At 45.3% G+C, this 60948-nt stretch overlaps 5 protein-coding genes and 1 pseudogene across 6 annotated transcripts; 3 read left to right on the top strand and 3 right to left on the bottom strand.

Moving 5' to 3' along the window:
• Window positions 1-643: 643 nt before the first annotated feature.
• On the bottom strand, window positions 644-6373 carry LOC117848832 (B3 domain-containing protein LOC_Os12g40080). The gene is made up of 4 exons (XM_034730392.2): window positions 2520-6373; window positions 1688-1946; window positions 1387-1565; window positions 644-1067 (listed from the first exon to the last, which is right to left on the bottom strand). Exons 1-4 carry the CDS (start codon window positions 2625-2627, stop codon window positions 954-956), a joined length of 660 nt encoding a protein of 219 aa, XP_034586283.1. The 5' UTR covers window positions 2628-6373; the 3' UTR covers window positions 644-953.
• Window positions 6374-6529: 156 nt separating this feature from the next.
• Window positions 6530-10394, bottom strand: LOC117848831 (uncharacterized). The gene has a single exon (XM_034730391.2). The coding sequence runs from the start codon at window positions 9534-9536 to the stop codon at window positions 6822-6824; it is 2715 nt and encodes a 904-aa protein (XP_034586282.1). The 5' UTR covers window positions 9537-10394; the 3' UTR covers window positions 6530-6821.
• A 15928-nt stretch (window positions 10395-26322) lies between these two features.
• On the bottom strand, window positions 26323-26837 carry LOC140222301 (uncharacterized; annotated as a pseudogene).
• A 2608-nt stretch (window positions 26838-29445) lies between these two features.
• LOC117850725 (uncharacterized) lies at window positions 29446-29951 on the top strand. Its single transcript, XM_034732586.2, has one exon. The coding sequence runs from the start codon at window positions 29446-29448 to the stop codon at window positions 29863-29865; it is 420 nt and encodes a 139-aa protein (XP_034588477.1). The 3' UTR covers window positions 29866-29951.
• Window positions 29952-33752: 3801 nt separating this feature from the next.
• Window positions 33753-35023, top strand: LOC117848632 (uncharacterized). The gene has a single exon (XM_034730116.2). It carries the CDS (start codon window positions 33888-33890, stop codon window positions 34698-34700), a length of 813 nt encoding a protein of 270 aa, XP_034586007.1. The 5' UTR covers window positions 33753-33887; the 3' UTR covers window positions 34701-35023.
• A 6470-nt stretch (window positions 35024-41493) lies between these two features.
• On the top strand, window positions 41494-52292 carry LOC117848631 (uncharacterized). Of its 2 annotated transcripts, XM_034730113.2 has the most exons (7): window positions 41494-41744; window positions 42013-42412; window positions 42897-43832; window positions 44321-44428; window positions 44522-44682; window positions 44770-46492; window positions 46803-47519. In XM_034730113.2, the coding sequence occupies exons 2-6, from the start codon at window positions 42014-42016 to the stop codon at window positions 45515-45517; spliced, it is 2352 nt and encodes a 783-aa protein (XP_034586004.1). In that variant the 5' UTR covers window positions 41494-41744; window position 42013; the 3' UTR covers window positions 45518-46492; window positions 46803-47519. The 2 variants fall into 2 exon arrangements, with proteins under 2 accessions (XP_034586004.1, XP_034586005.1); XM_034730114.2 differs by lacking the exons at window positions 41494-41744; window positions 42013-42412; window positions 42897-43832; window positions 44321-44428; window positions 44522-44682 and adding exons at window positions 49247-50751; window positions 51552-52292 and having other exon boundaries at window positions 45513-46492.
• The last annotated feature ends 8656 nt before the right edge of the window (window positions 52293-60948 follow it).

Here is a 60948-nt window from a genome sequence, read left to right as displayed (position 1 = left end):
AGAGTTTCTGCCATAGTCACCATGATTACTTGTTTTCACTTTCAACAGAACAAATGAAAGCATTATCTAAACACTGAACAAAAATGCACTTGGAACCAATACAATGCGTCAATGCCTTCATCTGTAACCCATATTGGTAAATGGTAACTTCTCAAAAACCATAAAAGAACCCCCTTATATTTATGGAATCAAACATAGTATTTCTCATCCAGTCATCCTCCTGTTTTTACCTACCAGAATAGACTGCATATAAACTCCGTGCGACAAGCTCCAAATAGCACCGAGGATGCAAATCAATTGCAAGCACACAAGTTCCCCCCCAAAAAAAAAAAAAAATGCAAGCACACAGGGTACCCAAATGACCAAATGGTTGTATCCTTCACGATTTTTCCTCAAGTGACCAACGGTTTTGTGGCCTCATTTGCACATCCCCAAGGGTGGAAACAAAGAATCGCCAATCAACAATTCAAAAAAAAAAATTGGCCACTTAGTATATAACTCTAATAAAATGTCTAGTTAGACTATAAGCCCCTTGGTTTTTTATGTAAATAACAAAAATGTTAATAACCGTTGACCAGTCGGGGAAAAAAAAGAACACTCCGGAAATCTTGTAGTGGCAGCATGGACAGGGAACGACAAGCAGTAGCACAAATTAATAGAAATTTCAGAATAATAGTGCTAGACACAAGTTCCTTGCCAAAGCTTGCATGGGAGAGGAACAGCCACAAGAATGACAATTTGCATCACAGAAACATTACTACATTACTGGGTTCATGCCCACAACGATCAGCCGCGCTTCATTTTCTTTGCAGGATCACGGATGATATGGACATACATGGTGAGCCACTTCTCCTTCAGCAGTTCAAACAGGCAGATGTCGCCCTGTCGCAGCATGTTGTCTTTGACGAACTGATTCCAGCGTCCACCAAGCTGATACAACCCATCGCTGCTGATCAGGAGTTTAGCTTCCCACTCTTAGTATGAGCAGCGCCCTTCTTACGCCGTCGAAGTGTCAGTGGTTGCTCTTCGTGTGGGAGATACTTTACAGCCCAATCTTTTTTCAGGCCCTGGTTGTGATGTGCATGGAAAATGTTATATAGGAATAGAAACATTCAAGTAAACAACCGAGATATAATACCATTTTTCCCCTTGCGAAATGTTGAAAAGTAATAAGCTGTTAAACATACCACACACGCTTCACAAACAATCCATTCGTACAATGGTGTTACAACCAGCAAATCCAAGCTCTTAGAATTTAGTAAGTGAACTGCCATCCAAGTGATTCAGACCCTCTGATCTTCTGGTGTAACACGGTTGTACAGATGGGTTGTTCATGTAGCACCATTCTTCAGAAAATTTTGAAAAAACAAAGTTATGTGAACTCACCATCTTGTAATCCCCACTAAGCCCCTTGAAAAACACAAGAATTGGGGTTTCTGACTGAATAGCTTTGACCTTTTTTACTACTTTCCTCTTCTGCTGATTATCTAAACGGGTTTTATGTGAGACTGCATACTGAGGCTTGGTATCTTCATACACAGAACTTTCAGAAGATGTAACTCCTTCTGCAGGAATAGTTTCATGTCTTAAACTTAATCATAAAAGAAATAAGTGTGAAATGTACTGCATAGAGCTACACCTAAAGGCTCATTCCTCGTACTGCATGTTTCTAGTATGCAAATATCACCTGGTAGACGGTATCTTTTAGGCAGATGGACTGCCACTGTGGTCCTTGTCTGGCTCTTCAATACTTCGAATATAGAAATATCACCTTCTTGCAACCCATTGTCACGAAAAAAGTCTGATGAGCCAAGAGAAAGAATGCATGTACCATCTGTGTTGACCTTGAAACTGGCATGCCATTTCTTGATGTTGCTAGGATGGCAAAGTGTGATGGTCTGATCTTCATGTGGAAGATGCTTGACAGCATAATCCTTATCAATTACCTATAACAAACATATGGAGGTTAAAACAATTTCACTGGCTTCCATTAACATTTATGAAAACTGTAGCTTCTAGCTGCTAAACTAGTCCAAAGAAGAGTAATGTTTTGTCAACGAGTTCAACAAAGTTAGATGATATACTTTGAAACTGAAAAATTAATATTTCCTGTAAAAAAAAGATCACCATGCAACAGAAGACACGGGATGGAAAGACACCTAATATCACAACCACAATAGGCAAACTACCTAGGTAGGTTTCATTGTTGCCACTACCAGCAACGTAAGGTGGGATCTCCAAAATGAAGCCTCCAAGGATGGCATGACATCGAAGGCACCGCAGAACCAGGTCAGTACTGTTATCTTTTCCTAGAAAACCTATAATACTGTCCTAAGTATCAGCAGAAGCTTTGGTTGTTCAGACAAGCTATAAGCACTATTTTGACCAAATACATTCATTTTTCTAACTAAACTTCAGGATCAAGGCTATGAAAGGGTCAGTTCAATTTGTCCAGTCTCCCGTGGAAAATAAGTAAAAGAAATAGTTTAAGAAAATTTACAGGAGATCACAGGCCTCACCACATAATCACCAATCATAACATTGAGAAAACTCTTTCCCCAATCATCCATGTGTTTCCAATAATGATGTACAATGCATTCCTTGCATCTTGTGAAATATTTCCTCATTATGTGATTTCTCCTACCATAATAGAGATGATTGTAGATAACTTCTACAGATATATCAAGTAAGTATCCATGAAAATTTTACGTGCAAGATTCCCAAAAGTCTCAAATTCTATGTGTGCATGCAAATTTTTATGGTCAAAACTCAATTGCATTTTGGAAGAACTAAGACAGAAGACAATCTTTTTAAGCTCATGTATTCCCACAATATGTTCACCAATATTTTGAGAACTTTTACGCTTCAAGCTTTTAACAGACAAAGCTCTCGCCGGTATTTGCAGAACCGGTGGTTCTCCTATATAGATCATTGAACATATTTTATGCAATAAAGGCAAACATGCTTCAAAGTACATCATAAACAACCATTTTTACTATAATAGTAGGTAGGCAAGTACATGATAATTAACCTCAGAACTTCAGTAATATTGGCAGTATATCTCAATGGCACAAGGTAGTGAAGGAGCAACTCTACTACAATAGGGCCAAAAGAAAAACTCAAATGTGTTATGCTACGTATTGTCTAGAGACAACGATGGCGACAAGCAGTAATCGTCGTGAGCTTTTAGGAGCACAAGATCTAACCAATAAATTTTGCATATAGAGGCAACAATAATTTGCAAAAAGAGCTCCTTACACCAGATTGGATAAGAATATACACATATATAGTTAGATGCCATCTCTAATCTAAGTTGAACTAGGTTCACCGAACCACTACAGTAGTTGAGATGATAACTCGAAATACAAATTTCAATTCTAGAATAGTGGTCATGACCATAAACTTCACATTGCACATCTGTTAAAATGAGTCAATGGTAAGTAGGCAGTTATTTATTGGAGCACTACCTGTGACGTTGAGAGAACCGCTGATACCAGGCATTATTTATCTAGAAGCTTATCTAAGATTCAGTTTATGTAGCAGGTGTAACCCAATGTTCCCACAAGGAAAATTATAAAAAAAACAGCACTCGTGTTTTCTTTCAGATAAATCAAATAAGGGAGCCCAAAAGTTAAAATCATTTCAAAGAACTAAGAATGTTTCAGTCAATGTCATCAAAATCCCAAGTCTTCTCAGAATCATGTACCAAGACAACAGGAAGCAAAGTATGAACTTCAGGATGCACAAATGCAGGACAGCCCACACAGCATGATCCAAAGATCAACAAAGATAAGAGGCCACTTACCTTTGACCAAAAAGCTAATACATTACTTCCACAAAGAGGCAGTTCAGTGCTACTGATGTTCAAGCCCCGGGCAGGCAGGCATAGATATAGTGCAGGCCACCAGACTGCCTATATTCGTGGAGTACATTGGCACAAAAGGTTGGTCAGCATATCTTTTGCTGAAAATGAACCTTGCTTGAAAAGCATGACATGATCACTGCCACTCGGAATATTGACTCCCAAGCCCTAAAGTCGAAAGGAATCTGCTGATATATGCTAGTCTCACTTCCTTTTGCAGAGAAATGGAATAGTATATGAGGGATAAGGGTACCCACAAGTCCCCACCGACCAGGATACTGGCTGACCTGACAAGTGGGTCCCGCCTGACCATGGCGTGCAGGGCAAGGTGTGAAGTTCCGTGAGGCACAAGCTTGGAGGTCGGGCGAACCGATTCAGCCCGGATATCACGGGATACTTGTTGTAAACCGACTTAGATTGACTTTCTTGTAACAACCGACTAGGATTAGATCCTATCCGATTGCAACCCTAGGTTGTCAACCTATGTAAGGCGACCAGGGGCGCCCCCCGAGGGCACATTAACTCTTTGCACCTACGATCAGCAATACAATCCACAAGAACACAGGACATGGGGTATTACTCTCCGAAGGCCCGAACCTGTCTAAACCTTGCGTCTCTATGCTACCATTCGAGTTCTTGGTCTCACGATCTCCCCTGCCTACAAATCTACCACTTGGGTAACCCCCTGGTCACTAAATCCGACAGTATCAATATTTAAAAATTGCTCTCGTGGACTTTGTCTTCATGTGTTGATAAACCAAGAAGAAGACCAGAACAAGGTATTGCCAGGACTTTTGCAAGACATCAGTTGTCACAACTCACAACTCCAAAACAGCGGTCCCATTCCCAACAGGGGAAACCAAAAATTTACAACTTACAAGTCAACCACATTTAACATGTAGGAACTTTTAGAGTTTACTTCAAATTTGGATTATCAATCCAAATGGACTTGGATATTAATCCACCCAGACCAAACTCACCCTTAAAAAGAATTATTGTGAATGGAACTAAAACCCACTATGCACAAATAGAGTAGCATTAAATAATAGGGAAGACAGGTACAGACCTGAATTCAACCTGGTGATTCGATTTAGTATAGTAAAGAAATTGGCACCACGCTGCTTTGGTGTCCTAGAGACATTCTCAGCATCTAACTGTGAAATTGATTGAACAAAAGGCATGGTCAGTCACGCACCAGGTCTAATCAGGTCCTGGTTTCACCAGGGCTTTCTGCCATAGACCTCGAACATAGAATAACCTCTTTGCTTTCAACAAAACTGAACAACTATAAGAGATTTGATATGTTAAATTTGAAGGTATCCTCGGGAGATTCCAGCATCTCAGGCTGTCAAAATGAGTAAGCACTAAGCAGTATAAAGCATAGTCATGGTCAATGATCAGGTAAAAAAAAAGCAAAGCCTGGTCAGGTAAGAATAATGGGGGGTTTCTGCCATAGACTTCAAAAACCTATGGTGACATTGGCTTTACTTTCACCAAAAACTAAAAATAAAACTTAAGATTTGAGGTATTGAAATGAAATGCATTTGGAACCAGTAAATTTCCTACATATGCTTTAAATACCATGATGTAAGCTCTACCAAGTACTTGAAAGAAAAATCCATGAGATCAACGGATTATTTCAGCACATAAAAAAAAAGAACTGAGCATTGGAAAGATCTAACACAGCTAGGACAATAATTTGTTATGAATTTCTGATCTTAGATTACTAGCAGTACCTGGATCTTGATGAAGTTCCACATTTTCATCTACTAGTGAATGGGGACCATCAAAAGCCATAAATAAACTGAACCGGAACAGTTCAAATAGAAGTTACTTTACCTGGACAGTTAACAGCAATGCACAAAACAAATCTATAGTTCATTTTCCTGATTTTGGTTTATTAGCAAAATGGAAACATTAATGGGTGCATAGGACCTTCTCCATTTCCTATCACAAGATCATCCTACTAACGTGTATGCCATGGATCATCTCCATTTCAGGCAGGATCCTACTAATGCGTATGACATGGACCGATAGTACAACAGGAAAAGACTTCAGGACTACATTGAAAAGATGGTTCAAGGTAACAGAAGCAGCAGGATTTGATTTCGGATACCTCTTAGAATATAGCTATCAAGGCATTTAATTTTCACAGTGATAAAAAATTAACCTAAAAAACAACTGGATGGTTTTACTATTGAGAAACAAACATGTATTGTACAGATTAAGAAGCATAAGATGCACATTGGTAAGGAAATTGGAACCTGCATTCAAAGCATTTTATGTTTTTGGGTTCAATTCATATACAGGTAAGAAGTACTTCCTCCGATTCTTTTTATTGGACATATTAGGATTTGGAGAAGTCTTTAGAAGCATACTCTGAAAAATCAAAGTCGTATTACATGATCTATCAAATATGAATCTATTGGTACATATTTTGTATAGCAACCATGCATACAATGTGAAGATTGACTTTTCCAAATTCTAATACGCCTGCCCTACAAAAAGAAACGGTGGAAGTACTCAGCAAAATCCATGTCTTACAAGGAACCCCAGAATTTCTAAGTTGCTAATTTTAATCAAGAAGCACACATAAGTACACCAAAATGAAATGTTAGCCGAAGATGTAAAAGCTCCATTATGAACACACATCTGATCGAATAGAACTTGCACAAAGCCACTCAAAACTATTTCATTTCCAGTGAGCTGATTTACAAACATTGTTCCATGGGAAAGAGTTCTACTGATGAGCTGCTGGTACAAATTTGAGCAAATTCTACATGAACAAAAACAAGTCATACAACTCATATATCGAGGAACTAAGCAAAGAATAAACAAATCTGCTAAATCCACTATTGATTACCCCTCGAAAGCATAAAAGACAACATATGCTTCAACAGAAGGAGAAATCACCTTCCTCTCATTTGTTGGTTGGTGGTTGCTATGTTACATGTCATGCTCAAGTTTGTCCTTCCAAGTGGTCAGCAGAAATGGTAAGGCGCTCACTTTCAAGAAATGAAGGATCTAAGAACTTGGCAACAAAAGCCCACATCTTGTAAACATCTTCAAAATTAGTAAGGAAGCCAAGTGAAGCAGTCACAACTTCAACTCTTACAGTCACTTTTTTATTGTCTCTGCGGCCATTCTTATAAAACGAAGCCTCAGGTATATCAAGCGTGCCATTTAACTGTTTCTGGTTCATATCTAATTTTATATGACTCAGAAAACCAATGCCAACAGATATACCATTTTTCTCAGCAATCTTTTGAACAACTTCAGCATTAACAAATGTTCCATCACTTTGCTTCACATTAAAAGCAACAGCTGCTCCCCTTTCATACTTAATCTTGGGACCGTAGATGTGGACAAGAGGGACTCCGTCACCACCTTTTGAGTCTGGCAACTTTAGCTGCAAAAGTGAAGTTACTAGCCAATTGATCAGGTACCTTAACCTAAGGGTAGTTCTGTTGAGCCCCATCATATCAACATGATCGATGTGCCTGCAAATTATCTCTGGCTCCCTCCTGCCCCAGTCCTGAGCATCATCATATCCATCACTTGCACAACCTTCATCATCACGGAACGTATATCCAGAAGCTTCAGCAGCATCTGAGGCTCGATTCAACCTGTCAGCAATAATATTAGCCTCTGTGCTGAATGAAACTCTGCGCCCCATGCTTAAACCTCCATCAATCTCTTCAACACCAAAGAGTCGCCCCCCAGTAAATCTGCTGTTGCCATCCCTCCCTCCCAGCAGCCGGAACTCCCCTTCTGTCTCCCTCCTTATCGCGCTTTCTTTGTGCTCTGCACCACCATTCATAGCATGTTGGCATGCCACCTCTTCGACCTCAGGCTCCTCTTGGATCTCACTAACCTGCCTGAAATGGTTTCTCCGGCCATTCTCAAAAATTTCTTCTTCAGGGTCTTCCTTGAGGCAGTCTGTATCTTGCGAGACTGATAGCACAGCTGCATCAAAGGAAATCACATGGCCATCATAAAGTGGGCTTCTAGATATCCTAGAAGTTAAGTTTGGTGACATCCTCTTGTTACACTTTCTTCCATTGAACCAAGAAGATGGTAATGGTGATCCCAGTTTCCCCTTCTTGAACTGGCCAGATTTCTCTGACCCCAATGGGCTCTGGCCAACATCAACCCAGAAAGAGTTCTCTGATGAACAGTCCTCACTGAATGCTGGACTCCTCATGACCTCGCCCATAGAGATGCTCTCAGTTTCTTCAAAGATGGTGCTTGCCCCATCCCTATCCGAGCTGCTGTCACGACCAGGATCACTCTCAAAAGTCTCTCTAACCTGAGCAGACGTGTAGACACCTGAAAATGCTGGCAGCTGTGACCCATTTTGAGCATTAGAAGCTGGTTTTTCATCTTTGTTAATGCCCGAGTCATCTTCAAGCCCATCAAATGCATCGAATCCATCAACCGAGTCACTGAGATACTGTGGAAACACAGGAACAATCCTCACCATCCCCGATGCATTACACCCATTTCTCCCCTGCAAGCTCCCAATTACTGACTTCTTGATCAGAAGGCAACCGAACCCAGTCGGGTCTGAACCAAACACCCTGTAGAACGAGGTTATAATGAAGTCTGGCCGAAACAGCGAGAGCCCCAGCGAATCCATGTCCTTGGGACCAAGTGCACCGGCATCAAGCATCACATGCCACCCATTCTGCTGTGCCAGCGCCATCCACTGGTAGGAGTACTTGGCACCGGTCACTCGAGACTGTGCAGGGAACACAAACAACCCAACTGCAGCATCCCGTCGCCGCCCCTTCTTCTTGCCCACGATCTCCTTCCGCAGCTCCGTCGAGCACAGCTTCAGCGTTGGCCAGCGGAACCACGCGGCGCGTGTCTTGGCACCCTTTGCCCGTGCACTCTGCGCCATCCAGTTGACCGATTGGCTCTCATGGTCGAACATCGTCAGCAGCCTCCTGTTGCTCTCGAAGGGGTAGCACTCAGCAAGCAGCCGGAATGCTGACCCACGACTCACTGTGAACACCAGCGCATACTCGCTGGCTGGCACATTCAGGTACTCCAAAATGCGCTCTTTGATATCATTCTCCACGGTGCCAGGCTCAGCACCGCCATAGAGTGCATGGTTGCTCAAATTGGCATTGAGCTCGTGCAATGTAAAGGATGACGAGGAGGAATCCCAGCTGGAGTCGAAGAGGCCAAAGCCGCAGTAGTCTAGACAGACCCTGCCGGCGCCGGGGGCATCAAGGTGGGAGTAATGGTCGACGCGGAGGCGGTCGACATCGGCAGTTGAGGCGTAGTCCGGATACATGGCGAGGAAGGTGGCGATGGCGTGGGCGAGCAGCGGGAGGTCGGAGATCGACCGGAACGGGCCAGCGGCGGCGGCGAGGGCCGTGGCGCGCAGGAAGTCCCGCTGCGCGCGGAGGCGCGCCAGGGAACGGGAGCGGGACACGGCGGCGTCCGCATCGGCTCCGGCGGCGTCCGGCGGCGGGCAGAGGGAGCCGTCCTCCGACGCCGCGTCGAGCGCGTCCCGCAGCTGCCGGAGGAAGGAGGACGGATCGTCACGGTGGCTGTTGTTGCCGTGGCCACCGTGCCAGCCGCCCCCGCCGCCGCGGCGCCGGTGGTTCTTGGCGAGGAGGACGGCGGCGCAGTGGGAGAGCGGCTTCCATAGCGACAGATGCATGGGCCTCGGATCGAGAAACCGCCGCTCCCGGGCGGAAAAATCGCAGCTTTCCGGCGGCGGTCTGGATCAACGAGCGGAGTGAGGCATGGAGCGGGGGAAACCCCGAGATTTCCGTGGGAAATGGGGAGATTTCGGTGTGCTCTTGGACCAACAATGCAGGAAAACTGCAGTTTCGGGTGCGAAAACTGGATCTTTGGATAACTGGGTCTGGGTGAATCAAGAACTGCGGCGGTGGAGCTCTGGGTGTGGAAATCCGAGGTTTCCGGGGAAGGGAAACGGATTTGGGGGTGGGGAAACTGCAGGTAGGGAGAGATTGGAGCTCTGTAGTGGGAGGGATTGGAGAGGGTTTGAAATGCGAGGACACCCCTCACCTTTGCAAACAAAAGGTGAGGGCTTTTGCTTTTGGCAGGATCAAGAACTCAAATTAAAGAAAAGAGCACAGCATCAAACAAGGAGGGGGAAAAGAAAGCTGAGAAATACAAAAGATTTGACTCCACTTTTTTTCTCCCTCTTGAGCTGCGGAGCAGCTAGAACAATGCTCGAACCACCGGTGAAACGAAATGGGGTGGGATGTGCTGGAATAGTTCTTGAAATCTACAGCTACAAACAGGAGAAGAACAGAGCCAAGCTCGATTTCCAGATGGGGGAAGACGCTCAAGCTCAGATGCAGAGAGCAGCCACACCCTCGCTCCTCTCACCAAACACCTTGCAAGTGTTTTCAATGCCACTAAATGCAGTGCATCATGATGAGGGGGAGGTTGCATTCATTGCCTTGCAAGAGCTACTACTAGCAGCTGCAGCAGCACACCACCAACTTTTTTATTTGTTCTGGACTTTGTTCCTCCTCCTGCCTCTCACTCTGGACTGGAGTAATAAAGTACTGACAGTCACTATTTTAGGGGGCAGCTGTTTGTGAGTGCTTTTTTTAGTGTACTATCTCCACCAAGTAAAAACAAAGTGTTTGGTTTGGTAGCATTATTTTTCCTCTGGGACCCACATCACAGGGTAGAGTGGTCTGGCTGTAAAGCAGCAGCTGCATCCAAACAAGTGCTTGGGCATTGACTTTTCCTCATTTTATTTATTAGGATGAAAACCTTTTCCCTCCATTGAAACGCAGTGTCATTGGTCCTGATTTTTTTTCCTGAGGGGGTAAAGCAAAAGCTTTGTCACAATGATCGTCTTCTTGACTGATTTGTGGAGCTGTCTCTGGCCCTTTTCGCCTAGTTTTATGCTGCTTTTCTTGCTCTTCATGATGATTTGTGTTTTTTTTTAATGTAACAAGTTTGTATCTGTTCTAGCTCCTTATCTTTGAAGTAGGTCCCACCAAAGTTTAGATAGGGCTAAAGCAGGAATTTTTAATGTTGAGAACTACTCGTACCCCAAACTGATATTGACTTCCATCATTGAAAATCCATAGTACTGGCATTGACATTTCAACAGTGTTTTAGTGTATCTGAGCTTATGCAATAATGTTTCCATTTCATGCTGGCTGGAACTCAAAGAAAGAATGCTGATCTCCTGTTCGATTCCAAAAAGGAAAAAAAAATCCGACCCAGCATGAATTGTAGCTGACCAATTGCATGATTCGTGTCGTGTCACGCCATGGACCTATTTTTATCCATATGATTATCATCTCCTTAAACTTTGTCAACTTTGCATGACACTCGTGATGTGGATTGATGGATCAGGTCAGGTGAGGCGTGTGTGTGTGTGAATCTTGAAGCTGCACAGAGAATCCAGCGTGTCAGTGGAGAGGACAAAGTCAAATGGCCACATAGGCCTTGTGAAGCAGTGAGCTGTCGCCGAAAAGGCCCAAGGAACTTTTTCGTCGCCCCATCCAATCCATCCATGCTGCCACTCAGACTGAATGATGGCAACAGTTTCTGCTCGGCCTCATCTTGATCTTTTATCCAGGGTCCAAAGTCAATTTCATGTCGAATGAAGCAATTTTACTTTTAGAAGAGGGAGATAAAAAAACTCACAACAAGAATTTCGTAATATAGATTTTCCCTAATATTTTTTCATGTAGTTTCAGACTTGTTGCCAAACAAAAGGTACCATCTTCCAATAATAATTAGTGAAATCTTTCCAATATAGAAGTATTTTCTCTTTTTTTATGAGAGTTATTTTGTTTCGTTAGAACAAGACTTTGACCACCTATTCCATTTATGAAATATACAAAACCATAACCATAAGAAGTCAATTAAATACGATTACAAAATAAGCCTTAGTACTAAAATAAAAACAGAGAGAGTAGAAATTAACCCGCACAAGTTGGCTGAACCTTCTACAATTGGGGAACTGCACTTGAATGCTGAAAGCATTCACAGTTGGACCCTTGCCCTGCCACAAGATACTGTTCTTCTTTCTTCTTCCTAGTCCATTCCCATACGATCCCAACCGTTATTGGTTCCTCATTGAAAGCTCAAACTTGTACCCATTTTTTTTTGTCTAACGACAAATACAGGACCACATTATGCAAAGATGGGGCAATAAGGACAAGGGAGCGAGATAAATAAACCGCAGGACATGTCGCAGTACCTTCCAATTATTCATGGCTTTGCTTCACTAGCCCTAGGATTGAATCTGTACTGGAACAAAAGGTAAAAGCTACAGATCAGGAATTCAGCATAGATCACAACCACCTTTTTTCAGCTATCATTTCAAAAAAAAAAAAGATACAGTAGAAAGAAATCTGATCAAACTCTGGTGAGCAGACAAGATTACTGACTTCCTAGGTCAGCTCATGGAGTGCCAGACTGCCAGCATGCATGGGCACAGTAGACCTCATTTCCAGTCAGATTCCCATGCACTAAAAAATGCTTAGTACTGACCCCTAGCTACAAATTCAGATTAAGATCCCATCCCCTCCCTAGTACACAGGATTGTTAGCTGCAAATTGCACTGCCACTTGCCGCAACTAGCTCACTGACCTAATCATTTGACAAATCGATCTGAAATCACACGCCAATAATGATCGCACACACACATGATCTGAAAGTCTGAACTCTGAATCCTGAATCCTGACTGAACAAACAAGCCGAGTGTCCATCAGCGTGCACACGCTGCAAAACAAAACAAAACGTCTGCAGAATCCGGCAGGTTTTATTTTTTGTAAAAGGCTGGAGTGCAGGTCCAAGGAAAACCTAATCGGTTTTTAATGGAGCTATGGAGGCTAGCTCGAGTTAGGAGTAGTGGGTCGTTTTGGTTGTGTGTGGCCACTTGTGTGAGGTGAGGACATGGGCAAGGTCGCAGGCGCAAGATGTCGAAGCATGGGTGAGCCCCTGCCTGGCTTTGGGCGACTACTTTGGTTGTCGCTTTGTAGTGTGTCACAGGCTCACAGCTAAGGTCAGGCTCGGCTCACAAGGTCTCCTCTCCACTCGAGTCTCCAAACGCCAAGGCTTTGGAGTTGGAGTTGGGGTTGGAGTTGACACTTGAGAGCATGTTTGAAGAGGAGGCTGCCGAATGTTTAGGTACGGTTGTTGCCTTCTGCTCTGTGCTCGTAGCTCTTCAATGCGATGGGTTCATTGGGCTTCCAAATTCTCAAAATTGGTACAAACGACAGTTTTGTCAGGACAAAAACGACAATTTGAAGTGGCGTGTTCTGAATGTATTTCGGCTTCAAAAGTCCAACCATAAGTTTTGGAATGCATTGCACTACGTACCATGTTTTGAGTCAGACGTCCTCGCGGGTTGGACTAGGTTTTGAGTAATTCCCACCGAACACCAGTTTTTAGGCTTTTAGCCCAAATCCTCTCGCAGTATTGCATCACTTTTACACCTTACCAAGCAAGAGGGGCCTTTGGTTGCCACATGTGTGCACCACCATGGGCCAAGCCATATTGACTAGTTCGACAGTTATATAGTTTATACATTTTGCTTTTGTTTTTGTTTGGGATAACATTTTTGGATGAAATATCATGACACTTGCCCAAATAAATGAAAACTGAAAATTTGGTTAATAGGTGGAACATAGTCCTATTATACCTCTTCTTTTATGTATTTGAAGGTTTTAAGATGGTTAAACTTTTGCGAGAGAGTTTAAGACCCACTTGATCATCTAGAAATATCGTCATGTTCAAGTGGTAAGTAAATACTAAACCTTTTATATAAATGCCTCATTGTACTCCCTCCGTCCCGTCCCAAATTATAGGTCGTTTTGGCTTTTTTAGATTCATAGACTTTATTATACACTTAGATATACCCTATGTCTAGATGCATAATAATATCTATGCATCTAGAAAAGTCAAAACGACCTATAATTTGAAACGGAGGGAGTAACTTTTTATGTATAAACCACGGCACTTTTACCAAATCGAAAGTTGAAATTTGGTTACTAGGTGGCAGTATACGGATTGTAGTTGGTTACATAAACGAAGGTTGAAGGTTGACTAAGGGTTTGTTTGTTTCCCACCTCCTAAAATTTTAGCTCCTAAAAAATTTTAGTCAGTATTTAGTCCATGGTCTAAAGACGGTTTGGTTCCACATCCTAAAACTGACTAAAAGCAATAAATGTTGTGGCAAAATAACCCTTCTACCCTCCCCATGCCCCTGCCCAAGTCTGACGCCAAAATTGCCCTGGACTGCTGGCGCCATTTTGCTGCTGGGCTATTGGCACCACAACCTGCAACCAGGGCTACCGTTCAGGCGGCAAAAATTTTTCGTTGCTGTCGCCATGACACTGAGGTAGCTCCAGGCGGCAAATTTTTTTTAGCCACATGTTTATTCCATTCTGTAAAAAAAGTACACACAAATGTACATACACTCATCCATACAACAATTCAACAAATATAGCCTTCATGGATCTCATTTTGTTAAGCATATTTTTTGAAGAATCTACTTCAAACGGATTCAAAAACGGATATGTGGTTTAGAAGATATCACATTTTTTCAAATAGAATCAAGAAAAGATTTCATCCATGCATGCTTTCTGGTGGCTGGGTTGACCTGTGAGGTGGTGTCATGTGGTCGGTTGTGTCCATTTAATTTTGCATGTACGAGTGCAGGATTGGCAGGAAAATGTGGGGAGGGCCCTGCAGGCGTGCAGAGTTAGAGAGGGTCTGTGCACTCGTTGCACGAAATGCAACTGGCTTATCACACGAGTTGCGACTGGTCTACCATCAAAGTTGCAATTTGTGTACGACTGAAGTTGCAATCGGCTGCCGGTTTGCGTTGCAACTGGTATACAAACGGAGTTGCAACAACTGGCCTACTTAACTAGATTTCAACTGGCCCATCACACGAGTCGCAACTGGTCTACCACCAGAATTGCAATTTGTGTACGATGGAAGTTGCAATCGGCTGACGGTTTGAGTTGCAACTGGTATACAAATAAAGTTGCAACCAGCCGTCCAGAGCAACTGGTATACAAATGGAGTTGCAACATGTAAGTAACTTTTTCGCAGGATTTTTTTTATGATTGGTCTCAAATGTACATACACTCATCCATACAGCAATTCAACACATCAATAAAATCAATAGCATTGCAATGTCACACGATTGAAAAATAAATGGCAACAACACTACCATACCATATCAAAAACAACATTTCCCTACCATATCAGAGACAACAGTTCATACATGACAAATAGCAACCATTCATTTCACTACCATATCAGAGACAACATATCAGAGAGAGTGTTTTAGAGAAAGTGTAGGCATTTACCTGAGAGAGTGTTTCTGAGGGCATGTCTCATCACCGGCATCAACATCCACTGGATTGTGATAGTCGTGGCCTGCAGAGAAAGTTTCACCACGTTCTTCTCCCAAATTTCGGCCACCACGGCTGCCACCTCTCCCTCCAAGCAAACATTTGCCTCGTCCTCATCCAAAGCCAACTTTATCTCCAAGCAAACCTTTGCCTCGACCACACCCCCCACCGGCGACTGCTTGCACCCTCACTCCAGGGGCCCGAGGAGGGAGTGGCTGCTCCAAACCGGCGTCAGCACCCTGTAGAAACTCTTGGTAGGACTCAATATTGGGGAAGAAGTCCGCTTGTGAGTTGAGATCCAAATGCTCCATGTGCTGCTGGGGAGCGGACAGGGAGGGGGCCGCCGGCGAAACGAACGGGCCAAAGTTGTCTTCGTCTGCATCAGGTGGGGATCTGCGGAAGCTACATGCACCGGAGGAGGATCCTTGAGATAGGAAGTTCCTGTAATTGTACTTGTCCATGGGCAGGGTGTTGTGCTTCTGCGCGCAGGAGTGAATGAGGCGCGGCTGGGTTGGGAGAGGGGACGGCCGGCGGCGAACAATCCACCTGCGCACAAAACTAGATCAGCAAGAGGAAGGAAGAATACTAGATCAAGAATAGGAGAGGGAAGAAACTCACCCCGCAGGCCTGGGAGTTCGTCGCGGACTGGATGACAACGGACGCTGCGAGTAGGAGGATGAGGACGAGGACGAGGAGGTCCCGGCGGGTGGCGGCGGCAAGGATCCGGCGGGGGAGCGCCCGACCGGCGGTTCTTGGCCACGTAAGCCAGCGTCGATGGCGGATCTAACGGCGGTCGAGTTGGGGGAGCGCAGGGAACAGCGAGGAAGAGTGCGGGGTCTGCAGCCGGGGGAGGTTGGACTAGGGGTGGCGGACTGGAGGGGGAGGGTACGCACAACATTTCTTGGCCTCGGACACCGGTGAGGTTGGCGGATCTAGCGGCGGCGGGGATGGGGGAGGTGGGGTTGGGGGCGGCGGGGTTGAGGGTGGACGGGTCTGGCGCGCGGGGGAGAGTGCGGTCGGGACGTGGGTGCGGGGGTAGGGGCCGTCCAGGATACATTTTAGTCGGTTTTAGGGGGTGGAGGGTCTAAAAGTTTTGGACCTCCTAAAAGTTTTTAGTCACTTTTTAGGAGGAGTGTTTGGCTCTTTAGTCACATTTTAGTCACTTTTTAGGAGCTAAAATTTAAGGAGGGTGAAAACAAATAGGCCTTAAAATATTGCAACGAACTTTTAAGACCATCTTGATTATTGTTTCGAAATATTTTTTTCTTCTTCTTCTCGAGCACGCGAGAATTGCACGTCATGGTGTTAAGCAGAAGCCCACAAAGATCTCTGCTGGTTGGTGTCCTTGGGAGTGAGCGATCTGACCAAGGGAGATGGAATTGGAACCTGCTCATCCTGGTCCACGAGCTATATCGTAATCTCTCTTCTAACCACTACTACTAATCACCACCATCAATTTTTCTTTAAAAAATATTCCCCAGCAGTAGCCTAGTACAGTTCACGGCGCAGTAGCCCAGTAGCCCTTGTCTGTGTGTTTGACCTACATGGGCTTTTGCGTAGAGCAGCAGCTGAGCTCGGTGTCCTAGCTTTGTTGTTGGCTTGCGCTCGCTCACAAGTCCGTGTCCGCCATGCAGCAATCTCTTTTCTCTAATCCTTGCTAGCTCGTTACCTGTCGTCTCGGAATGGCCGCAGTCGCAGCTCCCGGCCGGAGACAGCCACCATAGACAGAGAGAGAGATTCTTCACCCTCGAGGTCTGGAGATGGCGTGATCGACCGTCTGGTTGCAAGCGTTGAAGAAGCTGGGAGATCGAAGAGCAAGAAGGGAGCGAGAGGCGTTGAATTGAACGAGACCGGTAATTTTGTTTTGTTTATACTGGCACCGCACACCATGCATGTGGCGGTAATTCAGTAGTTTTAGTTTAGTACCCCCGATGAAGTGGCCTCGGTGCTCTGACCAGTATGGTGATTGGGGGTTAAAAATAAACATGGTGACAGCATCTGTTTTTGGTTCCTGCTAATCCAAGGTCAGTGAAAAGCGAGATGCCTTTCCCTGATACGTCATGGTCTCATGGAGGCTGCTGCAGTATAGTATGCTGGTGAGTTGTTGACCATCCATGAACAACGACAGCATGTTTTAAGGTCGCCTTTTAGAGTAACAGTAACTGGATGCGGGCCGGATTAGCGCTGTGGATAGCTGTCAGTCATTTTGCGAGCTTGTGTGTGACGTAGTGATTTCTGGATTTTGCGTGAAGTCAACGACGGAGTGCATGGAAGTATATAGAAAGATAAATGAAATATCAGGAGCAGAAGGTTCATGTTGTTCTGGACGACTGGACGCAAGCGTAGTTCGTTGGTATAATACATCCGGCAGTTCCAGTGCATCCATGCTCTAGATCGCATCAACGTTCAAAGTGAAAAGATCATCTTAGACTCCTAATTCGATTTTAGTCATTAATGAAAATATGATCATTACAATTAACGTGTATTTTAGTGGCAATTTTAAATTAGTACAATGATAGACTTTCATGGTATTATTGACCCCATCATTTGACTTGTAAAGGATATGCGCGAATATTGAAGATAAAGTTAGTTCACTTGACAGTTGACACTACGTAGCTTCGTTGAAACCCGGAGAAGTGAAGAAGCAAAATCAAAACTCAAAGAAATTGAATGGGATGAGTTTTACAGTTTTAAATTGCGCCTGACTGCACCGAATGAATCGGTGAAAGGGGTTTCCATCTGTTGATAGTCCTGGATGAACACATTGTCACCAGATTGATCCGGTGTAAACAGTGACAATGACCGTATCAGTCGGTGATCATTGTCTTTGCTCAGCATCGGCTTTGTATGAATTATGGGCCACGACGTATGCTCCGGTATGAACAGTAGTTTTACACCGAATGAGTCGGGGATCATCGGCTCGACTCAGCATGGGCTCTCAGATGGTTTCAATATCACACCGTATGTGACGGTATCAATAGTAAAAGGAGTCAGCGGACAAGTCGGTGACTGTAAAAATTGGCCACTGTCTAATCCGTTGTGCACAGTACTGATGCACAGCATTAGTTGGTGCTACTGATTTTTGTAGCATACGAAGGCAACAACTAGTTTATTGGTTTGGTCTATAAATACTTGTTGAGCTTGTCCAACTAAGCTCTCTTTCCATTAAGTGAACTGCATAGTAATATTTAGAGGTAGAGCAAAGAGAAGCACTTGAAGTGATTTGCAGTTTTTTAATTCAAGACTAAGGACATCATTAATGCTTGGAGAGTAGTGTGCACCCACCCATCTCTTTGGGTTATGCAGTTCCAGTGAGGTTCTTTGCTCGCTACTCTTGGCGATCGGTATCACCTAAATGGTTTAGTGGTGTGTTTCTCGATCAGCTCTTAAGGAGGAGCCTTGTGAGAAGCTCCAAAAAGGTCATGCCGGTTTGGAATTTGGTAATTGTTGATACTCGTTATTGACACCTTTTTACCCCTATTTATTTTCGATAATGGAATGAATTTAATACCTAAACTATTAATCATACCTAATAAACATGCTATTTTCACATATGCAATTTATTTTGGAGGATATTCTATTTTCGCAGGAAATTGGACTAAATGGAGCATGATTGGATAAAGTCCTGAATGAGCAACGACCTAGAGAAAGACGAAGGCCAACAGACCTTAAAAAAAAAGGACCTAGACCGATCAGCCTATGGAGGCCTAGGTCGATTGGCCTAAGGTCCTCGGGAGCCCAATGATGCTCATTCTTGGCGAGCAATCCTCCAACATTGCTTAAGGGCTAAGTTTGAAAAGATAAGGCAATAGGAGTTCGGATCAAAAGAGGATCAAGCGAAGAATTGGAAAGACATCAAGAGACATCCTTATCCCAAAGCTATCGATATGCCAGGCTCACATGCAAGTGAAAAGAAGAATCCAGAGCACCTGAGATTACTTGGGGATGAAGTAGGGCGTGACACGAGGAAAGGAAGGCCTAGGCCGATCGGCCTGGACCCCCCTGGGCCGATCGGCCTAGGGTGTTTCCTCGCTCCCTCGCCTTCCAATTTAAGCCACGGGTCCTCCAGACTATAAATATCCCGATTCTCCATCGAGCATCGCATCTAAGTCGAGGCATTCAAGGTGAAGCAGCAGAGAAGCAGAAGGAGCTTGAGGAACACCACTTCAGAGAGCTGAGTGCCGTGCAGTTGTCTATGGGTTAGCGTAGCTAAGCCCTAGCCAGCATGGGAACCTTGCGAGGAAGATCCACATCGGAATTTTGGAGCTAGGATCATCAGATTAAGGTAGGATCCCAATGGAGATCTGGTGATGTACAATCATTCATGGTTAAGTAATAGATGTGTTCTTGTTCTTAGCGATCTAAATATTTTCTTTTATGGTTTTATGCTCTATCGGGTTTACTTGCTTTCCAATCTATGATCGATGGTAGATTGCTTAGGATGTTTATGTGGTCATAGTGACCGAATTTGCATGTCTGATCTACTGATGAGTATGACATGTTCCTATGATCCTGCCCTTAGATTACCTATGCTGATAGAGAGGATCGTGAGAGGGGTCTTTCTTGTGTAAGATCGTTTTCGAGAGCCAGACCGGAGATGTATATTTAAAGATGCTTGTTGCTAAGATCATATCTGTGTTTCTTTGCTACCCTTGCTCAATGCATAGTCTAGGTTGCTCTATATTAGTTAACTCTGCTCTATTTGTTATCTGTCTGTACATGCTAGATTAGATCTGAATCACTCATCAACATAAGTTTCATACTAACAATACTAGTTATAATAGATCTTTTATTATAAGTTCCACGGATCGGTAAACCTTAGGGACGTACTCTGAGGGAAGAGTTACAACTGATCCGTGCGCTTACGGTTCACAAATTGGCATACTAACAACCGTCAACAGCAATACGGATTAAAGAATGGATTATTACTAGTAAGCACTTATCCTTACACGGATCAAGGGGGAGCCATACCCTTCCGCTAGTGTTCCAATGAGTATTAGGGGAGAGTGCCGACTCTTCACTTGTCCCCGATGGTGAACATGTTTTGAAAATTTTATACAAACAAATTCTTGCATAAATTTTGAGGAAAGTTTACAAAATTGAAAAGTAGATACACGGTGGAAGCTGCCAACCAAGGTAAGGCCCCATTTGGTTCCACGGACTAAAGTTTAGTCCCTGTCACATCGAATGTTTAGATACTAATTAGGAGTATTAAATATAGACTAATTACAAAACCAATTGCACAGATGGAGGCTAATTCGCGAGATGAATCTATTAAGCCTAATTAGTCCATGATTTGACAATGTGATTCTACAGTAAATATGTGCTAATCATGAATTAATTAGGCTTAATAGATTTGTCTCCCGAATTAGCCTCCATATGTGTAATTAATTTTATAATTAGCTTATGTTTAGTCCTCCTAATTAGCATCCGAAGATTTGATGTGACAAAGACTAAACTTTAGCTCAAGGATCCAAACACCCCCTAAGTCTTCATCATTCTCAAGGATCTGCTAGCTCATAGGGGTAGGGGTTGTGTGCGTATATTCGTAAGGTTGATTGTGCGTGGGTTTGTGAGGGTCTACGTTAAAAAAAAACTCCTAAAAATAAAAAAAGAAAATAAGAGCCGGACAACATTCCTTACTATGCCACATCCTGGAAATACCAAGTTACCAACAAGAAGCAGTGTTCAAAATAGTAAGCTATAGCGGAGCTATAACGGCGTTATAGCGGTTTTTTGACAACTGCAGCTACAATATTATTATACTAAATAGCGGGCTATAGCGGTGAGAAGAGCTTTCCACTAAATATCATAACCCAGAGTGAGCAGGCTGGTCAAATGTTGCAGTGATTTTCCACTAGAAACTTGTCCTGCTCCAAACGAACCCCGGCGCCCGGGCGCCACCGTGCTGCTCAGCCCCCGCACCATCATGTGGACTACCGCTAGCGTGTAATTGCTCCCTTGGTGCGCAGTGCTTGGGCTATTGACCTGCAAGTAGGGGTGGATGTTCGGTTAGACCGAACCGAACTGATCGTTTCTTCGATCTATTCTAAATTTTGGTTATCCAAAAATAGAGACTAATCGGTCATCAAAATTTATGAAGACCGACGATTTCGGGTTCGGTTACTTCGAGACCGAAGCTGAAGTAACCGAGCAGAGAATCGATAGAATCCAAAGGGGAAATCGCCATGATTCATTCAAAGCCAATTTTTTTTTACAGATTTGAATACTACTGAAAAACTCAGCATTCATCCCGAGGTTCAGTACCGGTTGCATTTTGACCCGGTACTATTGTGTGCATTAGTACCGGGCCTAACGGCTAGTCCCCAAGGAGCCCCCGTGAGCCCTTTTAGTACCGGGTGGAGGCTTCACCCGGTACTAAAGGTCATCCATTAGTACCGGTTGAAGCCTCCAACCGGTACTAATGTGATCGAGGGCCTTTAGTACCAGATGGAGGCGTCACCCGGTACTAATGGGTGACCTTTAGTACCGGGTAAAGCCTCCACCCGGTGCTAAAGGGGTACCTCCCCTCACACGTCAGCCTCCTTCTCTCTCTCACCCCACGCTCACTCGGCCCCCTCCCTACACTTATCCGCTTATCCCCCTCATCGGCCTCTCACCCGCGCCTCTCTCTCTTCTTCTCCCCGCAGAATCCCCTCTCTCTCCCTAGCTGAATCCCCTCCCTCTCTTCCCCACACAGATCCTATCGCCACCCCTCCCGTCGTTGCCCCTCTCCTCCCCCTCCACTCGCCCCTCACCTCTTACATGTGGTGAGGAGTGGCGGCGGGGAAAGGAGAGGCAGAGGCAAGAAGGGAGGGCGCGACGAGGCGGCGGAGCGTCGGCAGGGCGTGGCGGAGCAAGGAGCAACGGCGGGGCAAGGAGCGGCAGAGCTCCGATGGGAGGGCGCGACGGTGGAGCGTCAGCAGGCGTGGCGGAGCAAGGAGCGCGTGGATCTTGGAGTAGCAGCCACCTCTCCCTCAGATCCGGCAGCAGCGACAACCGGCAGGCTAAGGAGCAGCGGCGATGGCTGAGCAACGTAAGTACACCGCCTCCCTCCCTCCCTCCCTCTCTGGTGCAGGGCTCAGGTGCTGTGCGGCTGGGGCTCCGGTGCTCGGGTGGATGGCGGCGGGGTGCAGCCGGGGCTCCGGTGCTCGGGTGGATGGCGGCGAGGTTCGGCCGGAGCTCCGGTCGCCGGATTTGTTTTTTTTTAATACCCCTTTAGTACCGGTTATTTGACCCGGTACTAAAGGTTCCCCTTAGTACTGAAATAGCAATACCGGTTGCACAATCGGTACTAAAGGGACGTTTGGACCCGGTACTGAAGGCGCTTCCCCTAGCAGTGGAAGCACAACGAGAGGAAAAATCAAGCCATATGCGAGCTCGGATCTTGCCGTCGTCGTCAATCCATCTAGGGACTACTCCTCCGTGGCTCCGCCTTCTACGATGGCCTTCTTGTCCTTGGTGCTGCCTCGCGAGGTGGAGGAGATGTCACTGGCCACCGGCTCGGGAGAAGAACCGCCGGCCTGCCGCCATGCAGGCACCGCTAGGGAAGCATACGATGGGCGGGCGAGAGGAGGTGCAGGCTGCATGCAGGAGGGAGAGGGGGGCTGTCGAGCTGCTGGCCTGCTGCGGCGCTAGGAAGGTCGGGGAGCGAAGACGCCGCTGGGGGTGGGGTGAGGCGGCCGGGGAAAGGAGATGGCCGGGTGCAGCTGATGGGGTAGGGGCTGACGGGCTGAGGCCCAGGGGTGTTGAGTGGCTGTTATATGTTAGAGTTCAGATAGATTGTTGGGCTTGGGCCTAATTTTTTAATGGGCCAAATATACGCTTGGTTTATTCGGGTTTTTCGATTAACCGACGTTGCAGACCGAAATAACCGTTATTAATTCGGTTAGTCAGTAGTTAAGACCGAATTAAGGACCGAATAATTCGGTTCGGATGATTCGAGTTCGGTCTCGATCATTTTGGTTCGGTTGGACTTTCCGGGCTCGGCATGATCGAAGGGAAGCAACTGCGACCCGGCCGTCGAAGGCGTCAAGAAGGTGAGTGCGCTTTACTTCCATTCTCGTACAGGAGATGCTCTGATCGGAGCCATGGCTGGCGACATGTACGACATGCCATGGAAGTACGGAACGCGTGCCCACGACCTATCTGTGATAATGTTCCCCAGAGGTTTTACGAGCGGAAGACCGGAGTGCTAGACGCCGATCTGGTGTGAGTGTGACTATAGGAAATTGTAGCGTTGCTCCAGGGAACTGCACCTGCGTCTTGGCCTCGGCACTTGGTAATTCCATCGCTGGTCACTAAAGTCTGAAGACAGAACTCGTTTTTTTTTCTCTGAGACGAGGTACAAGTTGTAGTTCCTTATTTGGCTACTATATAATTTATGAGGGCATCCAACCGTCCAAGTTTTGTCCTTTTGGTAGACCTCACCATCCTATGTCGTCGCCCACTCACACCCATCTCTTTTCAAGAGAAGTCCTATCTATGTGAGCAATGTGTTTCAACCATTGAAACACCACAAGAGTGGAAGTCTGCTGCAGATCTGCAATCTAGCAAAGTTGCGCCAATAAAATTTCTGCAATCCAAACCCTGCATGCTCTCTGATCTACATGGAGAAACGATTGATTTGTTTAGAAAAACAAACGATTGGCTAATAAAGTCATTAGACTATCGCAAACGGCTTTTTTTACCGGGAAGATATATTATGGAGGGAGTGGTCATCCTACATGAAACTATCCATGAATTGCGTAGGAAAAAATAGAATGGGATTATACTCAAACTAGATTTTGAGAAAGCCTATTATAATAAGGTTAATTGGACATTCATACAACATGCTTTAAGAACGAAGGGGTTTACTTCGATCGTGGTGCAATTGGATCGAGACTATAGTGAGTGGGGAAGTGTGGGGGTTAAAGTGAACGATGACATTTGACATTTCTTTCAAACAAAAAAAGGTTTGAGGCAGGAAGACCCTTTATCACCAGTCTTGTTTAATTTGGTGCCAGATATGTTAGCAATTCTCATTTCAAGAGCTAGAGATAATAATCAAATTAGGAGCATAGTGCCTCGTCTGGTAGATGGAGGATTATCAATTCTCCATTACGCGGATGATACGATTCTCTTTATGGAAAATGATCTAAAGCAGGTCAAAAACTTGAAGCTCCTACAATGTACCTTTGAAAAGCTCTCAGGACTTAAGATTAATTTTCATAAGAGTGAGTTGTTATGCTTTGGGGAGGCAAAAATATTGTGGGAGACTATGTGCAGATTTTTGGCTGCAAGGAAGGATCTCTCCCTTTTAAATATCTTGGAATCCTAATGAACCACTATAAAATCTCAAATAAGGATTGGAGCATGATTGAAGAAATTTTCAGAAAAAATTAGGAAGCTAGAAGAGAAAACTCCTATCAGTAGGAGGAAGGTTAGTGCTAATAAACTCTGTTCTCTCAAGCTTACCAATGTTTATGAAGTCCTTTTTTAGAATACCTAAAGGTGTTCTTAAAAGATTGGACTACTACAGATCTAGATTCTTTTGACAGTACGATGAGCATAAGAAAAAATATAGAGTAGCTAAGTGGAGCATCTTTTGTGTACCAAATAATGTGGGTGGTCTAGGTATCACTAATTTGGAAGTTCAAAATAGATGCTTGCTAAGCAAGTGGCTATTTAAACAAGGAGGGAATGTGTTAAAGCTTGCTAAAAATAAAATATTTAACTAATAATACACTAACTCAAGTGTCAAAGAAGCCGGGTGATTCACAGTTTTGGGCCAGCCTTATGGAAATCAAGGATCAATTCCTATCAATGGGCAAGTTTGAAGTAAATAATGGGAATCAAACTAGATTTTGGGAAGATTTATGGGCTGGAAATGAAACTTTGATGAAAAGATTCCCATCCTTGTATAATATAGATACAAAGAAAAATGAAACGGTAGCCAAAGTTTGTAGCATTGTCCCTCTGAATGTATCATTTAGATGGGCTTTGATCGGGGACAAACTAATTAAATGGCTAAAGCTGGTGGCTGAGTTGGCAGAATATAATCTAAATGAACAGAAAGATGTTTTTCTTTGGAAGCTGAATAAAAAGAAAGAGTTCACAGTGAAATCAATGTACAAAGAGATAATGCAACACGAAGGAACACCATCTTTGTGTGCATCCTGAAAAATAAAAGTACCACTCAAGATCAAGGTGTCCATGTGGTTTTTGAAAAAAGAGTTATCCTGACAAAGGATAATCTTGCTAAAAGAAGATGGCAAGTACCAAGTGTTATTTTTTAACTCTGAGGAGACTGTACAACACTTATTTTTCGACTGTCATATGGTAAGGTTCATTTAGAATGCTGTGTATCTCTCGTTTAGAATTCAACTGCCTACTAGTGTGTCCAATTTGTTGTGGTCTTGGCTTAGAGGTTTTTCCTGGCAGATTAGAAGACAAATTCTTATAGGCGCTTCAGCTCTTTGCTGGGCAATTTGGTTGAATAGAAATGAGGTGGTGTTCAAAGGAACCATCCCTAATTCATTTTTTCAGGTAATTTTTAGGGGGACTTTCTGGACAAGTTGATGCTATCTAAAAGGAGGAGAAAATTGCTCTGAAGGAGACTGTTGCAAGTTGGAAGCTACAGTCTTGGATTTCTTCAACAAGTATGGATGGAATTTTAGGAGTAGACTTCAAACCTAGCATGCTCAGCCTCAGTATGTCTCTGAATTTTGCCCATAAGGGGTTTTGCTGTAATCGCGATCTAAGTATTGCTTGGCTGTAAACATTCACTTGTGAATGATTGAGGCTGGATTTGTTATCCTTAATCTACAAAAATTATTGGGCATTGCACGGGACTCAGCAGCTGATCAGATCTCGAGGTATCTACCATCTGTTCAACCAGAATATGCTCTTTATTTGTTTTTGCTCTATTTTTTTTCGAGAATATGCAGGAGAGCTGTGTATCTTTTTGTATTAAGAAGAAATAAAAGTTTAGTGTTACATTGCGGGCCATACGGGCACACGCACACGGTTTGACACTTGATAGCAATTATAAAAGAACGAAAACAACCGAAAACAGGACAAGTAGCAAGTAAGGAGCTAACTAGGGCCTAGCACTCCTACTGCTGCCGGCCATCCTAAGGTAGTAAGGTGCTTGGCGCCGGCACAGGTCCATAGCTGGGCTTCTTCTACGATCTCCTGGACCAATCGTGCAGCTGGTTTCGCTGAGTGTCTGTTAAACACTCTGTCATTTCGTTATTTCCAGATTTTCCAAGAGATAAGCATGAAGGCAGAGTCTATTCCTTTTTTCTTCAGGTTGTTCATTCCCCTTCGCTTCTGAAGCCACTAGTCGATCAAAGCCATCTCATGAGTCGGTGCTTGGTTTTGCATGTTCAGGAGCATGCTTATGACTTGCCAAACCTGTTGTGTATAGGAACATTTGGCAAAGATATGGTCTGCAGTCTCTAGCTCTTGGTCGCAGAGAGCACATGCCGTGTGATCTTGCAATCCACGTCGATGTCTCCTGTCCGCTGTCCATAGGCGATCCTTGACAGCAAGCCACATGAAGAATTTTACCTTCAATGGCGCCCAAGCTTTCCAGATAGGCTTTGCGGCAACGAATTTTGTAGCTCCTTCGAAGAACATTCTATAAGCTGACCTCGCAGAATAGATGCCCGAGGAATCCCATCTCCAAGAGACGATGTCCTTTATTCCTGAGATCAGATGAATCCCCTCCACCGCGTGCCAAAGTTGGATGTACTGCAATACAGCAGTTACTGTTACTTGTCCAACAATATCGCGAATCCATTGTTTTTGCTGCAACGCTTCAGCAACTGTTCTCCTCTTTTTGATTCTTGGCCTTATCAGGAGCAATGGTACATGGAGATAACTGTCCATTCCATCTATCTGTCCAGAATAGTGCCATTCACAGCTATTTTTTCTTATCGGGGAGGATTGGTCTACCTGAGGCTGAACACTAAATAAGTGTAAGAGCAATGTAGATTCTTTATTGTTCTGTGCCAGAGGCTTTCGTACACTAATCTCCCTATCTTTAAGTTGTTCACTTTCATGTATATTTCATAACCTGTGTTCCCTCACATGCATGATGTATGTTGCTTCCTGCTGATGTTAGATACAAGAAAAAAGTGTTTTTTTTTTGTAGGTCCGATGTCATCAATATTACCTCCCACCTTGCACGCATCAATTTTGATTTGATAAGATCGTTAACTGCATGGATTGTACATGATAGCGAGGAAATGATAATTTGATGAAATAATCATGCACGGAATATTTTCTATAAGAATAAATTACAGTAGTTACAATTTGTAAAGCACAAAGATTAGGTATTGCTCATTATGCACCTTTTGTTAGGGTAGCAGCTAATTTTAATTTATTTTGCAGGGTAGGAGCAAAGGAGAGATTTTTAAAAATATGGGTCATATGGAAGCTGCTCTAGTATCTGGGATATTGAATATTGTGGGTACGAACTTAGCTCCACTGGTCATCAAAGAGTTCAGCACTGTAGCAGGTGTGGCCAGAGATCTTCAGGAACTCAAGGATCTTGTTGAGGAGATCAATACTTGGTTGCAACAAGTAGGTGACAAAACAACGGGGAGTGAAAATTCATCTAATTGGCTCAAAGCATTAAAAGATGCTGCTTACGATGCTGAAGATTTAGTCCATGAATTCAATATGGAGGCTGAGAAACATGACATAAATGCTGTTGGTGTCAAGAATATTGTGGTCCAATACTTAAGGAAGAAACCAAAATCAGTTGTGTTTGAATACAAGACAGCTGACAAGATCAAGGCAGTAAAGAAGAGATTTGACGCAATTGTGTGAAGGGGAGAAGGGACTATAGCACAATAGCAAATAGTATACCAGCGGGATCGTTCTGCTCAGCATATAAGCAAGACAATTGGGGAGGTGCCACTATGGACTAAAGTGGACGAGGCATCAATATTTGGGAGGGGCCAAGTAAAGAATCAGATGATATCTGAGCTGACAGAGACTATTGACAAACAAAAATTGAAGATAGTTTCAGTCATTGGGCTAGGTGGCTCTGGGAAAACTACTCTAGCCAAACTAGTCTTTAATGATGCTAACATTATAAGCAAACATTTTGAAGTTCTACTGTGGGTTCATGTGTCAAGAGAATTCGCTGTTGAAAGGCTTGTTGAGAAATTGTTTGAAGCTATTGCTGGTGACAAGCCCGACCAGCTTCCATTGCAGCATGTGAGTAGAACAATCTCTGACAAGCTAGATGGAAAAAAGTTCCTAGCTGTCCTCGATGATGTTTGGACAGAGGATCGTGTTGACTGGGAGCGATTCATGGTGCATCTAAAGATTGGGGCACCTGGAAGTAGTATTTTACTCACTACCCGCAGTAGAAAAGTTGCGGAAGCGGTGGATTCAACATGTACGTATGATCTGCCATTCTTGTCTAAGGAGGAGAGCTGGAAATTGTTTCACCAATGTTTTGGAATTGGCACAAAAGCATTGGACACTGAATTCATACAAGTCGGGATAGAAATCGTGAACAAATGTGGTGGTGTGCCGCTCGCTGTTAAAGTTCTTGCAGGTGTTCTCCATGGAATAAAAGGAATAGAAGAATGGCAATCAATAAGAGATAGTAATTTATTGAATGTTGAGGATGAGGAACATAGAGTATTTGCGTGCTTATGGTTGAGTTATTTTCATTTACACCATCACCTAAAGCTTTGTTTTATACATTGCTCTATATTTCCAAGAGGCTATGTAATCAACAGGCGTCATTTGATTTCCTAATGGATAGCTCATGGTTTCGTCCCAACAAACCAAACTAAACAACCAGAAGACGTTGGAATTGGTTACTTTGATTCGCTTATGAAAGTCGGTTTTCTTCAAGATCGAGAAGAATCGTATAGAACTGGAGAAGTAACACGCAAAATGCATGATCTTGTTCATGATCTAGCTAGACAAATATTAAAGGATGAATTAATATTTGGGATGGCAAGTACCAATCAAATAAAGATGTGCCGATATTTATCTTTGACTTCATGGCCTCGGGGAGTTGACAGAAAACTATTTGACAAGGTCCGTGCTCTCTTTGTTTCTGGCCGTAACCTAGAGATGAAACACTGCGATAATCTTTGCATGCTGCCAGAGTGCCTTGGGGAACTCCAACCTTTACAGTCTTTGGACATCATAAATCTCCCAGCAATGTCCGTCTTGCCTGAACCAATGCAGCGCCTCACATCCCTCCGATCCCTCTTCATATTTGTATGCGATGCCCTCCGCCAGCTGCCTGAGCAACTCGGGGAACTCTGCTCCCTTGCTGACCTTGTAATAGTGGACGTACCTGCCCTGACTCACCTTCCTGAGAGTATGCGGCGCCTCACATCACTTCGATATCTCAACTTGGCTAGTTGTGTCGCATCGACCCAGCTTCCAGAGTCACTAGGCGAACTTTCTGCCCTTCTAAGAGTCGGGATCCAGAGCTGTTCCGGCCTTACATCCTTGCCCCGCTTCATTGGACGCCTTACTGGTCCAGAGGAATTGACGATAAACAAATGCCCAGAGCTGGTTAGGCGTTGCAGGGAAGGACTTGGGGAGGATTGGCACCTTATCTCCCACGTTCCAGAATTGAGGCTACTGGACTAGAGGCTCTAGCTCCAGGATCTGCACATCATATTCTAAAGCAAACGAGCAAGCCAAGGTGAGACATTTCTGTTTCTCTCAGGCACGGGCAATCTTTTTGGAGCAATACGCATACATTTTCTTCGCATCCGAAAATGCTCATTATGACAACTATTGGTACAAGATTATGTGTCATCTTCTTTTTTCTAGGGGAAAAATCGTATTACATGCCGTATCATATCACTGCTATTTATTCTGAAGGTTCACAAGATGTACGCTTCTCATTTTTCTTCTCCTGGTCCCTTTTTGTCCTTACTAATGTTCGTCACACTCATTCTCTGTGAGGCCTCTGGAATCTAACTGTTTCTGCTTTTAGAATCTGCAGTGATCACGTATGCACCACTTACGGGAAATAATTGCTACCAGAGCTTAAAAACTTTTAAATCTTGTGCCCGCTCTCAAGCTTGGAGTTGATACTACGGTACATTTCTTTTCCCTGAAGAATGTCAAGGCTATCAGTTGGGGTGGCATGCGTTGGAAGCCCAAGGAAAAGTGCTCAGGAGAGGTTCGTTTCAAAAAAGTGTTCAGGAGAGGATATCATAGTTGTTGGAGCATACTGGGGCGCTGGAGCTTTGGTAGTAAGAAGACGGCGAGATCCAGGAAAAGATTCAGAGGAGAGGGGATGTTTTTTCTTTTCACGATATTTCTGTGTCTGAAGCCTGAAGCGGTTTCGGTTTATCTGTCCGTGGATGTTAGCTGGTACCGTTTCCGGTTTTGGTCTCCATGCGTGAGGCAGAGGTGCTGTGCTTGAAATCATGGTACTGGCCTGCTGATGGTTTCTGCCTGTGGCTGATCCACTTGATCTTAACCGGCCTTGTAATAAAATTGTTATGTGACAGCATGTGATCACTTCTCTGTCTGAACATACCAGTAATATGTTTTTAGTGCTGTAGTGTCAGGCAATCTGGTCGTCGTTGCTCCTGAGTCCTGATATCAGCCCGTCGATTGCTCTTCCTGCCTTGCTGGTGATCCGGGCCAAGACCCAGTGCAAGCCCGGGCTACCAGCTAGCTAGTGTGCCCAACCAGTGTACACGACGATGCAACCTAGTCTGGGCCGCTAGGTCCAGCTGCTGCGACCACTGAGGTGTGAGGTGCCCGTGTCCAGGAACAGGATCGTCGTGCACCTCATCATGCATCCACTTAATTATTTTTGCACAAGCATGTTTTTTATTAAGGATAAAATCCGGCCGGTAGATATATACGGCCGAAGGATAGTAGTTCCTCAACAATGAGAAGCGAAAAAAAACTCTAAAACAAAGAAAAAAAATAGGATACTAAATTTCATTCTTCTTCTTCGTCCATACTTCTAACTTGCATTGTCTTTATATAGTGCCAATCCATCACATTTTTCATCTGCTTAGAAACTAGATGTCAAACTTGGAATACTTCTCTTCTATTGCTCCCACAACAGACTCCGCCTTAAGGTAATGAATGTCAGGCTAAAAGGACTTCCAAGACAATACCTCCAAAAAGGACACAATGTCGAAGACACCGTCATCGCCCATCTAGCGAGATGGGGTAAGGTTTTCACCTAGAAAACCGCTGACTTTGCATAAAGCATCTCAACAAACGTTTCAAGGGAGGGAAATGACGCCTAACTACGCCGTCGTTGCTGACACCGATACAACAGTCGGGTAAAGCTTTCCCCGTAGCCTTTTCATGACCATATCATCACCACAATGAGAAATCTGTCGACCTCTCACCATACAATACGAAAGAGGTATCAAGGACTTGGGTACATGGCCATATCCCAAGGAATTACCGCTATACCCACAACCACCCGATGGCGGTAGGCAGGCCCTCGCGAGGATGAAGATCACAGCAGGCACAATAGTGATGATGTCCGCCGCACCGTGACTACACCCGGTGACAAAGAATGGGTCGGGTCCTCCGGATCTGGTCGGAGAGGAGGCTAATCGCCGCCGCCGGCCATGCATCGTCAATGCGCATATAACATGGTATTGCCGTTCATTTTTATCAAGTTTTTTTTCGTCGACGTTCTAACGACTCAGAGTGACTAGAACTTGCACCCCCCCAGTTCCGGAGCTTAACTTTTTTTTGAAACACTGAGCTTAGCATTTTTGTGTAAAGTAAAAAAAGGGGAAAAAGGCCCTCCCGTCCCCTCCCGTGAATGGAATTTGATGAGTGACGTTGTGAAAAGAGGCAGTGAGTTTACGGAAGTATAGTGTGTGTCGAACAGACGAATAGCACCCGCTCTTGGCCCTTTCAGATCTCTTGGGATCGCTACACTTTGGTCTCTAGCGCATGCCCGCATCCGCAAATGCTCCACGAGGCTAGCTAGCTAGACAAGCGGCCGGGCTCTCCGATTGAGGCGGTGGTTGCAGGGCTTGCAGCAGCAACAACACGCTGACGAGCCTGCTGATCGAGCTGACCGGCCGCCAGTGCTAGCTCTAGCTGCTTGCCGGTAGCATTCCTTTGTCCACACGTCCCCTGCCCGACGCGTTGCTCTCTCACTGCTACGCGCACCGGCCGGCCCGGCCCGGCCGCCGTGGCCGCGACCGCGCAGCGCAGCGGCATCGTCGGCCGTACGTACCAGCCTCTGGATGGACGCCGGCGCCGATGCCGATGCATGCACGCCGCTGTCGCCGTCGCCCCGGCCGCTACGCACCGATCGGACAGGCCGCCGCGTGCCGACGATCTATCGCAGCGCGGTTGTCCTGGCGCTAGCTGCTGCCTCCTGCCTGCCGCGCGCCGGCCGGCGTGCTCGTCGTCGTCGCAGCCGCGTGCGTGGCGTGGCGTGGCGTCCGTCCACGGCGCGGTCATTCGTGCCTCGTCCCCGATTGGCGGCTTGCGCTTGGAACTGCACCGCCGCGCCCCTGCCCCTGCATATGCCTGCCTCTGTGCGTCTCCTAGCGCCCAGCCACATACTATACGCGAGGGATTTTGCTTGCTCTCTGCTGCCGCCTGCCCCGGCCGACCGCGCGCGTACGTACGTACAGGTACAGCGGATCCATGCATCCTCGTTCTTCCGGCGCGGGTTCCGTCGTCATCCCTTGTGCTGTTGTGCAGCGCATGCGAGTCAGCACATGCATGCCATGCACCCGTCAGTCCATGAACTGATCGATCGGATGATGTGATGCATGCATGCATTGCGTTGCGTTTTATGCGTGGCTGCACACGCCTCTGTATGCTTGCTCGTGTACGTACGTTCTCTCGGCCCGGCCGTACGTACGTACGTGTGCAGTGTGTTATCAGAAGAAATTCCGTAATTCCTTGATTATCCTAATCACAAGGTTATTAGCACTGACCTTGGTTACAGTGTGTTGGGGCATGCGTGACACGTCGCTTTCGATCGAGCTCCCAGCAGCGCTACTAGCAGCCACCAGCAGCTAGGCAGGCAGGCCTCCTCCTCAGCCGTCAGCTACGAGGTGCTAGCAAGATGATGGCGAACTGGCGATAGGTAGTAGTGACCTGCCGAAGCAGCAGCACAGCGGGTGCCGGCCTGGGCCGGATGACCACGGAACAGTAGTAGTGTGAGGGAGGGAGCGAGCCCAGCCTTCTGGACTCTTCTCTTGGTTTGTCCCCGGCCGGACACGCTGACACATGCAAACGAATCGAGCCGGGTCAGGAATTGTCCAAACATTTCACCTTCATGTACAGTACGGTCCATGGATGACACGCAGGCAGGCAGGGATCGTCAGGAATTCGTCTGCTGCCATCTGCGAGCCTAGAGAAAGCTACGTAACCTTTGCGGCCACTGGCCGGACGGCCACACCCCTGTCGTCGAGCCGTCCCTCTCCGCCTCGCGGCTCGCTCGACAACCACTGCGGCACACCGCCATCGTCCACCCACCACCGCCATCCACTTGCTGGTAGCTAACCGCCGCGGGGCGGCGGCGCTATATATATACACACACACAAGCTGGCAGCAGCAACCTCTCGACCTCACCGGCAGCGGCAGGGAAGCAAGCGCAAGGGAAGCATCGAGCGACTGTACAGCAAATCCGATCGGTTCGTCGTCGGCACATGGAGGCGCCGCTGCACCAGTCCCCCGTGCCACTGCCGCTCCCGCCGCCGCAGGAGGAGGCGGTGATCGGCGCCGCGCTGCTGCGGCAGGCGGAGGCGGCGCGCGCGATGATGGCGGCCGCCGCCGCCGCCCAGCACCAGCACCAGCAGCCTCCGCCGGCGGCGGCGATGGGGCGGGAGCAGTGCCCGCGGTGCGCGTCGCGGGACACCAAGTTCTGCTACTACAACAACTACAACACGGCGCAGCCGCGGCACTTCTGCCGCGCCTGCCGCCGCTACTGGACGCTGGGCGGGTCCATCCGCAACGTCCCCGTCGGGGGATCCACGCGCAAGCGCCCGCGCCCCGCGCGACCCACCCGCGCCCTCGCCGCCGCCACCGCCGCCGCAGCGACCACGCCGGCCTCCAGCGCTCCCTTCGACACCAGCTCCTCCTCCTCCCCTGTGGCGCCGGCGGCGGCCCTGCAGGGTGGCCTCCTCGGCTCGCTGCTGCTGGGCTCGGCCTCGGCGTCGACGCTGCTCGCGCTCGGCGCGGCGCCGCTGCTCGAGGGCCGGCTCGGCTTCGGCCCCGGCCTTGGTCAGCCAGCGCTGCTAGCCGGCGCCAACGCCGCCGCCGGCGACCTGTCCAGGCTGGACTTCGGCGGCGCGGGGCCGCTGCTGTGGCCCGCCGCGGCGACGGTCCTGGAGGGCGACCGCGCGTTCCCGCTCCCCCCGCCCGCCGCTGCGCTGTGGCAGAAGGAGCTCGCCGCGGCGGCGCCGCCGCCGGTGGAGGCCGGCGGGTTGCACCACGGCGGCTCCCCGCACCTGCTCCTGTGACGCGTATACATTTGATGGGCCGTAGAACGCTAGCTTGTCGCGCATGCATGCATGACGACATCGATCGATCGACGAGAGCTCTCTTGTCAAGTACTGTTGTGGCTCTGCGTAGGCTGTTCGTACGCGTGCGCGGTGATTCGTGAAATTTCATGATCGCGTGGGTTATGCGTGGCGTGACGTTAGCACGTATAACAACGTACGGAGTACAAGCGATAAGGATTGTGGAGTCGGTAGGGGGTTGCCTTATTCTGTTTTTTTTTACTCGAAAATGTTGAGAAATTATATATTCAGTTCTTCATGAAAAAAGTCACTCTTTATATATACTTGCTTATATGTAGTTATGCTGATTACATGGTTGGCAGCCGGGTCATCTGGTTGGGCTCTTTTTTTCTCGTATAATCTTTGTTGAAGTATACTTTGTTGGTACAACGAACATATTATTTTGGGCATAGAGCAACTTCAAGAGTTCCTAAATTTTTTTTTCCTAAAACGAGATATTAGGGACTTTGCTAAAAAAATTTTCCCCTAAAATCATATGAATCCACAGCAGAACGTTAAAAACTACCCCAATAATTTAAAAAAGGCCACGTCATCGTAATTGAGCCCATTTGCTTGGCCTGCCCACCTCCTAGCCCATGACACCAGGTACCCTCCTCTCTTCTCGGAGCACTCCAGGCACTTGGTCAGCACAACCTCACCTGCCGGCACCGCTTGGTCAGCACAACCTCACCTGCCGGCGCCGCTTTCTTGCCGCCATCTTTCTACCCGAGCCCGCTGCCGACTTCTCGTGCTACATCATGTATCAGATCATGTGTCCATTCATCACTATCTAAAATTGAGATACTGCAACTGCACTTGTTGTCTCCCCTTCATGAGATCCGAAGAAAAGAAATTGAGAAGGGGCAAAAAAAAATTGAGAGGACGATGAAGATCAGCAGCGGTACGAGGCCATAGCTAGACGCCGGCTGCGTGCTCCAGGGTGCTCTGCATCATGTAGCTGCACTATGGCATACACGCCCCCAATCTGCACGAGCAAGGACGAACAATTACCACAAAATTCGCGTATCCAGCAATTAGAAATGCTTACAAGGAATCACTAGATGTCTAGATCGACTATTTAGATTTAGGGAGAAGGGAACGGGTTGGAATCACGCACCAGTACCATCGGGAGGCTCAGGTGGCCGTCTGTCGAGGCGCAGCAGCAGGATGGTGAACGGGCAGACGAGTAACTCAGCGGCGAGTGCCCGTAGGAACATGTCCCTCTCGAAGGCCACCACCGCTTGCGCGTAGGGGTAGCCGCCGACAGCGTAGCGCGCGACGACCAGGGCGATGCTGGCGGTGCTGCCCACGAACATCAGCGACCGCCGCATTCACCTCCGCGGTCGCGGGCCTCCTCGGCACCAACGCCGGCGGGGGCGAGGCCCTCGCCACCGCCTCGATGTCCGACATGGCAGCGCGAACCCCGTGCTCCAGCCTCCAGAAGATTCCTTGGTGCTGTTGAAGATCTGAGAAGGTTCGGCTGCTTGGGTGCTGCCCGGGAAAAAACGGGCGAGCGAAAGAGGTCGGGGGTGGATCGGGGGAGACGGTCCACCGCAAATATATGCGGACCGTAGGGTGTTTTTTTTCGCGTCGCTAATATTTTGGGGGAGTTTTAGGTTGACTATTGAAGTTTTTTTTCTCTTTTTTTCCGTAAAGAAGATATTAGGGTAAGATTAGCAGTTTTTTGAAGTTGCTCTAAGAGATTGCTAGTAAAAGTATATGCAATAAGTTATTTTCTCGTACGGCAAAGGATATGCTTACACGCATCGTAATTTTTTTTCTGCCACATGTTGGTTAGATAGATATATCAATGTGCTGGTTACGTAGCGATACGCTCAGCTGGTAAGGTTTCTTGTGGTGGAACCTACTTACTAGGATTCGAATTCTCGACTCGGCATTAGTGCTCGCATTTTTCTGGATTTATTCTAGGATTTAACCGACATTATAAATTTAGTTGTAGATGATGTGCCTGTCGACAGCGAGGCTCCAATGGTGACTTCATCAATCTTGATGATTCGCCGGTTTAATTTTTCGGATGTGCTCATAGGTATGTGAGTGTCTGTATTTGTACGAGTGATCAGAAGAAAAAGCACCGGTTACGAAGATTGTGCCAACTCGTTGGCTTAAAAAAGTTTTTGTATTTTTTCGTGAGGGAAAAAAAGGTTTTCGTTTGGGGGAGTGCCTACCTACCACCCGGATGATTTCCTATATCAATCACTTTTTAAACCAATCCAATAGTGACACGTCGATACAGAACACAAAAAAAGAATCCGAGTGATATAACAATTTTTGTCACCCACAAAAGCTAGAAACTTTCGTAACAAAAAACTGAGTGAGGAGCAGCTCAGAAAATCACTCAGAAAAACTTGAATAGCCCCCGTGCTTGTCGTGCTGTGCTGTTTGTGCGAGATCCATCGAGCGATAAACTGAGCCCACTGTTCACGTCTCTTTCTTCACGCCGTGTGACTCTTTAAAAAATTGGATCAATATTGATCATACAATAAAATTGCAGTTCACATGTTCAAATAAAGAAGCCATCTACCATCAAATGTAAAGGAACCAGAACCATACAGACCACAGACCCACACTAATGCACTTTGCCCCTCAAACATGATTGAAAACATAATTAATACAAAACTAAGACCTGACTGCTTTAGAGTCGAGATCCATTTGCAGTTTCAATTGCAGCCTTGACTTGTATAAAAAAAGGGGAAGAAACTGAATAATGAAGATCTGAATTATTTAACAAGAAAGGCAATGGTTTTGCAGCTACAACAGATAAAAAACAGCAATATAATGAAGCACGTAAAAAAAATAACTAAAAGACTGATTCAAAATTGTCTTGCACTCAAAATGAATATGACTAAAACTGAATCAACGTTAACTGAAAACTGAACCACAACACTGGTATGTAATCAGCTACCAGTTGATATTTCAGAAGCTGTTAAAGATTCAGATGTGGCAGAGCACATTGTTCTGTTGGGCCTTCAGACCTGCTTGCTAGGGTTGATGGCTCTCGGGTGCTCATCAATTTCAGCCACTATCAGTAGCGTGAAAAGTGGGTCATCCTTCTTGACAATCCCCCACCATGAGCAGTTGTTACAATTTATATTTTTCAGAGCATTATGGTGGTATACAAATATGAAGACATATCTACAGAAGTAAAAAAAAAGACAATTACTCAATCTTTGTGGCTTTGAGGTCCTCCTCCAGGGTGAAACCGCAATGCTGACATTTCCATCGGGAAACAAGAGGAGCAAAATAAATGAAAACGGGATTGAACAACCAAGTAATGAAATGATCACTAGGTTTCGATACGAATAGTCCAACATGCTTTCTAAAATTCATTTGCACAAAGGCCCTGTGGAAAAATTGCTTTGTTCCTTGTTCTATGAGGCATGAGTTGCTGCAGGAAGAAAAAAAAAGGAACATGCCACAATGTGGGTGCAGGCAAGCAGGATGCATTTCAAAATTAATTAACCACTCAAGAAGTAAATATATGTTTCCTCCTTGTTGCAAGTGAATGCCATTTAACAAAGTTGACACAGAAAAACACAATATGTCAAGACTACAGTTTACTCTCAATTCCGATAAGGTAGTAACCTAGTATTTTAAACAAAGTTTATAGGGGCTGCAAGACAAGACCTCAAAGAATGGAAGAGATACTGAATAAGGAATCTCAAAGGTAAGAATCAATAGTCTCCTTTAAAAGGAAAAATAGTAATAAAAAGAAGACAAAAAACTTACATAAAACAACACTAAAGATATAAACAAATTTGTGCGAGATCCATCCAGCAACAAACTGAGCTCACATCTTCTTCCCCCCATGTGACTCTTTGTAATGAAGCCATGTAGGTAGTAAGAAATAAATGGATCAATCTTGATCATACAACAAAAAGTGATGTGTATTTATCTTGCAGTACATAGATTGCTTCTAATGTAGAAATTCACAAATAATATAGAGCCACCAGCACATTCTCAAAAAAAAAAAACCTGTCACAACCAGTCTCCAATGCGTAACATGGCAGTTATGAAATGGGTGGCTGTGTACAACTCATTAGTGGTAGGATCTGCCAAAAACCTCCCACAAATAGTGCATGTGATATATACCTTGTGTGCTAGCAGCTTGAATACATCCACACTGAAGATAAAAGAAAAAAAGGATATTTAATTATTTACATATTTAAAATGACAAAGTTCTTCCAAAAAGGATAGGAACACACACACATTGATGATCTGAAAACACTTAATACGCCTAGATAACTCACTAAATAACTGAATATTCAGACAACAATATACTAGAAACACTAAAGAATTTAATATTCAGACAACAATATACTTAAAACACACAATTATTACTGACCACACTCACTCATATAACTAAACACACACCATTCTTACTCAGACCTAGTACATTACCTAGTTGAGGTAAATGATACTTCCATTGTAATAAATAGGGGTCATTCATAGCCATAAACTTCATCCACTATGAAATGGTCTGCTCGCCATACAAGAACACTCGAAAATCCAATTGAGCAGCATGTCTAGATCCCAGAAATGAGGCGTAGAGCACACCATCAAAATTAGAAGCAATGCGGAAGCCTGTTGCAGATTGAATTATATCGAAGTTGCAAAAGGCAGCCATGGCCTTGAGGAGCACTGTGACAACCACCTTGGACAACAACAGCTGCGGCTTTCTGTTGGACAACACCATCCCCTGGACCATGAACAACAGGTGTTTGCTGCTGTGCACTAGCACCAAATCCACGATGAGCAGTTGAGCACCACCATCCATTTTCGGGAAGAAAATAAACACAAAAAGAACAGGAAGTTCGCTAAGTCAAAGAGGAGCAGCAGTGGTTGTTGTTTCAGGCAATGAAGAAAATTACATCTAGAGAACAACAATCAGATTATACTGCAGTTAATCCCCAAACCCTGCAGTCTCCAAAAATCACTCCACGAAATGCAGCAACTGCATGCAAGGAAGGCAAATCGATCTCACAAGTACAGTAACTGAGCAGATCACTCCAATACCAACATAACTACAAGGAAATTCATCGAGACAACCGCCACACTAAGGTAGTATTTGGTTGCTCGCATGGAAGATGATCCTGTATGGGATGGTTCAGCTGGATAGGTTGATCCTGGATGGATTGATACATGTGAGGATGGTTCCATCCTGTACCGAGTCGTTCGGTCGATTTTGGCGCACAGCTCGGTACGACATCTTCTCGGTATATTCCAAGAATCCGAACCATCTCATCCTGGACGAAACGGTGCGATTCAACGAACCAAACACTAGGACGTGCTCAGATCCCGCACCAATTCATACATGTATCGGTTCATATAAGGAACCAAACACTACCTAACACATGAATGCAAAGCCGGACATCACTGCAGTAATCCAACGAAAAAAAATCAACCAACGAAACAACAACAACAAAAAAAAATTGGAGCTCACACGCATGCGTGTGAGTGAGTTCGCTACACCAACAACGAGAGATTGACGGAGCCGCTCTCGCTGCCCTGACCTTCGCCGGCGCCGGGCGCGCCCCATAGCCTCCACGCCATCTCTCTCCCCCGCCGGCCGCCGGTCGACAGCATGTGCTGGGAGCACGGTGGCGCAACCCCTATCAGGGCGACAACAACTGAACGTGCCAAGAAATAACAAAACACGTGCCCAGGAAACAATATCAAATTACGGTGAAAAAAAATGTAGCACGAATCTTGGAATGATCTCAACCGCACAAAACCGAGTGATAAAGAGACAGAAAAACACCCGGGTGATGTATAGAAATTTGGTTTGGATTGGAGCCAGCAAGTATATGCATGTTATTAGGCCAGGTTTTTATCAAACATTCCAAGTGTGCATGTTACTGGGCCAGGTAGGCCATAGTTCTCGCTCGGTCCGATCCGCTGCTGGGCTTGTGACGGCCTCAAATTCAGCCCAAACACGCGCAGCCTAGAAAATGAACCCAAACCCAGACTGCCAGGCCCATGCGATGATCACTTATCGATTCTTGCCATGCATGGCAGTGATGTTTATATGGGCCAGGCCGAGGATTCCAAGAGATCGATCGCACACCAGAGGCCACCACGCACGGAAGATTCAAACGATACTAGCCGTTGCCTGTTGGGCTTCCTACCGATTTTTTTATATTTTTTCTTTTACAATTTTGCAGAAATAAATAGCCGATCTAAAAATTTGTAGAAATAGCCGGTAAATTTCCCTTCCGGACAATACACTTTCAAAAATTTATAACTAATTCATATGAACTCGGATGAAGATAAATTTTATATAAAAATTGTAAATCTTGACAAGATCTACAATTTTGTAGTTCAAACTCTTTCATTTAATGTCATCTTGATGATCAAATAATCGACACAAGTTTTGAATCTTGGTGCTAATTTAACCATGTACATGTACAATTAAATGGTTCCAGGAATTCATGAACCAGCTTGGGTATCAAAACGCCAACTAAACAATTTGATTAGAGGCCTGTAGGACGTGTATCCTCACTGTTCTGTCCGAGATTTTTTTTAGAAAAAAACGCTTATTTTAATCAAAACATGTAGACCTGCAGCATATTTTTTAAGACCAAATTTTGAATCTAAGACTCCACTGGTTAATTAACGATAGGCTGATTTCGTTTTTTCCCCCCGATAAAATGGAATGCAAAGCCCGGAGCGGCGGAGGGATTACGCCCGCGATGACCTGCTTGAGGCAGGATTACGCGCCAACTAATGGCGTCCCGCGGCCCGCGTCACGAGAGGAGAGAGAGAGAGAGAGAGAGAGCAATGAGATGAACGGTACACCTCGGTGCGAGGGCTCCCAACGGCAACCCAAAGCCGGCGTCAGCGATCCTCGATTTGAATCGACGGCGGTCGGCGGCTCCGTCCGGCTCCCAAGTTTCAAGCTGGCCCGGTGTCCCCCGCCGCTAGCCGGCCTCCATTCCTCGCCGCCGGCCGCGATTCCCACCTCCAGCGCGGCGGCGCTTCACCGAGGTACGGGTGGACAAGTTCGATTCCGTTTGTCGCCTTCTTACTCCCCGTCCACTCGCGCCCCCCGCCTCCCGCTCCCTGTCCCTCGTCACCGGCGTCCACGCCATCGCCCCTTCCCGCGCCGGTGCCGTCGCCGCCGCCGCACCGCGCCCCCCACCCGAACCCTAAACCCTAACCTCCTCCACCCGCCGCCGCCGCCGCCGCCGCCGCCTGAACACCGCGCCGCTCGCTCGCTTGATAGAGTTGCTGAGGATTTTCCCGTGTCGCGCAGGATGGTGATGAGGGGGCTCGGCGTCGGCGTCGCCCCCCGCCGCGCTCCGGCGGCGGGTCCTTCATCCGGTGGAGACGAGAACGAGCCACCTGGCGTGTCGAGCGCCGCCGCCTCCCGGCCTCCTCTCCGCGCCATCCAGCCGCGGCCGGCGCCGGCCGCGAGCAGCCGGAAGCTGCAGTGGCCGGCGCTGACGCCCAGCAGGGGTCCTGGGGCTCGGGCGGCGGCGGGCAAGGCACCGGCGCGGCGGAGCGCCTCCCATGCGCCGGCGAGGAGCTTGAGGAAGCCGGCGCCGAGGTTGGGGCTCGCGACGACGGGGGCGGCGAGTTCTGGGGAGGCGCTGCCGCCGTTCAAGGTCCGAGAGGCCATCTCTTTCTGGGAGGAGAACCGCCACAATGTGCAGGTGATTTGCATCTACTGCTGTTACCCCTGTCCTATTTTTTTAAATTATTGTTGAGGCTTTTCAATACAATTTTTCAACTCATATATAACCTTACTACTTTGAAAGACTACATAGATTAAACATACAACAGAGATACAAAAGACAGGAAAACTCATAGGATTTGGTGTTACTGCAAGTTTGAGGGTCAAACATTCAGTCTTCTTCCCAATGGAGGAGTCTCCCTCATTCTCTATATTCATCAACTTGTTATTCTCCTCTCCATCATCATCCCTGCAATTTGCCCTTCCATGTTGCATCTCAGTTATATTTATGCACCTGGAGATGCCACATTGTATTGAGCACATCAACCCACTAACTTCTCGTGTGATATGTTATGAATTTATGTATGCTCTTATGTTATACACCAACTGATCATCCATTGTGGTGATAATGAAAAGGAGGAAAACAAAATCTTAAATATTAGGCTATCTGATTTTATGGACAGGATGCTTTGTCTATGTCGCAACAACATGACTCGGATGCCCTTGCAAAGATAGACAGCTGTTCTGATGAAGGTTCTGTGAGGAACACAGAGGAGATATTAAGCCTGCAGCTGGAGTTGGACATGCTTAAAACAATTCTCATGGAAGAGGTAAAAGCCCGTGCAGAAGCTGAGGACAGGGCAGCTGCTTTAGGTGATGAGCTGAAAGCAGCAAATTTTCATGTCCTTGAAGCTTGCAGGCAGAAGGAAGCCACAGAAAAGGATATGGAAACTGTTGAATCGAATTTGATTGATGTGATAAAAGAATTGAATGAGCTGCAGAAAAATAATTTCCAAAGCCCAGTGTTTCCCAAGAAGATGGATATGGAAACCTCCAGGTTAAACAGTGCGCCTGACACCCATTGTCGCAATGAATATGTACCCTATGAAGATCCCAAAATGCAAACTTTGAAGTGCTTAGATAGTGAAGATTCACCTTTGGGTACAAAGCTGAAAAGAATGCAGGCTTCACTTGAGAAAGCACGCAACTTCAATACAAGATACCAACAGGATCAGGCATCTCGCGGTTGTGCTGAGCAAGAAAATGATGAAGTATGTAGGGAAGTGATATTATCCTTAACAGAACAACTTTTTTCAGTCCAACTGCAGCTAAATGCCAGTAAGAAAAATGAGCTGCTGGCCAGACAAAACCTTGATGAAATTCGCAGAATAGAGTTTTTGTTGGATGAATCCATTGAAGCACTTGTGCAGAAGGAGGTTCTTGAACAAAACTATGTTTCTTTGCTAAGGGGGATGGAAGAAGAGATCTGTCAGCTAAAGTCACAGCTAAACCAGTCAGACAGATGCTACGAAGTTAGACTGAAAGAACTGGAGATAAAAATGCAAGAATTGAAGGTTGAGGCTTCAGCATCACTTGCTTCATGGAATAAAGAAAGAGAGGTAACTGTTTGAAATGCAATTAGGCTTGCTTCATTGGAGTTTTGGTCTTTCAAAGAGTTTTGTTTTCTCTGAACAACAAATTATCTCCTTTTTTTATCAGTTTGTTTTTCGAAAAATTAACTTGTCTCTGTCCAGTGAGGAAGGGTTTTCTATACTTATGTTCCGCTTGTAGGAATGTGGTTTTAATGTGCAAAATGTGACAGCTAATATGACAGTGGCTTATGATGTTTTGTAGAATTTGTAGTAAAATGATGCCCTCTTTGGCTCATCTGTTTTTTCTTCCCCATGCTTGCATTGATTTAAACCATATTCATTGTGTCCCCTTGCTTTCATACAAAGTTGTCAAAGAACTCAATGGTACCTATGGCATATGTTAGCATTCTTTGGTCACTTTACTTGAACTTTCCATCCGAAAGCAAAAGTGAACCTACTTATACTGTTTGTATTCTTTTTTCTGTATAATCCTTTCTTTCCTTTTCTTTTTGCAGATAGCGGAGCAGAGGAAGGCATATGTTGAACAGAAGAATGAAGAAGTCAAGATCTTGGAGTTGTCAAATGAGGATCTTAAGGTTGATGTATGTGAATATGAAAAAAAGGTGAGCCTGCCACATCTTCTGCTTTGTTAGTTTTAATTAGTCATTTTTCTCTCTTTCTCAAAAATGCCTTTTTTTTTTGCTATTTCTCCCAAGGTGAACATCATGAAGGAAGAAGCAGAACATCAAAGGAGGCAGCAAGGAAAAATAGAAGTAGAGCTGCAGAATGTCAGACAACAATTGCGAGCTGTGACATCCTCTGGGAAAGCAGGGAGCTTCCTGGAAGATGGAATAGTTGATTTAGCCGACGCAACCAGGTTTGCATGGTTGTGAACTTTGTTACCAATCATCTATGTAAGTAGATGAAAGGCAACAGCGTAACACTCACCTTGAATCTCTTTCAGGTTCCAGAGTGATATGAATAGTGAGCTATCGGGTGCTCAGGAGGGTAGAATATTTCAGAGAGAGGTCTCTGTTGAGCCAGCTCCTCAAGTGGAGCACCCAAATGAGCCTTTTTCAAATGAGTACATGCAGGAGGTTGACCAGTCAGATGTAGAGATGGAAAAGGCACAATCATCAGATATGGATTACTGGTCAGAGAACTCAAAGTTTGAGCACCCCAGTGCATGTGAGGAGCTGGAGCAGATCAGTGCAAGTAAGCAGCCTGTGTTATTTGGCAGTGGTGCATGTAGTGATCAGTCCCTGCCAGCTGTGGAGTCAGTGATTGAAGTTCTGAAGGTGAATGAGTTGCCTCCAGTTGCCCCAGTGCGGCCCAACGATCCAGTGAACTACATGAGGGCCCCTTCTGATGAGCTGAAGAGGCTCAGAAGCAGGAATCACTATGAGGGGCATAGAACAGCAACAGACAGGAGATTCTGGTCCATTGAGCAGCAGGACTTATACACCTCCATATACAGTAGGGCGAAATTGTTTGATATGAAGTGGATAGACTGGGAACACATTGATAGCATTGATCAGTTTGCTTGTGTCAGGGAGCAATGTGCCCATCTGGGGCTTGAGCAGATCATGAGTTATCATTGTGATTGGAACAGTGAGCTGATTAAGCAATTTTACTCCACAGTTCACATCAGCGCCGACAAGAGCTCCATGACTTGGATGGCAGATGGCAGGAGGATCACTACCAACAAGTGAGCATGGGAGGAGAGGTTTGGCATTCCTGGTGGTGTGCAGACTGAGATTCACTCGCAGTTTTTGCTTGATGATGATGACAAGAGGGTCCTGTACACTGATGCAGAATGGACGCTTGGCCAAATCAGCGGCCTCTCTCCTTTGCCTAGCATAGCCAATAAGATTATTAGGACGACCATCTATCCCAAGACTGGAAATACACTTCACGCACATAACTGGAACCTCCTACATCATATTGTGGAGCAGCATCCATTTGACATCATTGCTTTGATCTTTGGTGAGATAGAATTGCTTATTTCGGATCGCAATCGCACTAAGGACCTGCTGTTATATGCACCATACATCATGGGGATGATTATGGGAGCTTTTGAATATGATGGACCTAGAGAATCCAGGCACCATTCCTACAAGCCTAGGCATTCCTACAAGCTGAAACGGACAAGAAGAGTTAGTCGTCCACCAGCATCTTCAGTAGCTGCACCTTCTGAGCAACCTCCTTCAACATTTCAGCCAGAGGTTGAGGCCCATGTTGATGCAGACCACCACCGCCAGTTCAAGGCAGCCGGACATCGGCCCCAGGGAGAGGGAGAGGCAGTCAAGGAGCAAACCGTGCTAGCTCAGGCTATCACACGCACGGATCTCCTTCAGGTTGTTGATGATAGACTCAGGCCCATAAGAGATTCATTAACAAGCATGGAGGGCAGGATTGGCAGAATTAAGGGTGGACACGCTCTCCCGGTGCAGCATACTACTCCAGCTCAGATCCCAGCTCCACACTCCTTTCTGGCGCCATCCCTTCAGGCTACTACTCCGGCTCCAGCAGTTTCGTCTTCCAAGCTGTCCAGCAGGATGCACACTCACAATTCCAGTGTCTCAGCTCAACCAGCTCATATGAGCCCATGTCCTTTTAGTCAGCCAGTTCTTGTGAGGCCAAGTCCTTTTAGTCGCTTTCCTTGGTATCAAGGGAAGAAGTGATGGGTACGTACACGATGGCTATCTTGCACTCATAATCTCAGTTATTTTGTGTGTATATATATATATATATCTTGGACTTCCCTGTACATTCTTGTATAAGGAAAGACCTTGCTTATCCTATGTCATGTGCTGAGGTTGAGACTTGAGAAATTAGCACTATGATGACAAGCACCTGTGCTGATTTTCTGTCCAATGTGCACCCAGGGTTGATGATGTTTTAGGCTTCGCCCTTGAATCTTTTGTTCTCCACTGTTGAATCAGATGTATGAAGTTGGTTTAATCTCATTTCTGTGGATTTTGTTTGACAAAATAGGCATGGAGCAGAAGGCAATCGGAGATTGGGCGGCATGGCAGCAGAGATCTTGCTCCCTGGATGAAGGCCTGCCCAGACTACTGCTGCTGATGCCATGAGCCCGATCTATCGGCTAGCTTATAATTGCATAATGCAACCGATTCAACCAGACAAAAGGAGGCAAGTAAACATGGACAAGCTGAATATTACAGATTAAACTGAGGCAACAAACTTCTGGTGGGATGTTAATTGCATTGATTCTGTCTGAAAGGATTTATCTATTTCGTACCCACCATTAGGTAGGAACAACCAAGCAGAGTACATCAGCAGGAATGTATGATGTGCCGGCGCAAAGTCCACGGATGAATATTATTTCTACAAAAATACACACTTAAAGGTTCCATGATTTCATCAAGTGAGAAAACAATATGCCACCAACCATTGAAAAAACCACCAAACAGATCAAAAACAGCTAGGATTTAAGGATAAGGCGTAACAAACTATAGAATTCCATCATATGCCTCCGGTTGGTTGCGAGGGTTGACCAGCATATATTGGTTGTGAGGGTTGACCAGCATATATCTATATACACACATCAGGACATGGAAATCCTCCACAAATGGAGCAATCCAAGCTTCTCCATTAACCATCGGGATTCAAGATGGCAACGAGTGATTTGTGCTTGAATGTCCCTGATGCAACGTTTTGGTTGAGCCTCCAGTCCTAGCCAAACCCCAGGTATGCTGCGTCACTTGTTTCTGTTTCTTTTCTTAAGCTCTGATGCTCTCCTATAACCGCCGCTATAAACTCTCCATTTACTCTTGCTTTGCTTTGTCATCCTTGCAAAAAGGTAAATATTTACTAAATTAGGGTATGATCTCTTTCTTCTTAATACAAAGATGTGCAGCTCTCCTGCTTGTTCAAGAAAATTATAGGGTTTTCTTTACACAATGGAAACGAAATTATCTGACTTCAGCCTCCATGGGAGCGAGGCATCAGTCCAACTTATCACAAACTGCAGCTCTAGGCTACGATGATCACACATCCTTGGTGAAATAAAACGTAACCAGACCTTTATTACCATCTCCTTGTGCTCATTACTCCACTGAAGTAATGCCCAAAATCTGAACCAATATGACTCCTCGCAATTCTATAATAAGCACATAAGAAACCTGTGATGGTGTCCTCCTGAACTGATGCTGTTTGAATCATCAGCATGAACTAGGCGGCTTTGAATCTAGAGAAAATAGACACAGAAATTTGCCTCAACGAGGACTTGAACTTGAGTGCTCTTACTTTAATTTGCCTCAACATTAACTCAGATGACACAAACTCCAGTTATGACAAAAATGATCAGCTTGCATGAAAAAATTCAAAAATAAACATCATTGTTCACAGATGCTTTCCTCAAAGAGAATCCTCTTAGTCAGTTTATACTACATAAGAATGATCTTTTTAACCAGTATGTAGCGCCTTCACAATTTCGCACCATGCATATTACGGCTCTCCTTTTGGCTCATATACGGGACCTTCATTAAAAAGTTGAAAATTTTCGTGTAGATTTCCGGACCAACTGGCCTAAACAACTATACTATATATTATGCAATAATAAGCTTCATATTTGAATTCATGGCCACTAGAAGAGATACAAAGCAACAGAAGGTTGTGCTCTCTACCAATGGGGGTATGTTTCGTGGAAATTGATGCCAGGTTTCAATGTTAATTAGCTTTGTGCTACTAATATTAGTTTTTATTTCAACACTGAAATAATTCGTTGCATCTTTCTATTGGCATATTCCCGGTATATTACAAAAATGCTAACCATTGTTCATTCATCTTCCCTCTGATTAAGCAAGTTTGGTTCTACCCATGTTATCTTCCTCCATAGCCCAATCAAGGTGACTTACATGGGCAGCAATATTCTTCAGTTATATATTCAAACTACTCATATATATGGAAAGCATTCTTGAAGCTCAAATGTGGCATTCAAGCTAACTCAAATTACTATCTAGTCCTGGAATCCTAGGATTCAACTCTATAGGGTTGTTTGGACTTGAGACCTAGCTTCTTTGGATCCCTGCATTAGTAGTGAAGCCCAAAATTTTCTTCTCAAGCTGACTCATTCTTTCATACCAACATGTTGGTTATGGTTTATTTCCTAACAGGTTATAATGTAAATCTTCTTGATTGTAATTGGTAATCAATCTCCTAATTCTATTAGAAAAAGACATGTTTGATGCCTTCCCAGTGTTTTGTTCCAGTTGTCTAACTTCTTGGCAATTGAGGACTATTTTGCGAATTTTGAAATATCTGCAAGTTATGTGCATATTTCCTTAACATCAGAATAAATCGTGGGACGATTATTTAAGATGTTTCATGGGTGCAAGTACTATATCAACGTGTTTTTCTTTGAAGTACTAATCTGTAATTTGACACTAACCATTTTCTTGATTATGTACCTTCAGGTGAGAACAGTTAACATCTCTTCGGGCTCACAGGTTATCAGATTTTTCTATACTCGGTATTTTTACTACTGGTATATATAACATGGATCTGCCAGAAAATAAGTTACGAGGATACATCCAGGATAATGGCAAACCAATGTGGACAGCACATAACAATCACAATATGAGGTACTTCAAAGAAGACGAGATAAAAATAATCACTAATAACTACAACACTCTCCTTGGGAAAGGAGCATTTGGAGAAGTTTATAAAGGGGTTCTTGATGATAGCAGTCCAGTTGCTGTAAAGAGGTATATCCATAATGTAAAAGAGAACTTTGCTAAAGAAGTGATTGTCCATTGCGAAATAAATCACCGGAATGTAGTTAGGCTCATTGGTTGCTGCATAGGTGAAAAGGAACTAATGATGGTGACTGAATATATCTCCAGAGGAAACCTCAGCGATATTCTTCACTGCAGTGAAACTTCCATCTCTTTGGAAACAAGATTGGGCATTGCTATAGGGTGTGCAGAAGCATTAAGCTACATGCATTCACAAATGTATGGCCAAGTCATCCATGGAGACATTAAGCCTGCCAACATACTTCTCGATGAAAATCTTAACGCAAAAATATCAGACTTTGGGATATCAAAGTTACTTTCAACCGATAATACCTTATACACTACTCATGTAATAGGGAGTATAGGGTATATGGATCCTTTGTTTGCTCGAAGCGGACGTCTCACCTCGAAGAGTGATGTTTATAGTTTTGGAGTTGTTCTCTTGGAACTCATTACTAGAAGAAAGGCTGTCGATGAAGGTAAAATTAGCCTCACTGAAAACTTTACTCAAGCTCTAGCAAAAAGAAAGAAGATACGCGACTTTTATGATGTGAAAGTTTCACATGACAACAATTTGAGGATTCTTGATGGGATTGCGAAAGTAGCAGCAAAATGCTTAGCAATGGACATAGAGAAACGTCCAGAAATGAAAGATGTTGCAGAACACCTTCGGAAGCTTAGAAAGGCTCAGTATGAGTCACGAGAAAACATAGCTTTGTTTGGCTGGGTATGGAGAAGCAAACAAGCATTTCAAATTATGGTTCCTACAGACAAAATGGATCAAGTTCTCATTGAAGAGGTACAAGCACAGAAAGCTGGTGAAGTAGATATAAATGTGCACAATATCACAGCAATGAGAGAAGGGAGCCCAAGGTATCACAGCTTTAGTTCATTGCAAGAGCAAGAATTGGAAGAGCTGTTGAGATCATCTGCCGAGGTTCTTGGGAAAGGTAAATATGCAAGCACATACAAGGCCGAGTTGGATAACTCCACGTTGGTTGTAAAGAGACTGAAGATTGAGGGTGTGCCAGAGGCAGTGTTCAAGAAACGGATAGCAGCAATAGGAGCAATTGAGCATGAGCTTATAGTCCCACTACGTCGATACTATTTAAACAAGGACGAGAAGGACGCACTGCTGGTGTATGATTATTTTCCCATGGGTAGCCTATCTTCAAATCTTCATGGTAACATATTGATCATGAGTTGGATCTACACTAACGGACTTTGATTTTAACAATTATGCAGTAATTCATGTCAAGATCCAAAATACAAATCACCAAGAAATTTTGCATCTATTTGCTGTTAATTTAATGAACTATACATCCCACCTCCATATGTGTTTGGCATGTGTTCACAATTGAACCCTGAATTTTAGCTATGTGTTTGACATGGAAATTGGTATTCTCATCGCTTCTTGCATACAAGTATATATGGTCTACATGGTGACACATATCATGCATGTATACCTGAAGTTAATATTTTATTTATTAACAATGTCAGAAATAGGAAATTTAGAATTATATATTGGTGTACTTTGGAATAGATTTTTATAATGACAGATGCGGGTAACTTAGATAGATTCAGGGGTTTACTTTAGATTATTAATAATGTATACTTCAGATAAATTCTTAATAATGACAAATGTTGATAATTTAGATGCAAATTTAGGGGGTTACTTTAGATTTATTTTTATAATGGTATAGGTGGATAATTTAGATGAAGATTATGGAGTTAATTTAGGTTATGTTTATAATGACATAGGTGGATAATTTTGATTTTTTTTGAAAGATTTTTTAGGATTTAACTTCCTTTTCTAGTGTGTCTTGTGAGGATTAATACGGAGGCTCCAATTAGTAATAATAATACATATTTTGTTTGAGTGAAAGGCTCTGTTGCAAAAATATTTTGTATGTGGTTTATGTTATGCCACGATTGTGCAGTTGAAAATCATGCTGTATTCACGCAGAAATATTTTTTTTTCCAGGAATAACTTGGGAGACTCGGTCAGCCATTGCACTATCTGCAGCTCGTGCTGTTGCATACATCCACTCAACCAATGCTACAGCATCCCACGGCAACATCAACTCCTCGAACATTCTTCTTACAGGGAGCTATGAGGCACGTGTCTCAGAACACGGCCTCAAGACTCTTGTCAGTTCCCCAACATCAATTACCAACAACGACATTGCACAAAAGGATGATGTGTACAGCTTCGGTATCATACTTCTTGAGATGCTCACAGGCAAGTTGTCAATCAAAAGATTCAATTCCCAGGAGCCAGATTTGCTCGATTGGATTCTATCAGTCCCAGATGAGCACTGGGCAGCGCAAGTATTCGATAAGAAGCTCCTTACAGAGAACAGTTCTGCAGAGATGGTTCAGGTTGCCAAACTTGCAATTCATTGCTGTGAGAAGAAACCTACCTTGAGGCCAGTGATGTCAGAAGTTGCTCAACAGATTGAGGAAATACTAGGTTCTAAAGCTGGGGATAGGCAGCTTACCACCGGGCGGAGCTAGGCCCGCGCAGTGAAAGTTTCTGAGTTATAATAGCGCAGAGTTGTAGCAGCTAGGTCATGCCTGTTTAACTCTAGCAAGCCAACGTCAAGTCTTTTTTTTAAAAGAACTAAGCAAGAGCACCGCTACGTTACTATGTAAGTCTCCTTGCAATAAGCACAGCAAGCAGCACGCCGCCACACAATCCGTTGGAAGTCTCCATTTCGACTCTTGCCCTTCGTTCTTTTCTTCATCAACGCCTAAATTTACAGCTGCTAGTCTGTTGTATATCTTTCCATTTTTTACGGATACGGCTTTCCACTCGCTGACTGCCACTCCCTACGGCCAACACGTACCCGTCGCCAGCCTTCACCCTTCCACCGCTCTGAGCTCGCCGCCCTCTACCCTTCCACCGGACAGCTGAGCCAACTGTGCAATTACTGTAGCAACCGGCCCACGCAGAGGGAGAGCCACTGGCGGACCCAAGTGTTGGCCAACGTGGGCCATGTGCCGATCTTTCAGTATCTAGTAGCATTCACTGCTGCGCAGTAATAACGATTTAGAGCAGAGCATGCAGCCAGCACAACAATCAGCATGCATGCACCAAGGCAGTCAGCAACAACAGACTGAAACTCTTCAAGCGCCTGAGCTTGAGCACCCACACGGCCATGTAAAGCAGTGCACCACCACTTGGCACACGTCCAAATCCTGTCCCAAATTCTATCAATCTACAGAGGTATATAGCTTGTGGAAACAATGCGATATAAATACTTGAAATTCCATAATTACAGTATATGTGTTGGGCACAAGGTACACGTGTTGGGCACAAAGCGTGTTTGGTTGCATGCACCGCATGTACGATGTGTATATGGATATGATTCTGGATGGTGACATTAAACCAATTTATTTGCTTTAAATATTTGGGGAAAAGGAAATATGTTTAATTTAAAGAAAAAGTTTAAAAAGATCCTTTTTTAAATACTCTAAAAAGTCGGGATATTATAAAGGGTCTCAACCTCGGCATCATCCCGACTTTGCGTCTTCTGCTACATCAGCTCGAGGGGATCAACCTCGGCGTCATCCTCGACTTTGCCTTCGCTACATCGGTTCGAAGGGCTCACCCTCAGCATCGCCATCTACCTCGCCATCACTACATTGCGTCAAGGGGCCCGCCGTCAGCCTCGAGGTGATGGTCATCACCAACTTCACATATGATTCAACCTCGGCCACCACCACTACTTCTACTAGATGTGAAGCTTCTCTCACGAACACCAGCCAGGAGTGGCTAGGGGTGTACTGGAAGACCAGTCCATCATAATTGTCCGGCGCTCGTGAGAGAAAGTTCGAAGATGTTGCAGCTACCATCAGCGACGACTACTTCAGCTACATCGGCTCTTGAAGCAAGGCCCACCGATCGAGGCTTAGGAGTAAAGCCGCATGCAGATCGAAGCTCATCGTCTAAGGCACTTGGAGGCATAGTATGTGGAGTTGGCACATGTAAACTCAAGAGTGTGCGTGCTCTTTTTTCCCATTAGGTTTTTGGGATGGAGTTTTTAGCGAGGCGCGCACGGGTAGGTTGCAAAGGGAATTCTTTTGTGGTTGGAGTTTGAGTCGCCGGCCTCTTTTAACAAGAGCAACTATTAAGTCTTGTTGTGCCAGCCAAGACTGAATAGCTGAGGGGCTATACTGTGGGGTGCGCCTTATAAGGCTTAAGGTTAGGGACACCCTTTGTATAAAAGAGGTCTGAAATAGGGGTCTAAGGGATTGTTTGTGAGGTTTAGAGATTTAGTTGTAAAGTCCGAGGCTTGGAGAAGAGGATTTTTGGTCATTTTTTCATTTGGCTCATTTGTTCACTTGGCTAGTTTTCTTCTTTTCTCCTTCTCTCTGTTATCTTCGGGATTTAATCCCAACACGCATGCTGCTGCTGCTGTTGCCTCTACAATTACATGCTGTTTCAGAAGTTTGGAAAGGCTGATGACTGCATCTACATATACATGGATCGTCGTTGATCGGCTAGAGTGCTGTTCAAGCCCAATGCAGCAGCATAGCATAGATCTCTCCTACCACTTGGCTGGTGCAACACGATACTGATGAGGTAATAGTCTCAAGGACGACATGGAGGAGAGGCATGACGGTGATGAACCGAGAATATAAGATTAAATTAAATGATATAGTATCTCCTTGTCGTATCATTATATTGGACAACCACTTGAGGAATGAAATACAAACTAACAGCTAGCTTAGCTGAATTTTCTTCATCGCGGTCAGACCCCAGCGTCCTCGCATGCCGAGACTGTACGATGGGCACGTACAATGCGTCTTTTCGCTCCGTCTGCGTGATGTATTTTTTGAAAAAAAACTCCCCACCTAGACGGAAGGCTCGTCGTCTCGTGAGACGATGGGAAAGGCTCGTGGCCCGAGGCTGAGACGCTGGCTCTAGCAGCGTTGTACGGTCCGCCTTACCGACTCGACGACACGCGGAACCCGTGCACGCTCGGTTCTAATTTGAACGCATTAAACACCTTGCAGATGACTCTTGTCTGCGGACTGTACGACCTGTCTTTGTTGTCCGTATGTTAGATTCGAAACTCTCACAGACAACCCTCCGTCTATGAAAAGCTGTCGTTTGTTAATAACTATTTCTTATCCAAATTAATCACTATGTGCCAAACAAATTGCGTCGTCGGTCAATCCTTTGTGCTGTATCCTCTCCATGTCAAAAATTGTAAGGGTCACGCAACCTAAGATTAATTTAAATATCTTAATCTTTGACCAATACTTGATCTAAGAATTTACAAGTTATCATAATACCACACTAATTCGTATCATTTGATTCCCATATGGAATCACTTCCATAAATTTTATGATTATATATATTACAATATATCACACTCTATTCTAGAAGAGATTGGGGATGATGTTTTTTGCTAGCTGTTGATGAGTCGAGAGATGTTTCTTGGAAAGAACAAATGACAGTGGTCTTAAGATATGTAGATACATGTGGAATTGTTAAAGGGAGATTTTTTTGGTCTTGTTCATGTGAATGAAACAAATTATGCAAGTCTCAAGTCTGCTATTGATGCATTATTTGCTGATCTTAAGTTAAGCTTAAAGCAAGTTAGAGGCCAAGGATATGATGGTGCTAGCAATATACGAGGTGAGTTCAACAACTTGCAATCATTGATCATGAGAAAAAATAGTTCAGATTATTATATATGTTCACTATTTTGCTCACCAACTCCAATTAGTCCTTGTGGCCATTGCCAGAAAGCATAAAGGGGTTAGTGAATTTTTTTACTATGATTTCTATCTTATTGAATGTGGTGGGTGGATCATCTAAGAGAAGGGACATGATTAGAGATATTAATCTTCAAGAAATGAGTAAAGCATTAGGTTGCGGGTAGCTTCAGACCGGGACAGGGTTGAATCAAGAGCAAAGTCTTCAAAGATCTGGAGATACTCGCTGGAGTTCCCATTATAAATCTCTCAAAAGTTTGGTTGACATGTTTCCTACAGGTACTAGAAATTGTGGGAAAAGATAAAAAAGATTGGAAAATTAGAGATCAAGCATCAAACCTTCTACGATACTTCCAATCTTTTGACTTTGTCTTCCATTTGGGTCTCATGTTGACTATATTAGAAATCACAAATACCTTATCATTAGCATTGCAATGGAAGGATCAGGACATAGTGAATGCTATTAAATGAAAGTGTTGGCGCTAGAAATCAGCTGATCGAATTCCCAGCGTCGGACACACGACCCGGAAGAATCTGCTTAGCTCCTGTTCGGGTGATTGCCCTGGTGCGGTTCGCGCGGCGTGCCAGCCAATCTGACCTGTTGATTGGCAAGGAAAGAAACGTGTCAGTTCCCAGAGGTTGTGATCGGCTAAGGTTCCGATCTCGAGAAAGTTTATCAGCGAATCGGTCGATTTGCCGTAATAAAGAAATTGGCTATGATGCAGCCGATTACCGAGCAACGTTAATGAAGAAAACTGCTAGAGTAATCTAAACAACGCTACAGTAGCAATACTAGGAACAGATCTAATCGGCTATACGTAAAATTAATAGATTAAACAACGAAGTACAAGAAAAGCCGAAATTACCGATTCCTAGCTGGATAACTAGTGATAAAACCAGAACAACAGGTAAAACCTAGAATTCTAGTAAATATCGATAACTGATGAATAAATCTAAACGAAACGACAGCGATGCGCCCGAAGTTAAAACTTAGAATTTACTCGATAAGCGGAACTTACAAGATCGGCCGGAGGTCAAGTTGACGCAGCCCCGCCAACCCGTACGAATTCGTGAAAAAGAAGAAAAGTGTTGGCGAAGTCGCCTGCTTGAAAGTAAGTACGAGGAAATAGTAGTTTGTTGTATTGAGTTGATGATGATTACAGATCTACAAGGGTGGCTATTTATAGCCCCGTACAAACGACTTCTTATCCGACTAGAACTCTATCCCTAAACTTAAACAGAAAACGAATATTTACAAGTACGATTCATACTAGGTCGATTATCACGCGCTTCATGGGCTGATTCCCTCTTCATCTTCATAATCCTTTTTAGGCCCACACCGGCCCAACTATTCCAGCCTCCTAATCGGCCGATCATCTCATCGGCAAGGGACAACCGATTAGGACCCACACGTCGGGGCTCAGACTACTCTGACCCTGGAAACTAAGGTCGGGCGAGGCGGAGCTCCAAGGGTCAATCGGCCGATCCTCGACTGTAGCATCAATCGGCCGATCCTCGACTGTAGCACCAACCAACCGATCCTTGACTGTAGCACCAATCGGTCGATCTCCAATCGTCGCCCTTGCACCTTGCCGCATCTTCTAATTTCTTCCTCTCCTAACGCCGATTTTACTCGTGTCGAAATCTGGCGTCAACAGAAAGCAACTAAATGCCAATTGGATGAACTTAGAAGAGAAAAGTTGGTGAAAATATTAGATGATGTGCATGGATTTTGTGACAAGAATGATATTTGCAAATTGGAAATGGAAGATGAATATATTGATCCAAAGAAGCGAAGGCATAAATCTGGAATTACGAACAAGCATTATTATCAAGTAGATTGTTTTAATGATGTTATTGATTGGCTACTTCAAGAGCTTGACATCCGCTTCAATGAGACAAGCTCTCAATTGCTTGTTTTCTCAGCATCTTTTAGTCCAATAGACTCATTCCATGATTTTAGTCTAGAAAATTTGATGAGCCTAGCGAAGCTTTATCCACATGATTTTGATTCTGGGAATTTGGGGGATCTTAACCACGAGCTTGGCTTCTACATATATGATGTGAGAGATGATGAAACGTTCTCCATCCTACAAATTCTTGGCGAGCTTTATCAAAGAATGGTGAAGACTAGAAAACAAGAATGTTATCCAATGGTTTACTGACTTTTGAAGCTTGTGCTAGTAGCTACCTACAGTTGAGAGGTGTTTCTTAGCCATGAAAATTGTGAAAATAGAATTGCGCAATCGCATTGGTGATATATATATATATATATATATATATATATATATATATATATATATATGAGCAATAGCCTTATTTGCTATGTGGAGAAAGAAGAGTTGTTGAAAGTCACCAACGAGGCCGTGGTTTGTCGCTTCATAAAAATGCAAGGTCGTAGATTTGATGATGAACGTTAAAGGTAATGTATTGTATTTTTTTCGTTGGTTCATTTTTTCTCTTAAAATATTGTTTGTGGAATTCTTTGGTTTGGTAATTATATTTTCGGAAATGCTACAACCCATACATCCGGACGCATCGGATGCTGGTCGTTAAAAATATCTCAACATGGAGCCTACAACCACCAGAACAACCGATTCCTTATTATCCTTTTCTTCTTCTCTGTCCATCCTCATTCTCATCCGCTCCCCGCGCACCTCTTCCACTCCGTCCTCTCCTTCGTCTCCCTCGCCTCCTCGCTGCTGCTCCTCCTCTCCACCGCGGGCGCCGCCGACAAGGTCGTTGGCAAGCAGCACACCGCCCCTCCCTCCTTCTCTCCTCCCCCCTCCCTCTTCGTGCATTCTTTGGTCATCCATGGCGGCAGTGGCTGTCTTCGGCGGTTCGCAGCCAGATCCACCCCGCGGATGGCCAGATCCACACCCCCGCTGCCGAATCTGCTGCCTCGGGGGCCTCGGCACGTCGGGGCCGTGCGGTGCCTTCCGGCGGCGACGACAGAGCCCGACGTGCAGCCAGCGAGCGATGGGCCCAGCAGCGATGGCGCCTTCGGCCAGCGAGTGGCAGGGCCCAGCGGCAGCGGTGCTCGCGGCCGGCGAGCGGCAGGACCTGGCAGCCGGCCAGCCGGCCCAAGTCATGGCATATTGACTAGCAGTAGCAGCAAGTTTTGGTTAACTTGATGGTCGTCGAGTGCATGGTATGCCTATTATGGCGGCGCGCGTCAGCGATACATGACATGGGAGTACACATGGTAACATGGATACATGAGATCGACAAGACGCAGATGACAAACACACGCAAAAGATGTTGCATGCTACTCCAAGCCTCCCTTGTAGTTGACACCGAACTCAGGAAGCGCTCGTCGCCCTGGATAAACCTCTAGACGGTGATATTGAGTTGCATGCACCAACCAGTTCAACCCACAAGCTTAAGCTGATGAGAAGAGGTGGGCAATTCACTTATACTCCAACACTCCCCCTCACATGCAGGCTCCCTTAAGCCGCATATGTGGGAATTGGAGAAGGCTGCAATTATTTTATTTTAATCGCGCCTGCTAGGATTCGAACTTGAGACCTCTGGCTCTGATACCATATTGAGTTGCATGCACCAACCAGTTCAACCCAAAAGCTTAAGCTGATGAGGAGAGATGGGCAATTCACTTATACTCCAACAGGTGAAATTCGCCGCCTCCGCAGCATCCTTGATGATGTGGAATCCTGGCCACTTGACGCGCCCTTGGGTGTTGGCGCTGTCCCCCCGATTCTGGAATTCCCCGTAGAATATGGTGTCCAGTCTTTATCTCCCCACCTCTCCCAACCAGCAGGATGGATGATTCCATCAAGCAAGCAGTTCATGAATACCACATGGGAATGGTTCTTCCACGGCCTCCCAAGGTAGGTGGGCACCCCAGTGAGGTCGACGCCCGGCAGCGCCGCGACGGTGCTATCCTGGAACACAAAACCGGAATGGTCATTGGGCGCATCACGACCTTGGGCCGTGATGACGCAGTGGCCATCCGCCATTGGAAGGCGGACCAGAAGGTTGCACTGCTGAAAAACATCTTTTGCACACCCAAAAACGAAGTCCACTGTCCCCGAAATGTTACAAGTGTGATAAAACTGGCGGTTGCATTCTGCGTTGAGGGTGTCCTGGTAACCGTCAATCTCACACCTGTAGCAGATGGATCTATCCGCCATGATCATGAGGGCGACCGCCGGACCCGCATCCACCCCGGTGGTGTTTTTGATCGTCAGATCTCGGGCCATGAAACCACTTCCACCAACGCCTGCAAATAAACAAACACAGATGGCAGCTCTCTTTGTCATGTCCAACGACGGAGCTAGGGGGGGCCATGCCCCCCCCCCCCCAATGTGGCAAAAAATTTTTTTACCCCCTTCTGTAGCTCCTACAGTTTATGTGATCATGGGCTAAAATATTGCTTAAATGGGCTTAGCAACAAGGCCCTTTTGTTTTGTTTCACCGTAGAATATGGTGTCCAGTCTTTATCTCCCCACCTCTCCCAACCAGCAGGATGGATGATTCCCTCAAGCAAGCAGTTCATGAATACCACGTGGGAATGGTTCTTCCACGGCCTCCCAAGGTAGGTGGGCACCCCAGTGAGGTCGACGCCCGGCAGCGCCGCAACGGTGCTATCCTGGAACACAAAACCGGAATGGTCATTGGGCGCATCACGGCCTTGGGCCGTGATGACGCAGTGGCCATCCGCCACCGGAAGGCGAACCAGAAGGTTGCACTGCTGAAAAACATCTTTTGCACACCCAAAAACGAAGTCCACTGCCCCGAAATGTTACAAGTGTGATAAAACTGGCGGTTGCAGTCTGCGTTGAGGGTGTCCTGGTAACCGTCAATCTCACACCTGTAGCAGATGGATCTATCCGCCGTGATCATGAGGGCGACCGCCGGACCCGCATCTACCCCGGCGGTGTTTTTGATCGTCAGATATCGGGCCATGAAACCACTTCCACCAACGCCTGCAAATAAACAAACACAGACGGCAGCTCTCTTTGTCATGTCCAACGACGGAGCTAGGGGGGGCCATGCCCCCTCCCTAATGTGGCAAAAAAAAAAAAATTTCCCCCTTCTGTAGCTCCTACAGTTTATGTGATCATGGGCTAAAATATTGCTTAAATGGGCTTAGCAACAAGGCCCTTTTGTTTTGTTTGCGGCAGCCTGCTGCAGCCTGGAGACAATCGCACCACCACCGAGGGCTTCGAAGGGATCACGACGGACTCCGACTTGGGGACTTGTCGTTTCGTTTCTTTTCGCCACCTTCTCGTCTCCCCAGACCCCAATTTCCAAATCTCTAACCCTATCGGACAGGGCGACGAGCTCACGAGCATCGGTCCATCAGAGATCGACGCCTCATCGCCTGATCACACGAGACATCGACAAAATCTTAAGACCAAGGCACAGCGGCCGGCGGCCCCAAAGATCTTTATTTTATTTCTTGCAGTTTACACTGCCAAGGTAACTAGTGGCACTTCGACACTTCATTGGTAATTTTGTTTGGTTAATTTTACTTTGATTTAGTTCATTCAATAGCTTGTAGATGCTAATTGAGCAATTATTTTTTTTGAAGGATAATCATGGTACTAAAAAGGAAGACACTTGATTTTTTTTCAAAGGAAAGACAGTGTGCCTGATGTACCTAAAAACTCTGAATAGATTGATGCTGA

Source organism: Setaria viridis, chromosome 3 (genome assembly GCF_005286985.2).
Source record: "Setaria viridis chromosome 3, Setaria_viridis_v4.0, whole genome shotgun sequence".
NCBI lineage: Eukaryota > Viridiplantae > Streptophyta > Magnoliopsida > Poales > Poaceae > Setaria > Setaria viridis.
Note: the sequence above shows the minus strand (reverse complement) of the source record. Positions and strands in the feature narration are given on the sequence as shown.

Excerpts from the sequence above, each read along its gene's own strand:
- LOC117848832 (XM_034730392.2), bottom strand. The coding sequence starts at position 2,627 with ATGAGGAAATATTTCACAAGATGCAAGGAATGCATTGTACATCATTAT. Across the intron at positions 1,947-2,519 it reads TTATGATTGGTGATTATGTG|GTAATTGATAAGGATTATGC; the intron begins GTGAGGCCTGTG and ends TGTTTGTTATAG. Across the intron at positions 1,566-1,687 it reads TAAAAGATACCGTCTACCAG|AAGGAGTTACATCTTCTGAA; the intron begins GTGATATTTGCA and ends CTATTCCTGCAG.
- LOC117848831 (XM_034730391.2), bottom strand. The coding sequence starts at position 9,536 with ATGCATCTGTCGCTATGGAAGCCGCTCTCCCACTGCGCCGCCGTCCTC.
- LOC117848632 (XM_034730116.2), top strand. The coding sequence starts at position 33,888 with ATGGAGGCGCCGCTGCACCAGTCCCCCGTGCCACTGCCGCTCCCGCCG.
- LOC117848631 (XM_034730113.2), top strand. The coding sequence starts at position 42,014 with ATGGTGATGAGGGGGCTCGGCGTCGGCGTCGCCCCCCGCCGCGCTCCG. Across the intron at positions 44,429-44,521 it reads TATGTGAATATGAAAAAAAG|GTGAACATCATGAAGGAAGA; the intron begins GTGAGCCTGCCA and ends ATTTCTCCCAAG. Across the intron at positions 44,683-44,769 it reads GATTTAGCCGACGCAACCAG|GTTCCAGAGTGATATGAATA; the intron begins GTTTGCATGGTT and ends AATCTCTTTCAG.
- LOC117850725 (XM_034732586.2), top strand. The coding sequence starts at position 29,446 with ATGCAGCGCCTCACATCCCTCCGATCCCTCTTCATATTTGTATGCGAT.